The following is a 72,089-nucleotide window of genomic DNA, read 5'->3' on the forward strand; positions in this document are numbered from 1 at the left end:
TTACCATTTATATATTATTTTTGCTCTTTTAGTGTACTCTCAGTAAACTACTAGTTTAGTAGTTTTATACCGCAAGTATATTAGAAAGTTTTCTTTTAGTGTAGTCACAGTAAACTACTAGTTTAGTAGTTTTATACTACAAGTTTTCTTTTAAGTGAACTTAACATTATACTTATAGTTTACTATTTATATACATTTTTTGCACTTGCAGTAGGCCTATACTACTATGTTCAAATGTTATTTTTTATACTTGAAAAATACCTGTAACTCTACTTTAATTTTAAAAACCTTTTATCAACACTTGAATGTCGGTAAGTTTCATAAAGAAAGGCAACATTTTAAACAAAATAGTTGAGAAAATCACATTTTTGTCAAAGACTACGCCTTGATCAGATTCAGAACGATGATCAAACACAGATGGAGTAAATCGAGTCCGACACCCCCACAGCTTCAGTCGTTTTCTCTTAATGGGTTACGCTTTATTTAGAAACATTAAGCAGTTTTGATTTACAAGCTGTTTAATGTTTGATGATCACATTATTTTACATTTGAGTGAGCAATCTTCTATCACTTGTTTCAGCTTCTTCTTCTTCTCCTGTGTTTTGATCCGGAAATTCTGTACAAGAAGATGTGTCATAGCGCCCCCTACCGTATACCAGTGAAAACATGGATAGCTGGAAAATTCAGTCAATGGTGGGGAAAAGTTGAATTAAAGTAAATTCCTATGTACACCAGTGGACTAGCCTACCCAAAAATTCAGATACGCAGAATTAGAAACATATCTGTTTTATATCAATATTTTAATCAATATTTTCAAACAAAGTTTCATAAGACTGTATATGAAAAACGATGTAAAAAAAGTATATTTAATAGGCTACTCAATCAAAAGAGTTAACACAACTACAAGCCAAGTATACTTTGAATTATTAAACTTTTAAGTATATCTCGATCAAAAGATTGAGTACAAGTATAGGCCAAGTACACTTACTGTAAGTGTAATTAAGTATATTTTTGAGAAGTATATAAAATGTAGACTAAAAGTTAAAACTTCTTTTTAGTTGAAAAGAAGTATAGAACCCTGAATAAACTTATTTTCCATGCTTATTTTATTTACTCTATAAGCTATTCCACCCGAAAGTTTGTTACTATATAAAGCTGAATATGTTAGTTTATTATACAACAGTGTGTAATATTATGTTTTTAAAAAAGTATTTAATAAGCTACTCAATCAAAATAGTAAACACAAGTACAAGCAAAGAATACTTAGAATACTTAATTATACTTTTAAGTATATCTCGATCAACAAGTAGAGGCCAAATATACTTAGACTTTTCTGTCAGTATAAGTCAAGTATACTTAAGTGGAATTTGAAGTATATTTCTGAGAAGTACATAAAGTATATTTCTGAGAAGTACATAAAAAGTAGACTGAAAGTATACTTTCTTATTTTTAGTTTAAAAGAAGTATACTAATAGCACACTTGAATAAACTTCTTTTTCGTAAGGGCAATGCAACACGATTGTGATGTCAACGCATATTGCGTTTAATTTACCCCACCACAAACAACTCTATGATATACTAATCCATCCATCCATCTTCTACCGCTTATCCGGGGCCGGGTCGCGGGGGCAGCAGTCTAAGCAGGGATGCCCAGACTTCCCTCTCCCTAGACACTTCCTCCAGCTCTTCCGGGGGGACACCGAGGCGTTCCCAGGCCAGCCGGGAGACATAGTCTCTCCAGCGTGTCCTAGGTCTTCCCCGGGGTCTCCTCCCGGTGGGACTTGCCCGGAACACCTTCCCGGGAAGGCGTCCAGGAGGCATCCGGAAAAGATGCCCGAGCCACCTCAACCGACCCCTCTCGATGTGGAGGAGCAGCGGCTCTACTCTGAGCTCCTCCCGAGTGACCGAGCTTCTCACCCTATCTCTAAGGGATCGCCCAGCCACCCTGCGGAGAAAGCTCATTTCGGCCGCTTGTATCCGGGATCTTGTCCTTTCGGTCATGACCCACAGCTCATGACCATAGGTGAGAGTAGGAACGTAGATTGACTGGTAAATCGAGAGCTTCGCCTTGCGGCTCAGCTCCTTCTTCACCACGACAGACCGGTAAAGGGACCGCATTACTGCAGAAGCTGCACCGATCCGCCTGTCAATCTCCCGTTCCATCCTTCCCTCACTCGTGAACAAGACCCCAAGATACTTGAACTCCTCCACTTGAGGCAGGAGCTCTCCACCAACCTGAAGCGAGCAAACCACCCTTTTCCGACTGAGAACCATGGCCTCGGATTTGGAGGTGCTGATTTTCATCCCAGCCGCTTCACACTCGGCTGCAAACCGTCCCAGTGCATGCTGGAGGTCCTGGTTTGATGAAGCCAACACGACAACATCATCCGCAAAGAGCAGAGATGAAATCGTGTGGTCCCCAAACCTGACCCCCTCCGGCCCCTGGCTGCGCCTAGAAATTCTGTCCATAAAAATTATGAACAGAACCGGCGACAAAGGGCAGCCCTGCCGGAGTCCAACACGCACCGGGAACAAGTCTGACTTACTGCTGGCAATATGAACCAAGCTCCTGCTCCGGTCGTACAGGGACCGGATAGCCCTTAGCAAAGGGCCCCGGACCCCATACTCCCGGAGCACCCTCCACAGGCCGCCGCGAGGGACACAGTCGAATGCCTTCTCCAAATCCACAAAGCACATGTGGATTGGTTGGGCAAACTCCCATGAGCCCTCCAGCACCCTGTAGAGGGTATAGAGCTGGTCCAGTGTTCCACGACCGGGACGAAAACCACACTGTTCCTCCTGAATCCGAGGTTCTACTATCGGCCGGATTCTCCTCTCCAGTACCCTGGCATAGACTTTCCCAGGGAGGCTGAGAAGTGTGATCCCCCTATAGTTGGAGCACACCCTCCGATCCCCCTTCTTGAAAAGAGGGACCACCACCCCGGTCTGCCAGTCCAAAGGTACTGTCCCCGACCGCCACGCGATGTTGCAGAGGCGTGTCAGCCAAGACAGCCCCACAACATCCAGAGACTTGAGGTACTCAGGGCGGATCTCATCCACCCCCGGTGCCTTGCCACCGAGGAGTTTCTTGACTACCTCGGTGACTTCAGCTTGGGTGATGGACGAGTCCGCCTCCGAGCCCTCAGCCTCTGCTTCCTCAATGGAAGACGTGACGGTGGGATTGAGGAGATCCTCGAAGTATTCCTTCCACCGTCCGGTGATATCCCCAGTCGAGGTCAACAGCTGCCCACCTCCACTGTAAACAGCGTTGGTAGGGCACTGCTTCCCCCTCCTGAGGCGCCGGACGGTTTGCCAGAATCTCTTCGAGGCCGACCGATAGTCCTTCTCCATGGCCTCACCGAACTCCTCCCAGGCCCGAGTTTTTGCCTCCACAACCACCCGGGCTGCAGTCCGCTTGGCCCGTCGGTACCCATCAGCTGCCTCAGGAGTCCCACAAGCCAGCCAGGCCCGATAGGACTCCTTCTTCAGCTTGACGGCATCCCTTACTTCCGGTGTCCACCACCGGGTTCGGGGATTGCCGCCCCGACAGGCACCGGAGACCTTACGGCCACAGCTCCGAGTGGCCGCGTTGACAATGGAGGTGGAGAACATGGTCCACTCGGACTCAATATCTCCAGACTCCCTCGGGATCTGGTCGAAGCTCTGCCGGAGGTGGGAGTTGAAGATCTCTCTGACAGGAGATTCGGCCAAACGTTCCCAACAGACCCTCACAGTACGTTTGGGTCTGCCGAGTCTGTCCAGCTTCCTCCCCCGCCATCGGATCCAACTCACCACCAGGTGGTGATCAGTTGACAGCTCCGCCCCTCTCTTCACCCGAGTGTCCAAGACATACGGCCGGAGGTCGGATGAAACGACCACAAAGTCGATCATCGACCTCCAGCCTAGGGTGTCCTGGTGCCATGTGCACTGATGGACACCCTTATGCTTGAACATGGTGTTCGTTATGGACAAGCTGTAACTAGCACAGAAGTCCAATAACAGAACACCACTCGGGTTCAGATCAGGGGGGCCGTTCCTCCCAATCACGCCCCTCCAGGTGTCACTGTCGCTGCCCACGTGGGTGTTGAAGTCCCCCAGTAGAACGACGGAGTTCCCAGTCGGAGCACTTTCCAGCACCCCTCCCAGAGACTCCAAGAAGGCCGGGTACTCTGCACTGCCGTTCAGCCCGTAAGCACAAACGACAGTGAGAGACCTATCCCCGACCCGAAGGCGTAGGGAAGCGACCCTCTCATTCACCGGGGTGAACTCCAACACATGGCGGCTGAGCTGGGGGGCTATAAGCAAACCCACACCAGCCCGCCGCCTCTCACCATGGGCAACTCCAGAGTGGTGAAGAGTCCATCCTCTCTCGAGGAGTGTGGTTCCAGAGCCCAAGCCGTGCGTAGAGGTGATCCCAACTATAGAGCTAGATTCCGCGTCCAGGGATCGGGTTGTCTAGGCCCCCGCCTTCGACTGCCGCCCGATCCACTTAGCACCGGCCCCTTACGGTCCCTCCTGCAGGTGGTGGGTCCACGGGAGGGTGGCCCCATGTCGCTCCTTCGGGCTGAGCCCGGCCGGACCCCATGGGGGGAGGCCCGACCACCAGGCGCTCGCATACGAGCCCCAACCCCGGGCCTGGCTCCAGGGTGGGGCCCTGGCTGCGCCATACCGGGCGACGTCACGGTCCTCGTTTTTTTTGGCATCATAAGGGTTTTTGAACCGCTCTTAGTCTGACCCGTCACCTAGGACCTGTTTGCCTTGGGAGACCCTACCAGGGGCATATAGCCCCAGACAACATAGCTCCTAGGTTCATTCGGGTACTCAAACCCCTCCACCACGGTAAGGTGGCAGTTCAAGGAGGGGTGATATACTAATTATTAAAAAAAACAAAAAAACAATTTAAACAACTCAAACACACCTATATACATATAGAATGCTGCTTTAAACAATTCCGTAAGGCAAAATAAATAAATAAATCAACACCATAGTGTATTCTAAGTGATCAAGGGCTTAGCAAATTCCAATTCAGCCTATTGCAAAGGTTCCGCCAGTAGTAGGCACTCATGTAACGTAAGCAATGACGTACATCCGAGTGAACGAGATGGAGGGAAGTTAGCGAGTGAAGGGCATGCCAATTTTGGACTGGAATGCAGCCCTGTTCCCCATTGTTTCTATGTTTACTTCCTTTTTCAGTGTCCTATGCCACCCTGTTTGTTGCCATAGTTACCCTCATTAGTTGTCATAGTTAGTAATCAGTTTCAGGTGTGCCTTGTTAACCTCTTTTTATCCTGTGTATCTTTGTTTTCAATAATTACTGCTGAAACTGAACGTTGCACAACGTTTTTTAAACAGAAACGGTGATGCGTTGAACACACTGTTCTGATGACACAAGAGTTGCAACTATGGCAGCTGAGAAGGCCATTCTTTGTGTTCTTTGTGAAGAATTTTCGGAGCCTGATGAAATCGGTATAAATATGTGTTTAATACTACAAAATATGCCCGATGTTACAGTTACTGCACTTGCCGCCCAGAACAAAAGAGAACATCCCAATCGAGTGAAGGGATTGCTGAAACTGAAGCACACATCTTACCTAATTCAGACTAAAACACATCTATTTAGCCTCACATACTGACTTTATTTGTAGTTCATACTGTTTTAATACCCTGTATTTTCTTTCTCGTTTTTAGGAAAAGCACTTAATTTAACCATTGTTTATTTCTATACCAAATGTCATACACGCAATGAAGCTAAAAATATAAACAACTACATCACTATGTTGATATCCTATATTTTTACAATAAAACTTATGACAAACATGTCTTCTAATATCCTCAGTTGTTGTGTATACCGAGCTGCACATAGACAGTGGAGCTGCATCGAACACATTTGTAAATTACTTTCCTTGAACCCATTGTGCGAGTTCACTTTAATACCGCGTGCTTTAGTTTATATACATGTTGCTGCTGATTGGACTGCAGTTCTGACACACCCACCAAACAAGAGAAAACGTATCTCAAACCCCGTTGCACACCGGTGCACGCCGTTTCCAGGAAACATGACGTTCAACCCGGAAACCGTAGCAAAACGTTGCGCACCGTTCTGAACTTGAACGTGCCCCTGGATTCTCACCTCACTTCGTCCCTGCCTAAACATATCAATAATATGATGACTCGTGAAGGTGATCAATGGCTATTGTATATTTGAATCAGCTGTTCAAAACTGATTGGTTAGGGGAGAGGTGGTAAACAAGAGAAGAAAGAAAGAGATGCCTAGACTGTTGTCGTCTCTGACAGAATGTATTTACTGTCACTTTTGATTCATTTAATGCATCCTTGCTTAAAGAAAAGTATTAAATTCCACCTGTGGAGAAAATCAAGCTTTTAATTTTGTTTACAGTGGGGCAAAAAAGTATTTAGTCAGCCACCAATTGTGCAAGTTCTCCCACTTAAAAAGATGAGAGAGGCCTGTAATTTTCATCATAGGTACACTTCAACTATGAGAGACAAAATGAGACAAAAAATCCAGAAAATCACATTGTAGGATTTTTAATGAATTTATTTGCAAATTATGGTGGAAAATAAGTATTTGGTCACCTACAAACAAGCAAGATTTCTGGCTCTCACAGACCTGTAACAACTTCTTTAAGAGGCTCCTCTGTCCTCCACTCGTTACCTGTATTAATGGCACCTTTTTGAACTTGTTATCAGTATAAAAGACACCTGTCCACAACCTCAAACAGTCATACTCCAAACTCCACTATGGCCAAGACCAAAGAGCTGTCAAAGGACATCAGAAACAAAATTGTAGACCTGCACCAGACTGGGAAGACTGAATCTGCAATAGGTAAGCAGCTTGGTGTGAAGAAATCAACAGTGGGAGCAATTATTAGGAAATGGAAGACATACAAGACCACTGATAATCTCCCTCGATCTGGGGCTCCATGCAAGATCTCACCCCGTGGGGTCAAAATGATCACAAGAACGGTGAGCAAAAATCCCAGAACCACACGGGGGGACCTAGTGAATGACCTGCAGAGAGCTGGGGCCAAAGTAACAAAGGCTACCATCAGTAACACACTACGCCACCAGGGACTCAAATCCTGCAGTGCCAGACGTGTCCCCCTGCTTAAGCCAGTACATGTCCAGGCCCGTCTGAAGTTTGCTAGAGAGCATTTGGATGATCCAGAAGAGGATTGGGAGAATGTCATATGGTCAGATGAAACCAAAATAGAACTTTTTGGTAAAAACTCAACTCGTCGTGTTTGGAGGAGAAGTTGCATCCAAAGAACACCATACCTACTGTGAAGCATGGGGGCGGAAACATCATGCTTTGGGGCTGTTTTTCTGCAAAGGGACCAGGACGACTGATCCGTGTAAAGGAAAGAATGAATGGGGCCATGTATTGTGAGAGTTGAGGTGAAAACCTCCTTCCATCAGCAAGGGCATTGAAGATGAAATGTGGCTGGGTCTTTCAGCATGACAATGATCCCAAACACACCGCCTGGGCAACGAAGGAGTGGCTTTGTAAGAAGCATTTCAAGGTCCTGGAGTGGCCTAGCCAGTCTCCAGATCTCAACCCCATAGAAAATCTTTGGAGGGAGTTGAAAGTCCATGTTGCCCAGTGATAGCCCCGAAACATCACTGCTCTAGAGGAGATCTGCATGGAGGAATGGGCCAAAATACCAGCAACAGTGTGTGAAAACCTTGTGAAGACTTACAGAAAACATATGACCTCTGTCATTGCCAACAAAGGGTATATAACAAATTATTGAGATAAACTTTTGTTATTGACCAAATACTTATTTTCCACCATAATTTGCAAATAAATTCATTAAAAATCCTACAATGTGATTTTCTGGATTTTTTTTTCTCATTTTGTCTCTCATAGTTGAAGTGTACCTATGATGAAAATTACAGGCCTCTCTCATCTTTTTAAGTGGGAGAACTTGCACAATTGGTGGCTGACTAAATACTTTTTTGCCCCACTGTATATGACCATGTGGTGTTTTTAATATGCTTTAAGACAAACCATGTGCAAAATCATACAGTAAGTCAACACCATTGCTGAGTATTTTCACCTTAAAACTGTGAACCAAAGACAGTCTCAAAAACGCGGTTTGAAATCGCTGGTGTTTCTGACGTCACAAACTACCTTGTAACCAATCACATCAACGTGTGATCGTCAACGAGTGAATCTCTGAGCTGGTGTGAGTGAGTGGAGGCGGGGATCATTTGCATATTCCTAGAACTACGTATACTAAAAGAGGCAGGGGTGTAGAGTTACATTCAAACTATTTTAAGGCAGAAAGAAGGAAAAAAACTTTCAATATGTAATTTTGGTGATCAAACATGAGTTTTAAGGGATACAGTTATTGATTACAGGGGGCTTTAGGTTCTATTAAAATTATCTTACTGACCCCAAGCTTTTAAATGTTAGTGTATACATGGCTATTATCCAATAATACAACCAAACACTACTTTTATAAGTGTCATTAGAAACTTTCAAGAGAGCGACATTAACATCATTTCATTATTGCACTGGACCAGCACATCCAGTTCTACGGTGTGTGGGTAAATGGCCTATTTTTTCTTCTCCGTGACCATGACTTTATTTAAACCCATCCTGTCTTTCTCTCTGCTTCTTTCTGTTCCTGATGCCACCCAGCCAACTTTTCCCTGTCTACTGGTTTCATGAGTTTCCAGCTGCCAGAGTGAGGCTGGCACTGGTTAAAAGGCATCAGTTCTGTCCCAGTCTGGATGGAGGTCCAGGTGGGACTGTTTGCCTTCAGAGTCTGGCATAGTTTCTAGGCATCTCTTTCTCTCGTCTTTAATCTTGTTTACCACCTCTCCCCAAACCAATCAGTTCTGAACAGATGATTCAGATGTACAATAACCATTGATCACCTTCACAGAGTCATTGAACATTACACCATGATATGATGCTTTGAAAATCAATTCAAATACATTTAACATGATTCTGAATTATTTATTTTTAAATTACTAAACTGAATATAAAAGCTGCTTCATTTGATATGTCAGTTATATAAAAACAAATCATGGCAAATCACAGCAACAATATAAAATAAAATAAAACATATGGAGGCAATATTGAGGCATCGTCTGCCCTGAACATGTATAAACATTAGATGGACCAGCTGAAAAAATATGATATCTTTGTAGTCACATGTTGTTGCTTTCATTGTCACTGTTCTGGAAAGTGAATTTTTTCCTCATTCAAGTATTATCAAGATTATACTTAGTTGTCTTTTGGTTTCCTGTGTTTACAATTGGCATTAACATGCGATCACCGTGATCCGATCAAGCAGATCGGATTATAAGCCAATCAGGACATGGTGCGTTTAACACCTGTCCACATCAAGTGGCTTCTGTATCTGGATAACAGATTGGATCTCGCATTCCCCAAAAAAAAAAAAAAAAAAGGTGGCTCTGATGCAAAATCGACCTGAAGTGGTGGGTTTTCTTTTAAAAACAGTTTTCAATCTGGGGACATTTTACAAATCTCGCAAAATGAGGATGAAGAGGCTGCAAGTACTAATAATGTGGATAGATGCCGTAATGGAAACGGTAGAGAGAAACGTATGGGTCCAATAACGTTGCCAGCTGTGGTGGGAAAAATGTGCGTTCTTTACAGAAAATGAATGGTTCTGCAACTTTCGGGTGCTAAGGCAAACATTTCAGTATATTTGCGATGTACTTCACACTCGACTGTATCGCAAAACCACACAGCTGCAATTCCTGTGGAGAAAAGTTGCTGTGGCCCTGTACTGGTTTGCAGCAGGTGACTTGCTCATCTCGTCAGGGGGAATAATGACAGTGGGCGGGGTTTTGTGTGACGTCCACCTCTGAATGCAGACACGATAGCTGGATTGCTTTTACATTACACTGAGATCCGATCACAATGCGTCCACGACTACCTCCGAACCTGGCCAAGCTGATCGGATAACTTTCCGATCAGAAGCACTTTTACACTTGTCTTTTCAATGTGTATGTGGACAATATCCAGATACAGGTCACATGTTAATGCCAAGTGTAAACGCAGCCGTCACTTGTGTCTCCAGTTCAGTTTAGTCTTGATTAATCCTTAGTTAGTTCTACCAGAAAGACTCGGGAGAATTAATACTGTGACGATGAACATTTATTTAAGAGCTCAGCAAACAATCAAGTTCTTTGGCGTAGGCCCTGTCCGTAATTCGCATTCCGAGGGTACGGAATCTGCATATCCTGCCTGAAGACGAAGGCAGGGGCGCAGCCCACCTCCTGCAAAGTAAGGAAGGGGGCCATCTGGTGGTGGTGGGGTGGAAGGAGGAAGAGGACATCCTGGCGTCTTCAGGATGGAGGGGAGAGCCCGTCTGGAGGTGTTGGGGAGGATGGAGGGGAGGACCCAACATAGTGGTGTTGGGGGGATGGAGGAAAGGTCCCGTCTTGGTGGTGGTTGGGGAGGATGGAGGTGGTTGAAGCGACAGCATCTGTGAACTCAGACATGTGTAAGTACCACCCTTTTATACTGGGCTATTAGGATATGATTGGATAGATGAGAAGGTAATAAGTGACGTGAACGATTGAGTCTTCCTGGCAGAACTTGCGCTAGGCTTCATTTCCCTCAGGCCTCGTATACACTGCAGGTCATGATGCCCAATTCTGATTTGTTGCCTATATCTGAATATATTTGTTGCCATACTATCTGAAACATCGCTCATGCTCAAAGGGGGTTCTTGCACAGATGGACGAACGCGAAATATGCTTGATGCTAGCTCTGCGATATATGCGAAGTTCGCCAAACATCACCATGATTTTGAGGCGGAGGAGGACGAAAAGGGCCATCATTGCAGCCTGCACATGCTTCAGTTATTGTGTGCGAGAGAGATCTCAGGACTGGTGGGAACATACAAAAACTATTTTTGGCGTAAATGGCACAATAAATAAAATTTGTGCTATAGATACGCACTTTCATGAGATCGTGGCGGGCTTTAACAAGGGGCAGTGGGTCCGAAATTTTAGTATAAGCAAGCCAACCTTTGATATGTTGTGTCAACGTTTGTCCACATTCCTCTCCTACGACAACACAACGTTTCGTTGGGCCATTCCGTTCCTTTGCAGATGCGCATCGGGGTTTCTCTCATTAAATTAGACGTTGCCTTATGCCTCAGAAAATCCGATCTGCCTGTTTACATGACAGTCGCATTGGCACATATCTGATTTATATCTGATTTATTTCCACATATGAACGAGGCCTGAAACCGATTTCGAAATATCCGAATGCATGAATTTTTTTCCTGTTTACACTGTGATAGAACACATCCGATCTGTGTCACATATGAGCAAAAAATTGGAATTGGGTCACATTTCACTGGCAGTGTAAACGAGGCCTATGTTACTAATTACATTCACTTGTCAATCATTATGTCTCCCTGTATTTAAACCCTTAGGCCTTGTCCACACGGAGATGTGTTTAGCTGTATACGTAAAAAAAATGTATCACGTTTCATCCAGACGGATCCGGTGTTTTGGGAGCCTGAAACCGCTAATTTTTTTAACTGGGTCCCAGAGTGGATAAATCTGAAAACGACACCCTTGCGTTTCTGTGTGTACAGCCAATCCGTATATTTTGTGAAACGATGATGTCATCACCCCACGTATCGGCCCTAGTCAGACACCGCTACGTCACGTAACAGAAACAACTGCGGACTACATGCTTGTGTTTGTGCTGCAGAAGCTACTGAGCCTCTTTTATTTCTTTATTTATTATTTACTTGAATGTTTTTTTTTTATTGTATTTCTTTATTTTACCTCTTTATTTATTTATATTTTCTTTCTTATGCTATGCTGCTTGTCTGTTGTCTGATTAAGACATTTCATATTTTGTACCAGGCCATTTGTGGTTGTTTATATTGTTCAATAAAGTTATTGGTAAAAAATAAAATAAAATAAAATAAAAAATAAATTTTTGCATTTTTAGTGTATCTCTGTGGAAAAATGACAGCGCCACATACTGGTCTGGCATGTATACTACATCGTTTTGAGTCGGTTTCAGTGGTTTCGTGTATGCAGATATTTTTTGAGACGACGCCGTGTTTACAGAATTTTTTTTTTTTTAGAACGAGGGAAAAAAAAGATCGGATGGGGAAAGCTCTGGCTTCGTGTGGATGTGGCCTTAGTTTCCTCAGTTCTTTTTTCGGTCATGTTAATGTGGTGGTGTTTACTTTTTCTCCTGCAATCTCTTGAGAGTTCTTTTGCGGATTTATTAAAGACTGTTTTTGTTCCTAACTCATTTCTTTCTCTTGACACATACGAGTTGCATCTGCATATATTAAAGGGGACCTAATATGCAATATTATCATTCAAGTCTTGATTTTGTTTTTGGGGTCTAGTAGGTTTTCATGCTTGGATGTTCAAAAACACATTATTTTTCACATAATTAACAGTGGCTCCATTTACATGCACAACTTTTGTTTCAATTGGACTGAATTCATTCTGATTGATGAATCTGACTAGTGTTTACAAAAACAGTAAACAAGTGATCGGGTTAACCCTTTCATGCATGAATTATGATAACCTCAGTCAGGATTTTTTTTCCTATGTGTTTGTATTGCTCTTAGGGCATGAAAAACAAGAATTGATTTTTATTTTATTTTTTTACAAATTTTTCAAAGAGATCTTCAGATGTCCACTTGAGTGGACAGCATGCGGTTGGTTTAAACTTAAGATATAATATATTAAATATAAGACAATAATCAAACACATAAAGTATGTGAATTTAACAAACTAATCAATACAATTATATCAAATCATGTGAAAACTATAAAATATATACAAAAAATATAAATGCAAAATATTGCAAAGGCTTCATACAACTTCATACAAGTTGCACTTCGCGTATCTTTGATATCAGAACATGAGGACGTGATTCCATCAGAATTTTCTACAGTCTGTCAAGGTACAACTGTGGAAACCACTCAGATGCTCCCTCCAGTGCACCAGAGTATGGAGATTTACCCTTATTAGCTGATAATTCTGATTATGTTCAAGATGGACATGCACATTTCTATCATAGCCCTCCTCTGAGAAAACCTAGCGATACGTTTTTTTCAATCTCATCTGAAATGATCAGTGTTGGGGGTAATGCATTACAAGTAACATGCATAACGCATTCAGATTACTTTTTTGATGTTACAAGTAAAGTAATGTGTTACAAGTAACATGCATTACCTAATCAGATTACTTTTTGATCTAACAAGTAATTAACTACAAGTAATGTGCATTACCTAATCAGATTACTTTGTGATGTTATGAGTAAAGAAACACATTACAATAACGCACATTACATAATCAGATTACTTTTTGATGTTATGAGTAAGGAAACGCATTACAAGTAACATGCATTACGTAATCAGATTACTTTTTGATGTTATGAGTAAGGAAACGCATTACAAGTAACATGCATTATGTAATCAGATTACTTTTTGATGTTATGAGTAAAAAAACGCATTACAATAACATGCATTACGAAATCAGATTACTTTTTGATCTAACAAGTAAAGTAATGCATTACAAGTGTCATACATTATGTAATCACATGACTTTTTTCAATGTCAATGAAAATTACATTCTAGTAATACAAGTACATTTATTTACAGTAAAAAAGTCACTGCAGATTAAGTTTTTAAGTTTTAAATTTCAAAAACAATATTCACATTATAATTATGAATTGTAGCTGAAATATAGCAGTTGATGCATGACGTCCACTACAGTGGACATGTGATTAATCAGAGTTTTCTCTCAATCTAAAATCAAAACTTGGAAAATTTTACTGTGATATGACTCATTAGATATTGCTTGATGCTGCAATATTTTTTTTTACCTACAAGAGTCTCCTAGGATAGAAGGAATGGGTGGATATTCCTGAGCAACTTGGCATGTCTGACTGACCCTTGGCCATCTTGGTTTGGAGGGGGAAAAAATCGAAACACAAAGGCTTGCCACTTGGTTGCAATTTATAGGATGATGCACCAGGGTCCAATGAAGAGGCTGATGTGCATCTTTGCCATAAAAACCAGTGCAAATTCAAGAAAATTCTTTTTTAATAGCTGTCCACTGTAGTGACCACTATGCGTGAAAGGGTTAATGTGCGCGTTTATATGTCACAAGCTTCAAATTAGGATAGATTTTTTGACATGCGCACATATATAGAGTTTCCTGCTGTTTGCACATAATAACCATTCTCCTACATTGGTTCTTTATTTGATTTAAACAGCAGACTTAATATTTGTCCGTTTCTGGTCATAACTTGGAGACAATGAGCATATGAACCGTTGTGCCGCGCTGCTTATATTTATCACATAGTAAAAATGCCCCTCCCCGCGTCATCTGTGGATGAGAATCCAAAACAAGGACTGGTGGGACGTTCTCCTGCTCCACTTCACAGACGCTGAGTGAAAGGAGAATTTTAGAATGACGGGACACTCATTTATATGACACTTTATTCAACAGGAAGAACAGCTCGCTCTGCACGTCATTACGCTATTTCTACGTCATTGCACATGCTCAGTCCTTTCAGTTTCAGTTTTCAATCTGATCAAGTGTTCTCTCGATCGGATTAGAAAAGGAATAAACTACCCCTTTCAATCCGATCGAAATATCATTCGGATCGAGTTCAATCGGATCAATTTAAGGTGTTTACATGAGGGGTTTTCAGTCAGAATGAGCCGCCAATCCGAATACTAACAGATTATTTGGTTGCATGTAAATGCAGCACCTCTCCTCCCAATCAGTCCCTGTTATGAAGCCCCTCCTTCCGAAAAACACAATGATTGTTCGACTGGACCAGTGTGTTGTGATTGGTCAACCGCTTCGAGCATGTTTCAGAAATGTCACGCCCCTTACCACAACCCAGAGTTTCAACACACTGGCTGCGTCCGAAAGCTTAGACAGCCGACTTGTTGCCTCGCTGCCTTGCCAGCTAATGACTTTGAGGACAGGCAGCATTTGAGCACGAAGATACTTCACGAAATTGATTTCGGACACACTTCTGAGACAGCATAACAGCTTAATGATCTACAACAAAATAAAGCGAGCTTTGGTGAAAACTAAGTGGAAGTTTAATTACTACAATATTAACTTCTCACTAAAAATAACATCAAAAGTAAAAAGGTTGGTCAAAAACATTTACACACAAACTGACCACCAACTTCAACTTTCAGACGGCATCTTTATTTTTTTGCCTTAACTATCACGGAATGCACAGGATTGTGGGATATCATAGGCAGCGAAGGATGCATCTATGCGGCCTTCTAAAAATCGATTAAATGAAGGTATCTCAGGAGACAGGAAGTGAAGTTAACATTGGATTCAGACCCTCATACTTTGGAATGCATCCTGCAAAGGCAGCATTTTTCAGTTATTTGGAAGCAGCCACAACTAACGCAACTCATCCAGACCTCGCCCCCTTTTTATTTTTGCCAGGAATAATTTATATGAGGAATATTGTGAATATTATTTGAAGAAGACTCAAAACTACGATTGAGGCATTTCAGGGAGTTAAGAAACAGTGCTTACTGATAAAGAGAATAACTCCTTTTGGAGTTGAATTTGTGCTTGTAATTTTGCAGACCTTTTTCATACTCAAACAGCATAATAATTTAAGAAAACATTCTATGGAAAGGTGAAAATGTAAAAAGGCATTATCTGACCCCTTTAAAACCTGCATTGTGACTATGTATAAGTGAAAGTAAGTAATAAGGTTACATTTTATTTTAAGGTGATGTAGTTACAATGTACTTAATCAAATAAGTACTGAGTAATATTAATTAACTACATCTACTTACTATATTCCAGGTTAGGGGTTTGGTTTAGAGTTAGTTTCTTGTAATTATGCATAATTTACTGTAATTACAATATTAGGTGCATTAAACACCTTAAAATAAAGTGTTACCATAAATAAATAATAAATAAAAATGCATATCATGTAACTCCTATTTTTGATAATGCTATTGCTATTAACTACTTAACAAAAGAAAGGTGCTTCATCTCAATTGATTATCTGGAACTTGATGGAAGCAAATAAACGATAAGGTTAATAACAACTGAGTAGTTTCACATTATGTAAAACTTGAGTTAAAAACAACTCAAAATAACATAAAATTGATAATTATGACTCCACAATCTGATTGGAAGAGCCACATTTGAATCAGTTATAAAATCTAAAATGTACTGCACAGCACACAGACCATAAACTGAATAAAAAATAAATAAAAAATTCATAGATGTAGCCAGGTTAAATGTTGTGGGAAGAAGGAGGTGGGAACCGGCGAATATTCAACAATTTTAAAGTGGTGGCATTGCATTGTAACCATAAACAACTAAACTCTGCTTTGTATTGCACCCAGGGGCACAAATGAAATCAAAGCAGAAAATGCAACCGTTTAACTGGCACCTCAAAGTTTCCACTGCATGGGCAGGCCTTGACTGTTGTCATCCCTCACCAGCATGTGTTTGTCTCACAGATGACCTCCCTCCACCTCAGAGGTCAGAGAACCAGAGAAGTAAGGATGTCACAGCCAGAATGCCATTAACCTCATGAGCCTGGACAAATGGAGGAACTGTGATCTCACCGGTCTGCTGGACCCTGCGCATGATTGCTGCAGCGGTACTCTCTGGGTTACTGAGTGTTTGCTGAGCTGACCATTAATCCAGACATGGCCTTTCCCTTATACCTCTATTCCTGCATATATGTGGTACAACTCTATAGAGATCTCAAATACTGTGTGTGATTATATAGAAACATATACAGACACACAAAAGTGAATTCAATAAAGTCTACAGCAGGGGTAAAATGTTTTTCCCTACACTGAAAGTCAATGGGGTCCAAAACAACATTAGACTCAACATTAGACTGTTTATGTTCACCAAGGCTGTAGTTAGCTGATCAAAAATTCAGTAAAACAGTAAAGCTGTGAAATATTATTACACTTTAAAATAACTTTTCCTTTATTTGAATATATGGTAACACTTTTTTTAGACGGTCTGCTAACTATAAGTAACTTTGCAACTACATGTCAACTAACTCTCAATGGAGTATTAGTAGACTGTGCTTAATATCTGCTAACTCTTTATTGTTATGCTCCAACAGACAGTCTACTGACTATAAGTAACTTTGCAACTACATTATTCTACTAACCCGAACCATAACAACTAAGCCTAACCTAACAGTCTATACAGTCTACGAATACTCTAATGAGAGTTAGTTGACATGTAGTTGCAAAGTTACTTACTGTCACATGATCCTTCAAAAATCATTCTAATATGCTGATGTGCTGCTCAAGAAACATTTCTCACTATCAGTTAATGTTGAAAATGGTTGTGCTGCTTTCTATATTCGTGTGGAAACCGTGATACGTTTTTTTTTTTTGTTTTTTTTTTCAGGCATTTTCTTACATATAATAAGTGCATGCATTGCAAAAATATAATATACATAATGTTTTCTGAACTGCTATTGTAAAGAAGTGTTCATTAATTAATTTTATGTCAATATTATCTGAAGACAATAGCAATAATTTTCTCTTTGTGCCTGCTGAACAGATACACATACCAAAAATCCACTGTCTGAATCATTCCTTGACGAATTTATAAAAATAAAAAATAAAATTATAATTTTTTTTTTTTTTAAAGATGTCAGGTTCAGGCATCTGGTAACAGGCCTTGGAGCCAGTCATAATGTATTGCTGTATTTTCTGTGCAGAATCAATGCGCTCAACCCTAAACCCAGATTAAAGTCAACTCTGATCAGATCCCAGTCTGCGCCAAGAAGGAAATCCAATCTGGTCACATAGATTCTTTTCAACAAATCTTGCTGTGTGTTAATGTGTCACAGTGGGGGCCAAAGATTCGGGGAAATGGGAGAAGAGAGGCAGGAAATGGGATTTTCTCCACCGCCATGTGCTGGCATGTGAGCTCTTTTCCTCTCTGCCCTGATCTCTACTCAGGAAATTGACATTTTAATTCTATTAAGGCAAAGCTGTGAGGCCAGGTGCATCTTTGCGTGGGACTTATATTGGGCTGTAAATGGCATGTCAGCCACATCTAAACTCAGACTACAAAATCAAAGCAGATTAGCCAAAAAGGTCTCAAAACTACCCCTATCTGTCCCCCTTCAGTCTATTCCATTCCTCTTCCTTCTTACTGCCTCAAAAGAGCATCCTGGTTGTAGACAAATGGACAAGGAATTTTCTTTTTGCAATCATCAACATTTTTTGAATATTGAAAGTTAATTGTATTTTTGCATAACAGATGATATAAAGGATATTTATTTGTTTGTTTGTTTTTTCATAATTGGAAATGTCCACCACCCTCCAACAGTATTAACTTTTCTATTTATAGTCATTTATTTATGGTTCTGTGGTGTGACAAATTATTATTATTATTATTTTTAAATATTCCTTATAATTATTGCATATAATTTCCAGATAGCTTCTCTATTAATATGAGATAAAGAAGTCATGAAAACTATTCATTATAATATTTACAAAACAAATACATAAATGTTTAAATGGGTCATGAATTGAGAAATAAAATTTTCCTTGAGCTTTTGACATATTATAGTATTACCCCATACTATAAGAATATCCAGTACGTTTCAGAACCGAAAACTTTAGTCCAAAAACAACTTTTACTGAAACCAAGCCCAGAGAACGACTCATTGTGGAATGTGCCTATTTATGACGTCATAGATAGGTGAAAGACGCCTCCACAGAAGAAAATTGTAGGATTTAAGGGCGAACCAAACACAAATTAATCTTCCAGATGATTCGTTCAAACATAATTCTACGCAGAACTCAACACTCCAGAACCCAAATCAACAGTCTAATCTAGGGCCATAAATGGAGTGGGCTCCAGCCAGTCCAGTGTGAAATCGCGAGGAGCAGCACTAGGACGAGAGCACTTGGGACCCTGGTGTAGAGTCCAAGTTAAAAGAGTAGAACCTTATGAATGTGTGCGGTAAGGACCAACCTGCCGCATCACAAACATCTTGGAGAGCAACTCCTGTCATAAGGGCCTTGGAGGCCGCCATACTCCTAGTAGAATGGGAACAGACAGCCATAGGTGAAGGCTGTACCGATTCATAAGCAAGTGAGATCCTCAACCACCCACTTGCTCATTCTCTGCTTTGATGCAGGGGACCCTTTGTACCAGTGGACAGATCCCTGATGATATTGTTTTATAAATCTTTTATTGAGTCCGTTTTTACTTTTTCATGTATTTGCTGGTATGCTTCTCTTAGTTTAAAACGGAAAAACACATTAGCAATGGTAAATAAAGTTAGCAGCAAAATCATCGGGATTCAGCAGATAAAACTAACTGAACTGTACAATAGACATGTACTTAAAAAGGCTGAATCCATCATGTCTGATAGTTCTCACCCCCTGCATGCAGAATTTACGATGCTGCCTTCTGGTTCCCGCTTTAGTCAGCCATCCGCCAAAACAAATAGATATAAATTCTCCTTTGTACCCTCTGCTATCTCTCTGCTTAACTCTGTAAAAAAGAGGTGACGTCTGCACGTAAGGTATACTGAACTTAAACTTTAAATGTTTGTGGTATTCATTTATCCATTTGTCTGATCTTGTATTTTATTTTCAATGACGTTGTTGCTTTGTTGTCATGTACTGTATGTTAACCCTCTGGGGTCTAAGGTGTTTTTGGGGTCCTTGAGATGTTCTGACATGCTCTTACATTTGTGCTTTTTACAGTTGCTTATAAACATATTAATGGCAAAGGTGTAATTACACTCTATTTAGCACAAACAGGGCTACCATAATATGTGAGCAACATGTATGTACATGTTTGTATTTTTGAGAAAATAATGTTCATGCATGGTTATTGAAAAAAATAAAAATGAAAATGTCTGAAATAAGGCCACAAAACACATACTAAATATGTGTCAATAAGACTTCTGAATAATGCATTTTGTCGCCTAGAGTTTTTTCTTCAAAATGATGTGAAAATCATCCTTCCTAATCATTCACATAAAACAATACATTGATTTAAATTTTGTACAACACTTTTTGTTTGGAAAGGCAATATGCGGGTGGGCGTGATTCACACCTGAGGAGACAATGGGCCCCTGCATAATGAGGCTGCATACGTAATGAGCCTTTCATTCAGGTGTGTGACTGAGCCACAAGAAAGAATGCAAGGACAATATATATATATATAATTGGTTCACAGTTGTTGTTGTTTTTTCCACAAATTGTGCTTGCAAATTGTATAATATCCAAGGTAAACATTTCTAGTAATTGTGCAGTTAATTGTTCTCATACTGTATTTTCAGATTTGGAATATATTCTCTACCCAAATGTGTCACTAATAAAGCATAATACAATTATTTAAAGAGAAGGCTTATATTGACCTTTTAAGATTTTGTTTACATCTATCCTTGTATATATATATATATATATATATATATATATATATATATATATATATATATATATATATATATATATATATATATATATATATATATATTTAAAGGTTATACAATTACAACAACAATTAAAATTGTAACAATATTTCCAGTGTAATCTTTCTTTGTAAAAACTAAAGTATACATTTTATCATACGTAATTCAATTCATATGAGCAGAAATTGGCAACATTATAAGCTTATTTGATGTGGCAGTATTTTACAGTAAAAACTTTATAAACTATCCGATTTTTACTCATCTCAGTATAGCAATAGAGTTTGGTAAAAGCTGTTCATTCATTCACACACAGAAACGCGATTCATTTTTAAACAGTATTTTTGCCAGCTGTAGTAGCTACACAATAGCGCGCATCTGTGCGTTCATTCATTCATACATAGAAATGCGATTCATATTTAAACATTATTTTTGCCAGCTGTAGCTCACTGATTCTTGAGAGTTGGGACAAAACATGTTTGAAAAACCTTTTTTTTTAAATACACACTATATCAATTAGAGTTATATGTTTCTGCAGAGAAAGGTCTTAGCTATTTAACCATGTAAAGGAACAGGTTCTAAATAAAAACACATTTTTAACAAATAAACAGAACTGAATTTCCCTTCAGAACTGGATTTGTGTCAACTCCGTCAGACACACTAAAAAGTATACAATTTTAATTCTTCAAATCCAACAAGAATCTAAAGTTCTGAAGTATATTGTAATAGTGTTTAGTTTCTCTGATATGTAAAAAAATTACAATATATAAACTCTGATTTTAATTTCAATATTGTAAAAAGAAATTCCTTAAATAAATAAAACATAAGAGGATGTAGATCAGATGGTCCTTTATTATAAAAACAACATAAACTGAAGGAAGAATATTTTTTTTCCCAAAAAAAATAACAAAAACATTCATACATCCAACGCTGTTGACGAAGATCTGACGGTGTTGACGAAAAACTGACGGTGTTGACGAAAATACTGACGGTGTTGACAAAAAATGTTTGAATGTTTTACCTCAGATTTGTGAAGTGTTCACCTGTTTGTCATGATATGTTCTGACAATAAAGAGTAGTTTAAAACCACAATTAACGCTCTGTTTTCTACAACTTTCACTTAGGAGCAAAAATCTGCCTTTAAACTTGAAAGAAATAAAGATTTTACATTTATCGTGATAATTATCGATATCGACTGATATAAAAAAAATTACCGTGATACATTTTTTTGCCCATATCGCCCAGCCCTACACTGGCTTCTCATTTCTCTATCTCTGTCTCTACATATAAATATATATATTAAAGTGCTGGCAAAGTTACACGTTACACAATAATAAGCAGACCACTGCCTGCCCATTCTCTACAAGTCAGATGTGTATGGTTATGGTATATGGTATGTGCATTTATGTGTAAATAAAACCCTGAAATAACAGTTTAACCCTTCACTATATTCACAAATAATATTATATTCGCACATTAAGAGGTTATTGGTGGATTTGTCAACTCCGTCAGCTTACAGGTCAACTCCGTCAGACATAGAACCTGACGGAGTTGACGTCTGACGGAGTTGACGTAAGGGCATGTATTTTCCCGCCAAAACATGTATTGTACACTGCAGCTAGGTAGTTTTAACTCAGTTGCTAGCTGTCCCAATAACCTCACTAAAATGCTTAAATTCGATCCACTATGGTTTAAAAAAAGTATCTTAACAGAAAGATGGTATTGACATGGTGCAGCTGTGACCATAGGAATATTGACATTGTTTGTCTAAAATATAAAAAAATGTAAAACGCACCAGAGCATGTGTGGTAGTGCTGCATTCACCACAGGCAGGGAGATGAAAAGGGGTCCTCAGGGATATAGCTGACCATGCTATTTCCTGATTTAAAGAGCTTTATGAAAAAATCTGACGGTTGACAGAAACTGAGAACACAACTTTAATAGGCAGATTTTTATGGAAAATATTGTTTGATGTTCACTTCATGCATTGTTTTTTATATTTATACCCCTTATTTTTTATTTGATATATATGTTTTCACAATTGTAGAGCTTTTTTAAAGTTTTTTTGGATGGTTAATATTGTGACCTCTTGCTGAGGACAAGTGCAATAACATGGACCTTCTAACCACAGACCATACATTTAAACAAATTTTCCCCAAAAAGATAAAAAGGTTTATTCTAAAAATCAGATAGGTATATACAATTCCTTTAGATTTAACTTTGTAAGTATGTCAATCATGATGAATTTCTTAATTTTTGCTATAAATTAGACTTTTCTATGTGGTACATGTTTTGTCCCGACTCTCAAGAATCAGTGAGCTACATAACAGCGCGCATCTGTGCGTTCATTCATTCAGCGTGTACAGACACTTGCGATTAGAACAAAGCAGATATAGAACTGACCTATTCCTCAGCCAGATCCCTTTGCTCCTCAAAATGAAACTTCCAGCACTTCTGAGGTAAATTTTCCAGGATTATTATCAAGATAGTATTATTCCTCACAGCGTCGTAAAGTACATGAGTCTGAAAGTGAACTCGCTTGTGTGTGTTATCCATCTGATGTGGGCGTTCACGGGTTTGCCTGGATCACCTCAGATTATTTGCGTTTGAATAGCCTGCGCTCTACGTGGGCGGAGTCACATTAAAACGTAATGAGCTGAGATGAGAACCTGACATCTCTCTCTTTTCATACATATTACATAAACTGAGAATATTTTTTTTATATAAAAATTACTTCATTTAAAAGAAGAGAATTCAAGCTTCATGACTGTGTGTCTGTATGCCTGTTTGACTGAGAATTCGCTGAGTTACAGTTCATTTTCGGACGCGTTTCAGAATGGACTACACTGACAGAGAGAAAGCAGAACTCGCATCATGTTTATTTTTCTTTATTTGGCAAAAAGCACAACACTTTGGGCCCTATTTTAACGATCTGAAACGCAAGTGTCAAAGCGCAAAGCGCAAGTAACTTTGTGGGCGGGTCTTGGCGCTGTTGCTATTTTCCCAGCGGGATAAATGACTCTTGCGCCAGGCGCAAATCTAAAATGGGTTGGTCTGAAGTAGCTTCATTATTCATAGGTGTGGTTTGGGCGTAACGTGAAATAAACCAATCAGAGCGTCATCTCACATTCCCTTTAAGAGCAGACGCGCTTTGTTCTAAAGCGGATTCCTATTATAACGGCGGATTTGCCAGACGCGCGCCAGGAGCGGTTCACAGCCAAGGAGAGCAACGCTCTCGTCAGGGACGTTGGGGATGGAGAAACCCACCCAAATTAACTTCGGTTAAAAAGGCGTATGATAATTTGGGTAAATGTGTAAGCTAGATGTATGCTTTTATAATAAATTGTCTATCTATCTATCTATCTATCTATCTATCTATCTATCTATCTATCTATCTATCATAATAATGTATGATTTGCAAAAATGAAAACTGCTGCTTCTGTGTAGATGAGAGAATCAAAGTGTATGCGCGTTGTGCACACGCTACATTGATTATGGCCAAGCATGCGCCCTTAAAATAGCATATGAATAACATGCGCAACGCGCCACTGACTTTAAACTATTTTTTCCTGGTTAGTGGCGCAATTGTTTTCTAAACCTGCAAAATAGCATGAAGGAATGTTTGCGCCGGAACACGCCTCCTTTTTTGCGCTGAACCGCCCAGGGAGCGCAAGTTCATTCCCTAGTTTAGCGACGTGCTTCTGTGGAGGGAAAAGCGCGCTTTGCGCGGGTGCAAAATAGGAATGATACATGCGTCAGTGTACAAAGTCAATTGCGCTGGGTGCAAGATAGGGCCCTTTGTTTTTATTGTGAGTATACACAAAAATAATACACACTTAACTTAACAGGATCGATTGCTGTATAACACAAGCATGTAAGATCAAAATCAACAGATTATTTTTAATCTCTTTTGCACTGATAAGGGAAAAAACGAGCCTATCGCGCCGGCGCGACAGCCGACCTCAGGGGGTTAACTTCTATGCTACTGCAGTAAAACTAATCGCCCCTCGGGGACAAATAAAGGTCTTGAACTTGAACTTGTTAGGGGGCCCTAAACATATGAAAAACTGTTCAGATTTATGCCACAGGGCAGCTCTGTGGACATAGGCATCTAGCGCCCTGACTGGGCATTGCAGATTATTCTTTTCCTGGTCCGAGTTCTGGAAAGGAGGAGGACAAAAGGCCTGGAGCATGATAGATCTGACCACATTGGTGGGGACCTTTGGAACATATAACCTGGTCTAGGATGAAGGAATGCTTTAACCATGCCAGGTGCAAATTCCAAGCATGAGGGTGCAACCGACAGTGCTTGCAAATCTCCTATCCTTTTAAGAGAAGTGTTAGCAAGGAGGAACAAAGCTTTTAATGTCAGGAACTTAGCCAGAACCTCCTCCAGTGACTCGAAGGGACCCAGGAAAAGGCCTTAAAGGACAATGGCCAAATCCCATGTCGGCACCCTGGTACGAGCTGCAGGCCTCAGCCTCAGAGTACCACGGAGGAAACGAGATACCAGCGGATCTACACCATGAAGTGAATACTCTCCTCTTCAAGGCATAAAGTTTCCTCGTGGAGGGAGCTCTGGAATGTAGAATGGTCTCTACAACCTCAGTTGAGAGACCTGTCCCTATGAGCTGGGCCCCCTCAGAGGCCAAGCCCACAGGTTTCACATTTCTGGATGGGGGTGAACAATCAAGCCCCCTGCTTGAGACAGAAGGTCCCTCCTGACGGGTAACTCCAGTGGAGGCCCGTCGAGGAGAGACACTAGATCGGGGAACCATACTCGGCCCGGCCACCGCGGAGCTATAAGAAGTAGGCGAACCTGGTCCCTGCAAACTCTCTCCAGAACTCCTGGGAGCAGGGCGGTCGGGGGAAAAGCATACAAACGTAGCCTCGGCCACATCTGTACCATAGCATGCAGTCCGAGAGTATCTGGATGCGTGAGGGAGAACCAAAGTGGACAGTGAGACATCTCTCGAGAATCAAACAGATCCACTTGTGCCTGGCCAAAGACCCTCCATATCTGCTCCACCACCTCAGAGTAGAGCCTCCATTCCCCAGGCCTCAGCCCCTGTCTCGACAGGATGTCTGCTCCTATATTCTGGGCCCCAGGAATGTAAGCCGCTCTAAGTGATACAGGAGGACCACAGGAGGATTTGATGCTCCAGTTTGCAGAGTGGATGCGACTGGTGATTTATATAGGCGACCACCGATGTGTTGTCTGTGCGGACAAGCACATGATGACACCCTGAGATCTGCAAGGAAATTCTTTAGAGCAAGATATACAGCGTCTGTAGTCGAGCGTCTTTCTAGGATCACTTCCCAGCCCATGAGATAATACTCCTGTTATTATCAACAAAACACTTATTTACATCATGTTTGCACTGTTAGTTTCGATGAAAGCATTCGTGAGAATGCAGAAATCGAGTTACAATGACGAGATCACTACATTCATGCACTCAACATGTCTGTGATCGGCTACAATGCTCATCACTGCAACCTTTAATGCCACGATCTAAAAATAATGCTATAGATCTAAATATAATGCTATAATCAACACTTTCCACGATTAGTTAATCTTGAGAGCTGTAATAAAAATAACTTGCTAAAATTTTTTGAAAGAGTTCCACATGTAATACTTATGTCATATGCAAAGATGTTAGCCAATCACAGCAGTGGGTGTTTATACTGAAGTCTCACAGCACCCACTACACTGACCCTTTTAACTTATTTTGTACTCATTAAATGTGCATATTTTGTTTTCCAAAAAAAACTATTTAAAACTAACAGATTTATGTAACCTCTTGCTCTTCCTAACTTAAAAACATGAAAAACAAGGACAATCAGAACCAATATTCACCTGGCAAACTAGCTTACATTAAACAAAAAAGGAAAACAATAACCAAATGATCAACAAGCCATTTGTGTGCAAAAACAGACATTTTAATGACAGCGAAAACCAAATTCAGTCACTCTCGTTCTCTGCACTATAGACAAACAAAACAATTAATTAGATCAATTTACACTGCCATTACAACAAGCAAGACTCTTGGTCGACAACCACAGACACCCCTGATTGAAAATGAGAGCGGTTTCATTTTTGTCCACACGAGTGTTGAACTTTACATTAGGAGATTGTGCGTTTGTTAAAGCAAACTAAAAAACTATGACAGTCTACAAGAATAATATTCCACTTTAATGGGGATCTGACATTCAGTGAGGAATAAACAGAGACCTTTTATGATGGTTCTCTATGGTTCTCTAGCAAATGACATTAGCTCAAATTAATAAATGTTAACAATTCCTAATCGATAACCAGTCAACAATGGCACCATGCTGACAGTTAAACTCCACATCAAAACTAAATACTTTTCCCTCAACAAAAAAATAAAGACCTGTCTTTGTTGTAAATCTATTTTAATGCCAAAATAAGGGAGCGCTGACAGGCTCCAGCTGTGTGCTGTACAAAACACATCATATTTCTGCAACACAATAGAAAAACCAAGTAGTGTTTACCGTGCTTATGGATCTACAATGACCTTCGCACCATTTACACCGGTAAAAAAGTGAGAAAACCAGAGGTCTTTTCATAAAATAAACCCTGCTTGCTTTCAGTTCTATATTTTCTTTCATTGGTGAGTAGAAATTATGTAAGATTTTATGATGTATAAAATTATGTAACATTTTTATCAGTAGATTCGTACTTCAGCATCTTAAGTGCTATTCACATAAGAGTCTCATACGAGGGGCACAAGTTACATAAAGATGAGCTGATTAGCATAACATATCTGAACAGAGGATTAACGGTAGGCGTCTGAATTATGTGTAGCTCCATTAAAAGTCATGCAGCCCTGGAATGTTGACTGTTGCCACAAGCTGAACAATCATGATGTAAAAAGCCTGGAAAGACTTGTGAGATGAAAAAAAGAAAGAAAAAGAAAGAAAGAAAGAAAGAAAGAAAGAAAGAAAGAAAGAAAGAAAGAAAGAAAGAAAGAAAGAAAGAAAGAAAGAAAGATTTGAAGTAAGATTTTTGAATCTCTTTGAAAGACTTTTATGTTCACTAAGGCTATATTTAATTTATCTATTTTAAAATGTAATTCATTCCTGAATTTTATTCAATATCTCAATATTTAATATCTCAAAACTTTTTAATACTTCGATGAATAGAATTTATTTGAAATGAAAATCTTCTGTAGCATTATAAATGTATTTATTGTCACTTTTGATCAATGCATCCTTGCCGCATAAAAGTATTAATTTCTATAAAACAAAAGAATTCAATCTTCTGAACGGTAGTGGGTGTGTACAAACTTTTAAAGAGAAGAGAATCACATCTACTCTTCCATTTCAGAGTAAACTTAAGTTCCTCTTAGGTCCTCTTCCACATCAAGAGATGAGAAACACAAAGCTAATCAACTGTTCATGTTTGGTTCTCTCAGTCACATAGTGCCCTTCCAAAGTTTGACTGACCTGCAACACAGACCTCTGATCCTCCAATCCGCAAGTATCTGGATTGAATAAAAAGTGATCTTTGAATTTCCCAGCGCTCTAAAATGTTCATTAGCATTCAGTTAAATGCAGGAGCTATAGATTAATAGACAAGCATGCTAATACAGTGATTTGAGCGGGATCAAATGCAGCCTCTGCTGTCGTACCTCTAGGACAAGCACATCTGATGCCTCATTAAAAGTTATCATTTGCTTTTAAAGTTGATTGATGTAATTAAGTTAAAGGTGAATGGTGTAATGTTGTGTGCCACTAGCATCACCAAATAGAACCGCAAAAATAATGAGAAACACTTCCTCTGTCTGCTATTGGTTAGCCATACAGTCCCAAAACTCACGCCATTGGTCAAACTCTAGTCAATGCTGCCGTGTCGAGCTGGGTTGCTTTTCCCAAAAGCATCATAATCCTAAGTAGATCGTAATGTCCTTTGGTGCAATTGGTTCACGATCAACTTAGGCTCACAATGCTTTTCTTTAAAGGGGTGGTTGATTATGAGTTTACTTTTTTAACTTTAGTTAGTGTGTAATATTGCTGTTTGAGCATAAACAACATCTGCAAAGTTACAATGCTCAAAGTTCAAAGCAAAAGGGAGATATTTGCTTTTAAAGAAAGCTGGCATGTCCCATAACCATAATTCCAACTATTATTCGCAAGCAAACATTGGTTTGAATCCCGCTCAGAGTGGTGCGTGTAGAACCAGAGGGGTTACACTGGTGCCATGACCCGGATGGGAGTGAGGTGTGGGGGTGAGTGTAACGGAAGCCAGCTAGTAAGAGCTGTGTGAGTAAACCCAATATTATCTCACGACCAATTCGTACATGTGAGTAAAAAGTCGCTAATTCGTATGAATTTGTATGATTTGTCTAAACCCCAGTGATGGGTAGGTTTAGGGGCGGGGTCAGGGGTAGGTCATTCGTACAGATTCATATGTATTGGGTAACTCGTAAAAATGTAAGATTTAACAAAAATCTTATGATTTCGTACAAATTAGCCACCTAAAATACATACGAATTGCCGTGAGATCGGGTTGGTAAACCTCACTCCCCACCGACCCAGAGGAGTGACACACGACACACAACTACAGCTCTGGAGCTGTGGTTAGAAGCATAGTTTCTTGTTAAAATGACATGTGGACTTTAATAGATTATACAAGTTGTACAAGTTGTGTCACTAACGGGAAATGAATGCACAGGCTCAAAATGGGCAGCACAAATGGGGCCCAGTTGGGTTTAACAAATAGGTTAGACATGGGCAAATACAATCAATCCCATATAGGCTACCTAAATGGGTCCAAGTTGTGCACAAGTAGGTAATCAGTAAATAATTTCAGAATGAGTAAATACGTATGGGGCCTACCTTGTTCAGCAACATCCTAAATGTGCACTGTTGGTGTGTCTCTAGGAACAGGGTCGGGATAAACTGCTTTAAGGAAAAATTTTCAGTTTTCAATTTCAGTTTACTTTTGCAGTTTTAATAGTGTATGTTTGATGACTCTACCAGTACTTCCTGTGGTAAAGGTAAAATCCAGTTATCAAGCTGATTTAAAGCTCTGAACATTTCAAAGCAATAGGGCCTGATACAGACCAGAGAATCCACATTACCAATTTTCCACTGGGCTTTTCTTCAATGTTCAATTTTTTTTCACCGGCTGGGTGAAGCTTTAGTGTTCAGATGTACTCGTGCTGAGCTTGTCAAGAAAATCCAGTCCTCTGTTTCCATACACCACACATGTTTAACATGTCACTTCTGAGCCCATTATCCCCATGGCTGCGCTCAAAAAGACTAAGTGGAATAATGGAGAAGAACAGTCTCCACATGCCATGACACATTCAGCAGTTCAAAGAACACTGCAGCTCCCAAGACACATTACTTTAAATGGATCAGACAATAAAAGGGTTTACATAATTTTTTAATCGCTGATTTTTTTAAATATTTTTTTTTATATGAATGGCATAAATTAATATATAATTATTAATAAATTAAATTAATAAACTAATTAAAAATGAGTAAATATATTTTATTATTCTATAATAATATAATATTTAGTTGAAATGCTATATATTTCAGCATATATTTTGTGATGCATTGTGAGAAACAGCACAGCCTTGATTACATAAAATATACTGTATTTTTTAACTCAGTTTAATTTATGCATATATTTACATATTGAGCTGAAATACTGCATATATTTCAGTATGTACTACATTTTTTTTTCTGATTTCAGGTTGGCTTCAACCATTGAACTAATGAGAATGATCAAGTATATATGCTATAGCAAAAGATGATTGGAATAAATTCAGTTCAAATCTTTTCCTGAGGAAAAAGGTGAATTTGGCAGCAAAGAAACAAGATAATCTTTACATCTGAGCTCTTAATCATGAGAATCTTTATAAACGGAGTTTGATGTGAAGGGAAAAAGAACTGACTGTGCTCAACACCTTTATCTTTTGAGAATGAAAAATGACATGGACGGACCGCTCTCTCACCCAAGCTGGTGGATCTAAGACAGGGGCCTGGGGTAAAAGAAGGGTGTTCAGTGATAACGATGTTGTTAGTCTTCTTTCCCACATTTCACTTCTCCAGTGCAGTTCAGCTCTGATGTGTTATTTTGTTCTGTTTCTGATCCTGTGAAATAATGTGATGCTGGAAGTTGGAGCAGTGCCTTTGAGAAGTCATCAGAATGCATCATGAACGGCAGTCAGGCTGCAAATGACAAATGCAAAAAGTGCCTTTCTTTTACAAATTACCAAATCAGAAAGCAGAGAGAACTCTTTGTCATGCCTGTCCTTTCGCTCTAGCCCCCTTGATGTCTCACAAACTCAATTCTCACTTTCTAAATAAAACTTATCAGACACCTGCATCATTCCATCAGTAGAGAGAAGGAAGAGGCACAGATCTTGTGTCAGCAATTTTCTGAAATTCGACAACTTTCCGTGCTACTTTTTCAAAATTCACTATCACAAAGATTCAGTACTCTTAACATTTTGAGGCTCCTTCGGGCCCTGTTTTGTTTTAAAGCCTAATTATGATAAATGAGAACAAAATGCCTAGAGAAATGCCACAAGACTAAGAAGCAGTGACTGGGGTAACCTCACAATTCAGATGAATAAAAAAGTAATTATATCCTAAATACAGATAGATAGGGTAGAACTTTTAAAAAGAATTAAAGTTGGCTTAAAACAAAACTGCACACAAATCCAATCCTTAGGACTGATGCAATAGTGTGTGTGTGTGTGTGTGTGTGCGTGCGTGCGTGCGTGCGTGCGTGTGTGTGTGTGAATATATATATATATATATATACAGATACAGACATATACACACACACTCACCAGTCACTTTATTAGGTGCACCTTGCTAGGTTGGACCACCTTTTGCCTTCAGAACTGCCTTAATTCTTCGTGGCATATATTCAACAAGGTGCTGAAAAAATTTCCATATTAACATGAAAGCATTATGCAGTTGCTCCAGATTTGTCGGCTGATGCAAATCTTCCGTTCCACCAAATCCCAAAGGTGTTCTATTGGATTGAGATCTGGTGACTGTGGAGGCCATTTGAGTTTAGTGAACTCATTGTCATGTACAAGAAACCAGTTTGAGATGATTTGAGATTTGTGACATCGTGCATTATCCTGCTGGAAGTATCCATCAGAAGATGGGTACACTGTGGTCATAAAGCGATAGACAGGTAGGTTATGGTGTTTAAATGATGCTTAGTTGGTACTAAGAGGCTGGATCCATGCTTACATGTTGTTTACGCCCAATTCTGCCCCTAGTCTGGTGCCACACATGACATTATCTTCTGATTTTTATGTTCCTGAGTGTTGCCTCTGACTCTCTGTGGAATTCTGCTTCTTGATCAGTTTGAATGAGTAATCTCTGCCTGATTTGCTCTAAGTTCCCACACTCTCATCCACCACACTCCAACCCACAAGGAGGCTGTAGGGCAGATATTCCCTACTTAACCCCAGAACACTGAGGGAGAGCAGCTCATACCTTGACTTGACCGTGAATGCAACACAAAGAACACATCCAGCTTTCACCTTACATGCGCATACAAACAAGTGGCTCCTGAAGACAAAAAGCTGATGATGTGTATTACAGACACCCTTTAATACTCATGGGCGCACCGCTTGTGACGTCATGGACTGTTGTCGGCCAGTGAAATCGGCCTGTTTGGTACTCATGCTTCAGACACCGGTCATGCTGATGACGTTCCCCATACCTTCAACTCCAATGGAAATAAGTATTCTGCTTATCTGAATAAAAATCTTCAGAATGCTACAGTATTTTTATATACAGCCACTGTATTTAAATTTGTGTACTTTCTGTTCCTGTAATGTCACTAAATGGCATTGCAAAAATAATGACCTGTAACGAACAAATTAAAACACTCCTTAGGTTGAGCCAATGTTGCCATATCAGGCTGATTGGGATGTTTAAATAAACATTTTAGGGGGAAATGTATAGTTGTCTCTGCACATTAAATATTTTTGCATAAAAAATACACGCTTTACCTTTGCAACTGAATAAATGCAACAGATCAGAAAATTGCCAGTGATGAGATTCTTACTTAACTGTTAAATAACAAATAGGCTTATCATACAGGCATCTACCGTAACAAATGATTTACTGATATTATAATGTACAACATGACATAGGTAAAAACATTTTGACATTTCTGAAGGAAATACCTCTATTAGTAACACACTCTGTCAGGTAGGACCATAATACACATTTGTGATTCCATTCACACCCAGTCAAGGTAATATATTCATAGGCAGACAAAGAAAGAATCCCTGACTACACATGAATATGCATCAAGTGAATATCTGAAGGAGGGGCAGAATAATGTTGTACAGTCATGGCAGATATATGGAATATGACATTCCACACATGGCTAACACTTCAGTGCCATTTCTTAGCTTATAAGGGACTCTTGCTTGCCTTCTTTCATTTTTCAGACATACTTACATGTACAGTGAGGAAAATAAGTATTTGAACACCCTGCTATTTTGCAAGTTCTCCCACTTAGAAATCATGGAGGGGTCTGAAATTGTCATCGTAGGTGCATGTCCACTGTGAGAGACATAATCTAAAAAAAAGAAAATCCAGAAATCACAATGTATGATTTTTTAACTATTTATTTGTATGATACAGCTGCAAATAAGTATTTGAACACCTGAGAAAAACAATGTTAATATTTGGTACAGTAGCCTTTGTTTGCAATTACAGAGGTCAAACGTTTCCTGTAGTTTTTCACCAGGTTTGCACACACTGCAGGAGGGATTTTGGCCCACTCCTCCACACAGATCTTCTCTAGATCAGTCAGGTTTCTGGGCTGTCGCTGAGAAACACGGAGTTTGATCTCCCTCCAAAGATTCTCTTTCGGGTTTAGGTCTGGAGACTGGCTAGGCCACGCCAGAACCTTGATATGCTTCTTACAGAGCCACTCCTTGGTTATCCTGGCTGTGTGCTTCGGGTCATTGTCATGTTGGAAGACCCAGCCTCGACCCATCTTCAATGCTCTAACTGAGGGAAGGAGGTTGTTCCCCAAAATCTCGCAATACATGGCCCCGGTCATCCTCTCCTTAATACAGTGCAGTCGCCCTGTCCCATGTGCAGAAAAACACCCCCAAAGCATGATGCTACCACCCCCATGCTTCACAGTAGGGATGGTGTTCTTGGGATGGTACTCATCATTCTTCTTCCTCCAAACACGTTTAGTGGAATTATGACCAAAAAGTTCTATTTTGGTCTCATCTGACCACATGACTTTCTCCACTGACTCCTCTGGATCATCCAAATGGTCATTGGCAAACTTAAGACGGGCCTTGACATGTGCTGGTTTAAGCAGGGGAACCTTCCGTGCCATGCATGATTTCAAACCATGACGTATTAGTGTATTACCAACAGTAACCTTGGAAACGGTGGTCCCAGCTCTTTTCAGGTCATTGACCAGCTCCTCCTGTGTAGTTCTGGGCTGATTTCTCACCTTTCTTAGGATCATTGAGACCCCACGAGGTGAGATCTTGCATGGAGCCCCAGTCCGAGGGAGATTGACAGTCATGTTTAGCTTCTTCCATTTTCTAATGATTGCTCCAACAGTGGACCTTTTTTCACCAAGCTGCTTGGCAATTTCCCCGTAGCCCTTTCCAGCCTTGTGGAGGTGTACAATTTTGTCTCTAGTGTCTTTGGACAGCTCTTTGGTCTTGGCCATGTTAGTAGTTGGATTCTTACTGATTGTATGGGGTGGACAGGTGTCTTTATGCAGCTAACGACCTCAAACAGGTGCATCTAATTTAGGATAATAAATGGAGTGGAGGTGGACATTTTAAAGGCAGACTAACAGGTCTTTGAGGGTCATAATTCTAGCTGATAGACAGGTGTTCAAATACTTATTTGCAGTTGTATCATACAAATAAATAGTTAAAAAATCATATATTGTGATTTCTGGATTTTTTTTTTAGATTATGTCTCTCACAGGACATTTCCCTACATAACAAATCACATATGATTACATTTTATATAAATAATTTAGTTTGTTCAAAAAAAAATTACCAGTAATTTACAGATTATTTCAATGTAATATATTTTACCCTGATGGCCTTTGTGTGACCCAGTGCACCGTATTGGCCACCTGTATAGATGTTAAGGTAATAAGCAGGTTTTGGTAGTTCAAGTACATGTCATGTCACCATCATGTGACCTAATGAAATACTTATTTATAAGTTGTAAAATATACAGGTACCAATATGCCATCCCACAATACCTGAAACATTGTCATTGTATTTTTACAGTGAATTTGTAGCAACCACAGCTGTCAGTTTTTTATTTTAATCGGGGTGGGTACACATAAGTCACTTTTCCACCATGCTAAACCATTCCATTCCATACCGATCCGGCCCAGCTGGTACCGATATGGTTTCATTTTCCAATGTGGGGCTGATAACAGAGCTCTTTGGAATTTAATACAAAATGTCGATCATTGCCTTGGTAATGCAAGAGTGTACAGACGTATAAGATGTTAATAGCAAACATGTTATGAAGGATGATCAGATAACTTCATCATTAACATGTGTTTACTACAGAGAACTGGCAGCCAGGCAAAAGACAAGTAACCAATCCTGAGTGGCGACATCACTACATGCATTCTACCAGCACAGTTGAATTACAGGCTGAAAATGGTTAGTAATTGTGCTGTGCTGTGCCGAACCAGGCTCAAGTGGAAATTTTACTGTAAACGTTCCTTACCGTTCTTAATCGTTTGCCTAACGTTAGAAAAGCAGCTATAAATACAAAGTGATTTATAAACCCCATATTAAAGTAATAAGCCACAAGAGGTTTCACATTACAGTGATTTTACCATGGATAACGTGTTCTCAAGCAGGACACAAAGTGGATACCTCACTTAGACATTATAAAATCACAGTAATGCCTGGCCTCGAGTGACTTTATGCTTTTATAAAGTGCTACCAAAAGCAATACAATAAAAAATACAGTTTTAAGACATTTAAAGCTACTTTTGATGATGATTGTGATGATGATTGTGGTTTGCTATTGCTGAGATCTCATGATGTGAGTGACAGGTTGTCTTGTCCTTGCCCCAGTAAACACGTCATCAAAAAATGCAAACATTTTACCTTTAGAGATACAACAGCCTCAAAAGGAAAACCTAAAGGGTAGATAAAGTATAAAGGTTTACATTTAAGAGTAGCTGAAGGTACAACTTTTGCACTTTTTTTTTTTCTGACAGTTTAAACAAGCCAAGACTTCCAGCAAACGAAGTGAACAGAATCAAGAACCGTTAACACCCACCATCAAAGCTCAGATGGTTGGTGCGCTGCCTGGATGTATAAAGACATATCTGATCATTTCGAACGTGGGATTGAAATCGAATGTTCATTTATCACTGCACGGCAGAGACTTCCACTCACAGTGGCACTGAATTCTGCCAGTCAAAGTCATCTCTCTCTATTCTGTCTGTTCTCTGAATAACATACGGCTGTAACTCTGCTGTTTGATCGCATGGAAACTTTTGACTGAGGAGCATCAAGATGCCAGGTGCTTCTAAGTGATAGATTTTGGAAACTGCAGCAAAACTTCCATGCAGTAGGAAGTTTACTTGTTCTTGCTTTAATGTAAATATAGTCGACATGGCGCTCGGCTAGTTATGTCTTAGCTCACAATATCTTTAGCCTTAACTTGCTGTTGTCAAAGATTCTTGAGTTGAACATAGTTATACAACATCAACATTATAAACATTTTGAATTCCGAGAGGAATATGCTAATATGTTAGGTGAAAGTGAAGTGCTTTTCAGTAAACATAAAATATTGATGCTGGTCCATAAGAAAGTCATGCAGTGAGGCATTCACGGTCTGTTTGAAATTCCACACCTTCCTTCACAAAGAGAAATACAAATGCATAACCTGCCCTAAAGAAATCCTAAGGGAGGCAATTCATATTTCTACTTATTTTTGGCCAAACATGCATGGTGAACTGCCAGGGACAACTGTAGAGCTCTTTATTTCCCTGCTTAAAATGGTATGTTTGGTTTAGTCCTGCAGAAAGAAGAAAAGACATAGAAAAAAACAAAATATTTCTGTGCCCAGAGGGCTGACTGACACCCTGATGGAAACTGATTCTGAACTGCCTGAAACGAGTTGTCAGTAGCTACTGTATGTTTCCATATAGTTGCGAATTTAACTCGTGCATAAATATCTGTAATAAAAATGGAAGTTGTTGTAATCAGGGAAGCCACTGTAGCACTTTTATCCCACATCATTTCTATGTGGGAGTTTAACCAAATAATTTTATTATTATTAGAATTTATTAGGATTAACCCCTTGAGATGTATCATCTCGTTTTCGAGGGGGTCCTTACATACAATGTAACACAATTACAACTTAAAAAAAACATAACAAGATTACAAAACAAATCAATAGAATCACTCTATAAAAATGCCTTAAAAGTCTTTGATAAAAAACCAATGTCCTTCCATATTTGTAATATTTTACAAAAACATAATCTATTAAGTCTAGAGAATTTTAAACATTTTAAATATGCCTGTTTTGTTTACAAAGTGTTAAATGGATTAGCCCCATCTCCCATGTCGGACTTCTTTAAATCAAAGACTCACAGTGGTGCCAGGACACGGGCTTCCACAAGAGGTGACTGTGAGGTGCCTTTCAGAAGATCAGCCTTTGGACAAAATGCTCTGTCTGTGAAGGCTTGTAAGTTATGGAACAGTATCCCCATCACTGTCAGGGAATGTTCCACATTTCCTATATTTAAAACCAAACTCAAAGTGTGGCTTAAAGCAAACCAGTTTTGTGACCATTAAGTGACTTTTATTTTACTTTGCTTGAACTTATTCATTTTTGTCATTTTGTATGTTATAAGTTCTGTATTTCTGTAATTTGCCAAGGGACTACGGATGTAAATTAGCCCTGTGGCTATAATCTGGCATGTTTACGTCTGTTTTTGTTGTTTCAATGCAGATGTTCATTAATGTGCATTGTCCCTATCAAATAAATAAATAAATAAAAAAATTACAATTAACAGTACATCAACAAACAGGCAAACAACAAAACACCAACAATAATATTTTAAAAAATGTGCATCGAGGGATTCGTTTGGTAAATGTGTTTCCATCGTAGTTTATGCACGTCTTCTTATCGGATAAAACTATGCAAACCAATTTTTTTTGTATTATACAAAATTGTATTATAGTGTTTAGAATTTCACCTGATAAAATCCTATAAAATTATTCTAATTTAGACTGGATGTTTGAAACTTTTGACTGATAATTAAAATTTTATTTTTTTATTACATAATTATTAAACAATCTTTGTATTAACAATAAAACCACCTTGCTGTGAAATCTAGTACTGGCCTCCCATAAGCATATGGTTCTAAAAGCACTTCATAAAATGTTTGGCCCTTTTTAATAACATATTTTAAAGGTTGTTGCAACCTATCAAGATGGGTTAACCTAATTGTATAAAATCTTCTAAAAGTTGTGTAATTTAGTCAGGTCTGCAGAGACTGCATAGCCCTATTATTAGGAAACTACACATTCCATTGAGATTTATCCACATCAGTGCCATAGATTTAGAGTAAATAGCACTTTACAGTTCTTCAAAAGGTTTGGAAACGGCATACCATATATGAAACGTTTTACAGCTACTGAAAAAAGCTTTCACATGGCTAAGCAGATGCTCCATAAAAGCATGCTTGTTTTACAGCATCTGTTTGTTTTAATACAACATTTCCAACATTTTTATTTTGAGGTCTACTGAGTTGGCACCACTCTCTTATATCAGGCTTGGATAGCAGGCTCACTATAAAAACTAATTTGAATACTGCAGTGTTCTCCCATTCAGAGCTTAATTTATCACCGTGTGCCTGGCCTGCTCAGCATCAAATATTTGCGATCTGACAGTTTTTAAATAACCAAGTGACTTCTATCAAAACAAAACTCTTAGTGTGATGTGTAAATAAGAGACTAAAATTTGCTTATGCGAACCAGACATAAATATGTGCAACAATTCCTATTGCTTGTAAAAATGTGTCTTAGATTTTGTTTTTCATTATTATTATGAGATTTCCTCTAAAGCCTTTTTAACATCTTTTTAGCATCCTAAGGGACCCAAAATCATTAAACCTTAATTTGTTAAAAGAGGGGTTTTCAAATGCCAACATTATGTGAGGAAGCTATGTTATTTTCATGCATAAGACCAATTTGAGTGAGTCAACACTCATATGTTATTTTCATATGTTATTTTCATGCATAAGTTATCATCATATGTTATTTTCATGCATAAGACCTGTTGAATGAGTCAACAAGATGGCGGCGCGCGCAGACGCAGCGGCTTTTAGCTCTCGGTTTCAGTGTTTTGTTTTTGTAATGCTATGGTTGTTAATGTGTGTAAGAGGGAATATGAGAGAGATAAAACATTCCTACACCCTAGCTATGCTGAGAAAAGTGGGATTCTCATCTCGGGTTGATATCACGATGGAGTTCCAGCGGCGTCACAACATTCTGCTGGGTATAGCGAGATCGTCGGGCTCACCCTGGATTGTTGTCGGGTCTGTGAGACGGCGGAGGCGGCGCAGAGAGCGGAGGCAGAAGCGAGGCTGCAGGGGCGGCCTATTAGTTCGACTAAGGAAACAGCCCTACAATCCCCCGCTGCCAAGCATCTTCCTTACAAACGCCAGGTCTATCGTCAATAAAACTGACGAACTGGAGTTACTAACGGCAAACAACCAAAATATCAGGAACTGCAGTGTGATGATTGTCACGGAAACCTGGCTTCACCCGCTCATCCCGGACTCGGCCGTTCAGTTAACCAGCCGCTGCATGCACCGATCTGACAGGACAATAAGCTCCGGTAAGAGCAAAGGAGGGGGGCTTTGTATCTATGTTCATTTGGATTGGTGTACTAGTAGCAGGGTCATACATACACAGTGCACACCGGATTTAGAAGTAATGACTGTACAATGTAGACCTTTTTATATGCCCAGAGAGCTCACAACAGTGATTATAGCTGCCGTGTACATTCCACCTAATGCTAATGTTAGCATTAATGTTCTCTCAGCTATACATTATTATAAATAAACAAATGCAGGCTCATCCAGAGGGAGCTTTTATTGTGGCAGGGGACTTCAATCAAGCCTGCCTAAAATCTGTGCTTCCTAACTTTGTACAGTATGTACGATGCTCAACCAGAGGGAATAACACACTAGATCACGTCTATTCCAACTTGAAGCAAGCCTTCAGGACAGTACCCTTCCCACATTTGGGCATGTTGGACCATCTCTCACTGTTCCTGGTCCCTGCATACACTCCCCTTAGGAGAAAATCAAAACCTGCCATAAAAAACGTTCAAACCTGGCCTGATGGAGCACTCTCTCAGCTCCAAGATTGCTTTGAGCGTACAGAGTGGAGCATATTTGAGCAACTAGATCTACAGGAGCGCACAGAGACTGTACTGTTCTACATAAAAAGCTGTACTGATAATGTCACAGTGGAGAAGCGCATCCAGATATATCCTAACCAAAAACCTTGGATGACCTCAAACGTCCGGACACTCCTGAGAAACCGTAACTATGCTTTCAAGTCGGGTGATAGAGAACAGTACAGGGTGGCGAGGGCAGAGCTGCGGAGAGGCATTAAAGCTGCTAAGACGGCCTACAAAAGGAAAGTGGAAGAACATCTCGTCAATAACAACTCAAGGATGGTGTGGCAGGGGCTACAGAGCATTACCAACTTCAAAGGGCCCTCACCTGTCGCTACCATCACCGATGTATCACTGGCTGAGGAATTGAATATTTTCTTTTCCCGCTTCGAGAGTGAGGCACCACACACAGCAGCGCGACCACCACAGACCTTCAGTCACAGCACACTCACGCTCCAGGAGCATCAGGTGAGGCAGGTGTTGAAGACTGTGAATACAAAAAAAAGCAGCTGGTCCGGATGGGGTACTTGGTAAAGTACTTTTTGCCTGTGCCGACCAGCTAGTGGGAGTTTTGACTAGGCTGTTCAACCTCTCACTGTCACAGGCTACCATCCCTCAGTGCCTGAAGTCAGCTACCATCATACCTGTTCCAAAGTCCTCGGTTCCAAAGTGTCTTTCTAAGGATACTTAGAAGAAACCACCTAGAAGAGAAATTGTTAGTGGCCTTTTATCGCAGCACTATTGAGAGTGTTCTGTCATATGGTATCACGGCCTGGTATGCCAAATGTAAAGTGGCGGACAGGAAAAACCTGCAGAGGGTCATACGGACGGCACAATACATCACTGGCAGTCGCCTACCCTCACTGGAAGATATCGCCAGCATGCGGTGTCTCAGAAGAGCTAAGGCTATTACTGCCGACTCCTCACACCCAGGTCAGCACCTGTTCAACCTCCTGCCCTCTGGCAGAAGGTACAGGTGCATTAAGTGCAGGACCAACAGACTGAAAAACAGTTTTTATCCTTGAGCCATCAGGACACTGAACTCATAATACATGTGTACAATATGGAGTGAGCTGTAGTCTCTATTTCTTATATTTTTATATATTTCTTATATATTGTTTTAACAATTTTTATATTTATTATTTATTATGCACAGGCCGTAGAGCATTGCAATTTCATTGTATACTTGATGTACATTGACAATAAAGATTCTTATTCTTCTTATTCTTATTCTGCACTCGGTGTGAAAAATAATTAATGTTAAAAAAAAACATTAAAACCAAAATTAAATAATTTATTTTGGTTTGTCATTGTACACAGTGCAAAAGGCAAAACAAATCAAAATATGTCCTGCAAAATACTTATTTTGTATCACGTAAACAGATCACTTTTTTCTTCTGCCCGAGATTATAACATTTTAAAGGGGTCATATAATGGTACATGCACTTTTACAAGTTGATTGTACTGAAATGTGTGTTGGCAGTGCCTGTACACAACCATCATAAAATGATAAAAATCCATCCAGTGTTTTTTTTTTAATCTTCTTATATGTTTCCTCCTGTCTCAAATCAAGCTGTTCGATATTGTGACGTCACAATATCGACGCCCCTCCCACGATGGTTGATTGACAGCAGCGTTTCAACACAGACCCGCCCTCGCGCCCTCGTGAGCGAGCTGTCAATCATAGCACGCGCCGACGCGCGTTCATTGTTGATAGCTGGAGTGCTGAGTAGAATGGCGTCTAACGATTGTGGTGTTCTGTTCTTGGGTGTAATAACGAACGTACTCGGTTACCTAATGTAACCTCGGTTCTCTCTAGAAGAGGGAACGAGTATTGCGTAAGTAGCTTACGCTTCGGGAAAGTTCTCTTTCTTCGAGATCTGAAGCCAAAAAATTATCCTTAATTTTGCATTTATTGTCAACGCAGTGCAGCGGCAGGCAGACCAAAGCAAGCTGTATAAGCGTGCTCATTGGCTGCCAGGCGGCAACTGCTTAAGCCTACCAGTGAGCCCGGCGTGACGTCACACCCAATGAGGGCGCTTCGCGCCCTCCACACCCTTCTAACCGTCAAGAAGGGTGTGGCCAGTGTGTATATATTGAGGGCTCACAGGCTGAACTCTGGTTTTCATAGTCTGAAGCGCAAAAGCTCGTGGCGCGTCACGGCAGGTTACGCAATACTCGTTCCCTCTTCTAGAGAGAACCGAGGTTACATTAGGTAACCGAGTACGTTCTCTTACGAGAGGTTCTCTCGTATTGCGTAAGTAGCTTACGCTTCGGGAACCCATTGTCAACGCCGTGCGCGCCGAGCATCCAACACATGAATCCCAGGGAGACCGGGGAAAAACATAACGTTGAAACAGGTGGCCGGTCGGGTCCACACCTGTACTAAGCACTTCACTTCACATAAATGATAGAGCGGCATAGCCGGTCTGTATACATCAGTGGAAATGGTGTGGCCGGCAGCGCGGGCCCACACAGTGCATAAACACGTATAGGGAAAGGGAATAGAGCAGAAACACTGGTCTATTTGTGGAAAAGAATCCTTCCCCTGGTGCCAACCAGAAAATTAACAAGTATGTGGACATAGTCTGCGCATAAGCGACTGGGCAGCATACATGCCACTTATACTGATAACAGTTTAGCCTGCAGGGCGGGAACTTCCAGGTTATAAAACCTCACGAATGTAGATGGGGAGGCCCAGCCCGCCGCCATACAAATATCATGAATAGAAATTCCGCTGGACCAGGCCCACGAAGAGGCCATGCCTCTAGTGGAGTGGGCTCTGACACCCAAAGGACACTGCAGGTGTTTGGAGGCGTAAGCTGCTGCAATCGCGTCCACTATCCACCTGGGCAGGCTCTGTTTCGAGGCGGCGAGACCCTTGGTGCGTCCGCCAAAAGAAACAAAGAGCTGCTCGGACCGCCTGAAAGCGGCGGAACACGTGATGTAAACTCTCAGCGCCCTTACAGGAGGTTATCACTGTCCCCGTTATCGGATATTGGCAGAGCCGAGAGGGAGATGATTTGTGCCCTAAAGGGGGTACCAATCGCTTTGGGAATATACCCGTGTCTCGGTCTGAGAATGACTTTAGAGGGCTAATAGATATGCAGGGCTAATAGATCCCCCACGCGTTTTACTGAAGACAGAGCTATCAGAAAAACGGTTTTGAGCGAAAGGTACTTAGGATCCACAGATTCAAGCGGTTCAAAAGGAAAAGCCTTCAGGGCCTCCAGGACCAAGGACAGATCCCAGATAGGAACCGAGGGGGGCCGCGGGGGATTCATCCGCCTGGCTCCTCTGAGGAAACGGATAATAAGCTCATTCCTTCCGATTGCCCAGCTGCGCGTCGTCTCAGCGAACGCTGCAATAGCCGCCACATACACTTTGAGCGTGGAAGGGGACCTGCCCTTTTCCAACAGCTCCTGTAGGAAGGAGAGCACTTGCGGAACCCCACATGTGCGTGGATCAAAGCTCTTAGTAGCGCACCATTTAGAGAACACAGACCACTTAGACGCATAGAGCCGTCTCGTGGAGGGAGCTCTAGACTGCGTGATCGTGTTCACGACCCCTTCTGGCAGGTCAACGGGTATCCGTTGATTACCCATGCATGCAGAGACCATCGCTCCGGATGGGGATGCCAGATTGACCCACCGGCTTGAGAGAGGAGATCCTTTCTCACCGGGATCGGCTATGGGGGTGAGTGCGACAGCCTCGTGTCTCGGTCTGAGAATGACTTTAGAGGGCTAATAGATATGCTAATAGATATGCAGGGCTAATAGATCCCCCACGCGTTTTACTGAAGACAGAGCTATCAGAAAAACAGTTTTGACTAACCGTTAGCTAACAGAGCTATCAGAAAAACGGCAACGAGCGGTGAGCCCACACGAGAAGGCGTTCTGTCAGCTTGCACAGGTTCCTGGATCTGACACCGCCCTGTCGGATCACATAGGATACCACGGACATGTTGTCCGAGCGGACTAGCACATGGTGATCCTGTATGAATGGGAGGAAGCGCTTGAGCGCGTTCTCGACCGCTATCATCTCCAAACAGTTTATGTGGAGGCATTTCTCCTGGTCTGACCACAGGCCAAAGACCGGTTTGCCCTCGAAAGAGCGCCCCAACCTGAGGTGGAAGCGTCCGTCGAGATAACTTTGCGGTGTGAGATGGCTCCCATTGTCACTCCCCGCTGGTACCAGTCGGCCGCTAACCAGGGCTTCAGTGCTGAAAACGCAGCTCTGAGTCACTCTGATTCGAATGCCGCCGGAAGCCCAGGCTCTGTGAGGCACTCGGGCATTCAGCCAGCGTTGTAGCGGGCGCATACGTAACAGACCCAGCTGAAGCACTGCTGCAGCTGAAGCCATACAACCCAGCATCCTCTGAAATGTCTTGAGAGGTGCGGTGCTGCCCGGCTGGAAGGACGCGGCCAGGTGTCGAATGCAGCGCGCGCGCTGTGTCGACAGGCGGGCCGTCATTGCCACAGTGTCCAGATCCAAACCCAGAAAAGAGGTTGATTGACTGGGCACTAATGAGCTCTTGGTCCAGTTGACCGTGAGCCCCAGGCTGTCCAGGTGGCTTAGAAGCACTGTTCTGTGGGCGATGAGTTCGGCCTCTGACTGTGCTAGAATTAGCCAATCGTCCAAGTAGTTCAGAATTCGCATTCCCCGACCCCTCAGGGGAGCGAGAGCCGTGTCCATGCACTTCGTAAATGTACGGGGTGCCAACGACAGGCCGAAAGGCAGGACGGTGTACTGATATACCTGACCGTCGAAGGCGAATCTCAAGAATGGCCTGTGACGGGGTATTATCTGGATCTGAAAGTACACGTCTTTTAGATCGAGAGATATAAACCAGTCCCTCGGGCGAATTTGCGCGAGAATTTGCCCGGTTGTGAGCATTTTGAACGGTCTTCTCATAAGAGCCTTGTTCAAACATCTTAGATCCAAAATTGGTCTGAGAGCTCCATCCTTCTTGGGAACGAGGAAATAACGGCTGTAAAAGCCCGACTCGCTCATAGAAGGGGAAACCGGTTCTATAGCCCCTTTGCACAGAAGTGTAGCTATTTCTGCTCGAAGTAGATGTGCTACTTCTCCATTCACTCTCGTCTCGGTACGCGCCTGAAAGCGCAGGGGGCGGCGAGCGAACTGCAGAGTATAGCCCTTTTTTTACTGTGCTTAGCACCCATTCTGATGCGCCTGGAATAGCTTCCCACGCTTTTGAGTGTGAAGCCAGGGGCAGAATGGCCTTCGGGCTCGAGAGCTCGAAACGGAGGGGTGGGCGCAGCGCGCGCGCTCTTGGTGCTTAGATACGGCGGATCGCACGCAGCGATAGCTGGCCGTTTTACACACGGTGTCCCGGTGGCTTGGACGGGGAACATATAGTGTGAGGCGCGACGCGCGAGGGCGGCGTCGGGGCGAAATGTTCGTTAGTATGTGTGAGCGCTCGAAGGCGGGCACAGGACTTACATTTAAAACATGACCGGTCGTGAGAGGCCGTGTGACAGAGCGGGCAGTGAGTAGGTGTGGGCACGGTGAGGTGGACACGTGACCTACTTTTAACACTCGAGCGGCTTCTGCCTGCTTTGTGAGAGTGGGCTCTGTGAGAAACACGGGATTTATAGTGCTTGTGTGCAGGGGTGAACAGGGAAACGTGGTCACATTAACTACATTTGAAACACATACGGCGTGAGCCGTGCAACCAGACATTATGCTCATTTGAGATTTCTCTGGGTCGCCGTGAGAACGGTGGTTGCGCGCAGGCGAGCGGGTAGATATACCGGCTCGATGACTGTGAAGTAAACATCTGCAGTAGCCGTGGCAACGGGGACTGACAGAGCGTGAAGCTTTGACAGTGGTCCAGCCGCAGCGGGACTTAACCGTCTTTTCTTCCCTCGTGTTTAGACGCTCATAAATACTCGAGCACCATGAGTAGGAGTGGTACGAGAGGCGGGTTCATTTTCTGTATGTAAGAAAAACTGGCCGCGAGCTCGGAGAAGCGAACAGCATAAATTTTATCTGCCGCGAGAGCCGGGATCGAACTCGGGTCTCTAGCGCGAAAGCCTATGATTCTGCCACTGAACCACAGGGGAGAACACATTACCTTTCAGTTAGCGCGAAAATATAAGAGAGCGACCTCATGTTCGTTTGCAGGCGTGCGTGTATAAAAACAGGCTCATTTACTGCAATAGTAATATTTCCAGCCGCCTGAACTTAAGAGGGGACTGAGAAATGTGTGAGAATTGGCGGTTTGTCCGGCCACAGCGGGACTAAAACACTCTCTCTCCTCTTTTCGCCGGTGAGTGAGGCGCGCGCGCTGAACGTTGCTCGTGACCGTCCGCTCTGTTATCCCTTGTGAACGGCGCAATCTGCACGGCCCAACAAGGGGGAGAGCGGGTTCGCTTTCTGTATGTAAGAAAAGCTGGCCGCGAGCTCGGAGAAGCGAACAGCATAAATTATTAACTGCCGCGAGAGCTGGGATCGAACACGGGTTTCTGGCGCGAAAGTCTAAGATTCCGCCACTGAGCCACAGAGGAGTATACAATAGCTTTTGGTTAGAGCGAGCATATAACAGAGCGTCATGTCTTGTGACGGCGTTTGCTTGCAGGCGTGCGTGTATTTATAACAGGCTCGTACACTGCGATATGAACAATTCCAGTCGCCTGAACTTAAGAGGGGACTGAGAAATGGAGGTAGGTCCGGCCACAGCGGGACGAAAACACTCTGTTCTCCTTTTCGCCGGTGAGTGACGCGCGAGGACGGAGTAGCTTTCTTGTAACGTAAAGAGAGCTCCAAGACCGTCCGCTTCTGCCATCCCTTGTGAGCGGCGCAGTTTGCGCGGCTCGAACAGAGGGAGAGGAAGCTTGCTCCGAGACCATCCGCTTCTGCCATCCCTTGTGAGCGGCGCAGTAGCGCGGCTCGAACAGAGGGAGAGTGTCTATCTCATTCGCCTCATCCCCTGACGCGGCGGCGGCGCGGGCGAGAGCCGGCGGTTGAGCGGCCGGGAGGGGGGGCGGAGAGGGCGAGAGAGAAGCTCGAGGTAGAGGTTCCGGCGAGCTCCTCAGTCACAACAGTCTCCGGTGGTCTCTGCGAGCGGCGCTTCTTCTTGCGCGGCCCGGCAGGGACAGGCGGAGCGACAGCTTGGTCGAAAACTTCAAGTCGAGCCCGCAGGGTCGACATTGAAAGTTCCTCGCACTCGGGGCAGCCGCCCGTAGAGAGTGCGGTGGCGGCGTGCTCGCGGCCCAGGCAGAGAGCGCAGAAGAGGTGGCGGTCTCCGTTGCTGAGCGGGGCGCGGCACGAGCCGCAGGAAAAACGAGGCATTTTGACAAAAACGCCTCGTGCTCTTTTAGAACAGTGAGAGAAAGTGTGTGTCGCAGGGCGAACACACACAGCAGTAATAAAAGGATATGTCGCCGGATAGCATAGCAGGCACGGATGGCTGAAGGCGGCGAAGGCGGCCGGCTTCCTCAGGCGCTGTCCTAAGCTTGCTGGTCGCTGGTTTCGACAGCGGCGGCTTCTCAAGATCCAGCGATGCGAAGAGCTTCGCTGAAGACAAGAAAATCAGAGTTCAGCCTGTGAGCCCTCAATATATACACACTGGCCACACCCTTCTTGACGGTTAGAAGGGTGTGGAGGGCGCGAAGCGCCCTCATTGGGTGTGACGTCACGCCGGGCTCACTGGTAGGCTTAAGCAGTTGCCGCCTGGCAGCCAATGAGCACGCTTATACAGCTTGCTTTGGTCTGCCTGCCGCTGCACTGCGTTGACAATAAATGCAAAATTAAGGATAATTTTTTGGCTTCAGATCTCGAAGAAAGAGAACTTTCCCGAAGCGTAAGCTACTTACGCAATACGAGAGAACCTCTCGTAAGAGAACACAGCAGTCATACTGATGATGTTTCTAAATCCGTACAGCTGAAGACGCAGTGGCTGAGTTTGTTTTCGAAGGTAATATTCCCCACGATCAACGTCAATGCTGTCATGTTTTCGCGAATCATTTCACCAGACTGCTTTACAAACGAGGGTCAGTATAAAGCTGGATTTGCTAAAAAGCAGTACCAACTATTCGTGTTCCTGCTGAACCTCCAGAAGAACAAGTGAGTGTAACGTTTTATTGACCTTTATATTAATCTTTAATCTTTGCAAATAGCTTGCACGCTTCATGATGAATGTGGCTATTTTTACACTCAGGGTACATTATGGCATGTTTTCTATGTACGACGTTTTCAATATAATTAATAATCCAACGTTTATAATGAACGAAGCGTTATTGTGTTACAAACGGTGTACGCACAGAACAGAGGGGCAGGGTGAGCAAAGCTCATTATCATTTAAAGACGTATGCACTGAAACGGCGTGCTGAAAACAGAGCTGTTTTTGACCAGGTAAAATTAGTGTTTTCTTACAATACTAATGAGAATTTTTAATTAAAGTATATTACAAACTTTTAATTTAGACCCTAAAGAATCATATTAGCTTGTACAAAAATGACATTATATGACCCCTTTAAATAGACTGTTAAAACACATTCTGCCATTTTTAAAACATTGTCCTTCTATTTTTCTGTTCGGTCCCCAGTTTACTAAACATGATTTACAATCCATATGTATTGCTGAATTCACAAACAGTAAAAGAATTAGGCTAATCTTGAATAGCTCATTAATGTCATCCAGAACAGTCATATTCACACTAGTCTGATTTTGCAGTCCACAATCCCAAAAGATCTTAGGCTACTGATGAGAAGACATACAAAGGAAACCCTTGAGGGAACAAAAGAGAGTTCAAAGTATCTTGAGGTAATTCAAATGTTTTCTTCTGTATCCCCGCTGCCAATTACTGGCTCTCCATTGCTGTGTGTAATTTCTTCAAAGGCATTGTTGGAAAAATCACAATGAGACCTTTTTAAATTTGCCTTTGTTTATTCACAGTAGACTAATTTAAAATCCATTATTCCTCCCAGTTTCTCTGCCCTCTACTCTCCGTGTCTTCAATGTCACCAGCAAGTGTGACCAACCGAGAGACAAACATCATTAAAAGACCCAATATCACTGTATATGATAAATATTTCAAACCAAAGCCTTCAGATCAGGGCCAAATACATCAGAGCTTTGACATCAAAAACTGTCACTGAATACTGTGGACAGAAACCTCATGCTGGAGAGCAAACAGATCTAGATCACAAATACACATTAGCCGCATGCAGAGACTGTTGGCTGTTCCTAATTTTACTAATGGCCAGGGGGTCTTTCTAAAAAGCAAGCAAAACTAATCAGAGCAATATGTTGTCATGTTAATGTAGTCAATTAAAAAAAAATCATTTTGTGCTAAAGGATTTGGCTGTAAAAAAAAGAAGAAAAAAGAAGCCCATTCACTTGGAATTTTCCTTTATATGGAGCAAATAATTCCCTAGTGGTCAATCGACACTGTTTTTTAATTATTATATATTTTAATTATTTTATATATTATAGCCTACTTTATAATAATAATTATTGTAATTTTGTATTTTATTTTTATATTTCATATTTATAATAATTATTTTATATTTTATAATAGGGTTGTCACAGTTTGTTTTCATTAGTCACATGTTTTCCTTTGTTCAGTTTTCCCACCACTCCTTTTTACCATGGTCACCTATATAACTTACTATATAAGTTGGTCCCTCACATCCATTCTCTGTCTGATCACTGTTATGTTAAGTGTGTGTGGACCAACCTGTTTGTCTGTCTTCTAGATTGTAATTAAAACTTTGTATTTGAAATTATCTTTTTTGTCTGCCTTCCTGCAACCCACTGTGACAGATGATCGGACCGCCCAATATGGACGAACGGGCAAAAAAAATTTTTCAGAGATTTTGTTTGTTTGGCTGTCACCAGCTCCTTGGATGACAAGACCCTAAAGAACCTGTTCTGGATTGGGGCAAACTTCTACAACACCATCAACCTTTCAGACACCACTGGACTGACGTCCCTTCAGCTGCAGCAGGTTCCTCCTTCCCGTCGGCATTGCCTCTGTCCTCGCTCACACCGTCACCGCCCCAGCCCTCGGGTACTCTTGCTCCACCTACGACGCTCGTCGCCGAGACATCGCCTGGGTCTCCTGCACCAGCGCCGTCGCTCAGCACCCTCAACCCTCGGTCTGCGGATCCACTGGCTCTGGCTCTGTCGGTCGTCAGCCTCGTCACCTTCTGGACTCCTCCCTCTCTCGACTCCGCCCGTGGTCTGTCGGCACTGGGGAGCTCTGGGTCTGTGTTTGCAGACCATCTCCACCGTCACCGTCAGGGGATCGTCGTCCTGCCCTTCTCCAGCTCCTCGCCCGCCTCCAAAACCTTCATCTGTTTGTTCTTACGGTGTGAGGTCGCGCCTACTCGAGGGGCGTTATGTCAGTTTGTTTTCATTGGTCACATGTTTTCCTTTGTTCAGTTTTCCCGCCACTCCTGTTACCATGGTCACCATCGTTAGGAGTTAATTTGGTTCAGCTGTGTTTGTTTAATCATCCTCATTTGTGTTTGCTATATAAGTTGGTCCCTCACATCCATTCTATCTGATCACCATTAAGTGTGTGGATCAACCTGTTTGCCTGTCTTCTAGATTGTAATTAAAACTTTGTATTTGATCATCTTCTTGTCTGCCTTCCTGCACCCCACTGTGACAAGGGTGGCATACTGTATGGCTGATTTAATGCTAATATATAAATAATGCAACTTCAATTGTACCAAATTAGATAAAAGTACATTAAATTATATAGAAAACTGCTTGTTTAGACTGGGACAATATAAGAAAGCTTTTGAATGCCAAAAAGAAAAATTACACAAATCACTTTCAAGTAGATGTACAAGCTTGTCTTCAGCCATCTGAATTATTTTGAGCCATTGGAATAATTACCTGGTTGTGAACAAGAAAAGCAGATTACAGAAACGTATGTAGTGTACGTACAGCTTGAAATTGTGCAAATTCATCAAAGCAGCTCAAAAAAGCACTATATTCTTGCCGTGGTTCTTTTTTATTGCATCGATTTCAGTTTTCGTAATGCTCATGGATAATGCAAAGAAGCTAACATAAAGATGCAGCGTAAATATTGTTTCATTGCATTTAGAAGAGATAACGTTCTTTAATCTTAATTAGATGTGAAGTGATCTATATCTGATTCATGAATAACCTTTTGCCTTATCTTAGCACATTAGCTCAGACCTGCAGTGAGGAGCAGCAGAAGAATGACCTTAATTTATAAGAAATATCATCCTTGTGAAAAGCACAGCTTGAGGTGTCGTCATATAGTCTAGTATACAGACACCTCATAATAAATTGTCTGTTCGTCTGCTACATAACTGGATAGTTAATTAGAGAATGTCCTTGCCTGAGTAAGTACGTAGTGTGCTGCTATAAATTGTCCATGGTGCACTTTTCTCATATTAGACTGCAGGAAATGGTGACATTTGAGTCTAACTAAAAGTTCTGGCCTATAAACCCCCGTACTTCCTCCACTGGAGTTTTCAAAATTTGAAAAGAAAAGAAAAAACATGTACACGACCATTCAAAATATAGATATATTTTTATGTTTTTGAAAGACATCTCTCATGCTCACCAAGGCTGCATTTATTTGATCAAAATAAAGAAAAATAATGTAAAACATTAAGACTTTTTAAATAACTTTTCCATATTAATATATTGTAAAATATCAATTATTCCTGTTATGGCCAAGCTGAATTTTCAGCATCATTACTTCAGTCTTCAGTGTCACATGATCTTTCAGAAATCATTCTAATATGCTGATTTGCTGCTCAAGAAAGATTTCTTATTATTATCAATGTTGAAAACTGTTGTGCTGCTTAATGCTTTTGAGGAAACCATGATCCCCCTGATTTATTTTTGCGGCTGTAAAAAATAAATATTTTTAACATTAAAAAGTATTTACGGTCCCTTTTTAATTTGTTTTATCTTACTGTACCAAAGCTTTTGAACAAAAACTTTTATATTTAAATAGTAAGAATATGCATATATCTTTTGCATATATACTGGGTACAAAAAAAAGAAAAATGTAAAACATATTTAGACTTTTTCTACTCACATATGCATAGTTGAATAATATAATATTGTGTTGGGAAAAAAAATATTTTTATAATATATTTTTTTCTGCATTTTTGGGAGAAAATGTATATATTATGTATATTGATCAATATCGATAAATTTATTACACATATTTAAAGGATAAAAAAAATGTCAATACTAAATGCATATATGGATAAATGTGTTGATTTATGTGAAAATATGTAGCTGCCTTTGTAATTTAGAAATAGGGTCCCTCACTAGGGGATCGTCATAATTGGGGGTCCTTTGAAAACTCCTGACTTTGGTCATTGTCCACATAAGCCTATAGTATTTTAATGGCACCATACTCCCCATGCAGATAAATATAATAACCCTGTCTTTGATTTCTAGCTGAGCAGCTCTTGCATTGCAGCGGTACAAAGAAAATTCATATCTCAGCCGTTCTGCTCGCAATCGATACACAGTGTTGAGAGGAGACACAGACAGATCAATGCAGCAACTGCGGCTGTCTGTTTTTTTAAGAGAATCCAGCAGAGCCCGTTCTGATGGATGAAAACTGCAGTTTGGGGGTGTGCCTTCTTCCACTTCAACTCTGTCATTCGTCATGTCGAACCTCCAGGGGTAACGAGGATGGAGATATTTTGCAGTTCATTTAAAAAGCCATCAGAACCCATCTTGGCCAATTAAACTGTAAAGCAATCAAAGAGGATGAAGGACGCCGTGTGTTGCTACCGACAGACCTGCAATGCACATAAATACGTTATCGCCATGTTGATATTACGCTGGCCTTTCTGCTTCTTCGATCGCCGACCTCGATTTTTTTTTTAGCAGTGTGATTCATACGTGCACGAGAATGAAGATGCACTGTCCAAGATGCTGCCCGTGGGTTCTCCAGGGTGCAGTGGCATCTGTGCAGTGCTGGCCGTAGAGGTGAGGCAGCCGGGCTTGGGTTTGTGCTGGCTGAGCAACTTTACGTTACAACATAGAGGCCCCAAAGGAACACAGGAAGCTCATACAAAACAGCACAATGTCCAGTTTTGGCACAGACATCATTACTCATTTGGAAGAACTAGACCTAAAATAGAGCCAGGCTAGTTAAGGGCACTTGCATTTCTCAACAGAGGACATAATCACCTCAGTAACTTTTTACTAATTAAACGTGTTTTGTTTCTGCGGAATTATAGCCTCATGATGGCTGCATTCAGACAGACAGCCAAATTTAATTTTATTGCAACTCAAATCTGTTTTAGATCTGTTTAGTTGCTTTGTAGCCTCAAAGAGTGTGAAAACCCATTTTTACAAACAGTAAAATCTGATTTCTGAAAATGCAAAAGGAAGCATTTAATGTCATACACAATGTGTCACGATACACACACACACGGGGAAAGACAGATCCAAGTGCAGTTATTTATTTGGGTAATCCGTACTCACAACCAGTCCAGGCAAAGGTCAAAAATCCAACAAGGCAAACCAAAACACAAGAAACAAATAAGAACCGGGCAGATATAGACATCAGAAGTGTGGTGACATAAAACAAGGACTCCGTGACAAACACTGAAACAAACAAGGTATATATACACACAGATACTAACAAGGTAATGGGAAACAGCTGTGTGCAATGATCAATGAGTGACAGAACAGGATGATGGGAAATGCAGTTCCTAATGTGAATGACACCGTGGGGGAAGATGACCTCTAGTGGACACCAGGAAAACACAAACCAGACACTGTGACACAATGATGCCAATAGAGTAAAGCGTATGTCACTTACCTTATTTCATGCACCTCAGCGTCACAGCTATGTTCAGAACACCATACTGCCCTACTATATCTATTCAAGAGTGAGGTATAATTGACTATACAAAAGCAAACATTGAGTAACATATACCACAATGCAATGCACTCAACTTTACCTTCCATTCAGTCATCAAGCTCAGTAAACACTGACTGGTCACAGACACTATGCCTAACTTTAGTTTCAACAAGCTGATTGCTCACTAAAAAAAAAACATTTGCCAGTCAACATTTGCCATTTTAAGTTTGATTTTAACATGATAAAGCAGTCATATCTAAGTGGGTGAGTTGTTTGTTTACTTTTTAATAGTCTTCCCATTAAAGGAATAGTTCATTTAAAAATGAAAGAAATACTATGGAAGTCAATGGGGTCCATCAACTGTTTGGTTACCGACATTCTTCAAAATATCTTCTTTTGTATTCAGGAGAAGAAAGAAATTCATACAGGTTTCAAACAACTTGAGGGTGAGTAAATGATGAATTTAAATTTTTAAGTGAACTATTCCTTTAACGCCATATGTTGTTCATTGAGAGCGATTCGCAAACGCGTACGAAAACAAGAGGCGGCAACAAACCCAGCACAAGCTTTAGAAGGTCTGTTAAAAGTCAGTGGGCTCAGGGGAGGCAAGAGAGATGCGGCTGTAACTTTCTGTTACATTCTCGCTGTTGGACAGTGTTACTTTAGAAAAACGAGTGATTTATACACTTTTTAATGTCACTAATATTTGCGTTGTTTTATTTTTGTAATATGGATTATTTTCTCCATCCAATTTTTTTAGGAGGCACTGCCTCCCTTGCCTCCTCGGAGGAAACGCTTCCATTTCCTGTATGACTACTGAAACAGAAGTAATAACTTTTTCTTAATATAATGTAATAATCGGTTATGGAAGTAAAAATCCCATTTATTTTCTCCATAAAGGAAAATGATGATAAGATATTGACCACAGAGTCCACGATCCACGAAAAACGCTATAATGCCATAGCTTTTAGAACTCGCCTGTCCCCAAATACAGTTGTCTAGATATCAAACTCACCCCTCACACTTTATTAAAACCATTAAACCTAGTACTACAGCTTAAATGTCAAGTATGTCTTTGTGTTCGCCTGCTGTAGTAGTACTGACTACGATTATACTGACTCACAGCAATAACATCTCACATCACACAATTATGAATCTGAGTGGGACACATTTTACTCTTGACCTAATGGGCCTTAAAAGGTCATTGACATCAGTTTTGTAAACTCACCTCTACAGCTTTTTTTATACCAAAAGATATCCATCAAAAGCCAGGTTGGCTTATCTCTTCCCAACACCATTCATTCCAGAGTGATCCGTCTCTTTAGAGTGAGGAAAATCCTCACCATCAGAGGCTTTAAAAGATCCTCCTTCGTTCGCTTTCTTTAAGAAGAGAGAGAGTTTTATCACAGCAATTCATCTTAGTGCTCCCTCTCTGACGGGGACACTGGTACCCTCCAACATATGCAGTAAACACAAGCCATCCAACCCATCAGACTTTCCACCCTTAAGTCTTTTTATAGAAACACAAAAGCCATTCTTTCAGAATCAGCCTTTGTTTTGTTGCTTTTTACCTTCAACAGAAAGATGCACTTTTCCGCAGCAATAAAGGCATGCATTTTTCAAACCTGTAAACCACTTTCATGAAGAAAAATGGGCCAAGTGCAGTAATGGAGTTGTTTCTCAAAGCATCGCAGTTCCCTTTTCCCCTGCTAAGGGTGCAGGTACTGAATTAATAAGCAATCGAGAGTACTTGTAATTAGATGTGAGTGAGAGGAAGGCCAATATCAAATGGCACTTTGTCTGTCTATACCTCAAATATTTCAGTAGATTTTGAACTCGCAGCCATTCTGTGAGTAAAACACAACTCATCTGTCAGCATGACCAGTATCTACATTTCCACACGCAACAGGGGAGGACCTGAACAAACAGGAATGTGATAAAAAAAAGAAAAAAGAAATCTGGCTGCTGATGGTTGTTTCAAAACACTAGAATTTCTGAATGCAAAGCCTTCAATTCTGTGATATCAATATTCATAATTAAAAATTCCATGAAAAAAAAAAGAATAAGTATACTTGCAAACATCACCTTTAGTTGTTGAGGGGACTGGGGCTAGTTGTCACACAGGCTGTGTGTCAGTAACTATATGGTTTTGAGTCAGCAGTCAAATTACAAAATTGTGTGTTTACTTTAGCAGTGAATGTATATGTTGGTTTCAACAGGTAAAACTTTAAAAATATTAAAATATAATTTATCAATTTTGTCCTCCAAACCAGTGTTGTTATTGTTAATTAAAACTATTAAATCTCATTTTCAGTGATCGAAATAAAATAAAAAATGAAATAAAATAGAATAGAATATTAGATGAAAAACGTAAAAATGTCGTTCAAACAAATCAGAAATTATTATATAAATTTACATTGAAGTACAAAATTGCTAAAACAAAAATAAAAATAAATTAAAGCTAAATGCAAACATAAAAAAATAATAAAAATGACAAAAACAAAAGAAAATACTAAAATTAAAATGGAAATAGAAAATATAAAAAGGTCATTCTATATATTAATAAATAGTATAATAGTATATACTATAATAATAATAATAATAATAACAACATTAATAATAATAATAATAATAAAACACTACTTTAAACTAAAATTCCAATATCATATTGTGTTAACATTTTAGATAGAATAAGGTTACATTTATTCAATGAACAATTTATAACAACAGGCATTTATAGCTGGACAGAAAAGGTCAGCATTTATTTTACAAATTACAAAGCATTTACAAATTACTTTTTATGGAGCAAAAGCGAAATGTTCAATGAAGTCACAATGAAAATAAGACTGGAGTTACAGAATATAGGCTTTGGCTTTACAATAACACTTTTGCAGTTTAACAGAAAAATACAACTAGCTTGACTTCTTTGTGCCATATGATTCATCCATGAATGACTGTTCTCTGAATCAAGTCTAAATAAGAGATTTTTATCATGCCCGAGAGCACTTCTGAGAGACATGGCCTTTAGCACTTACATGTCCTCAAACATGGCAGTATGGACATCAAACTCACCTATCACACTTTAGAGAAGCTATTAAACCTACAACTACAGCTTAAATGTCAAGTATCTTTGTGTTTGCCTGCTATAGTACAGACCACATCATCTTGACTTACAGCAATGAAGTGATGTCTACCTGACGTCTAGCACTTATTGGATTGTGCACCTAAGTGGACCCCCTACCTCATATGCTTTAGAAAGAAATCTTTGCTAACAAAGTTATATTTACACATTCATTTGCTATAATGCAATATTAATGATTGGGAAATGGTTATCTACACTGAAAGTGATGCATCGACACACTCCCACCATTAAAAAAACAAAACAATCTACACCGTAAGAGCCCAATGTTCGTCACGTACACAGCTTCATTGACTTTAATGGGGGCAGTTTAGTTTTGTTGCATCATGTCATGCTGCTTACTTGCACTGCACTGCTCTTGTTCTGGGACCTCATACATTTACAAATTAAACACTGATGTCTAGAAACATTGTCTGCTTTGAGCACTAATAAATGTTTGATTTTAGTTCCTGCAGAAACGCCAGAGTAACAATCTCTGAAATAGATATAATCAGGAATTGTGGTAAAGATTAAACAGAGACTGTAAAGGCCCTGATAAACTGATAAACTCAAAGAATGAATGTCATGTTGAACAAAATCAACTCAAAAATGTTCATTTGGAGTACATTTCTGGAGTTCGAAACAAGTTTTCGGAAAAGTTCACTCCGGCTAAACATGGTTACAAGTTCTATATGAACTTATAAATCATCATACGCTTAATAGTAATAACCACAAATAAGTATTATTACTGATGCTACAATTATTCATGAAGATGATACAACAGATTATAAGGTTGTTTATAAGGCATAATGCAGAATACACTTATGATGCATTATAAATGCAGGCTTCATCTTGGGTTATAATGCTTTGTACTCTCAAAAGTTCTAACCACAAATAGCTAGGTATTATAATGTATTTTACCTGTTGTTATGATTATTTATAAGATGATACAACATATTATAAGGTTGTTAAAGTTAGGTTATAAGTCATTATGCATGTATTATAATGCATTAAAGGCACATTATGCAGTTTTCCGTTTTTGTCAAACAGCGACCCCTAGAGTCACTGTGGAGTATTTGTATTTAATGTTACTGTCGTAAATACCACTTGCGCAGAGCAGTCTCTACACTCACGGCCTGATCCCTTCCCCCTGTATACCGGTACCTGTTCAGTAGAATGGAAGCTGTAACGAGTAGAAATAAGGTGTGGACCCTGCGTGCGCCCTGTTGAACTGTCGGCAGTCTGTATTGTATGTGCACCTCGAACACCCCATGTATGCGGGTTATTTCTGTTTGATGCTCATTCTTATCCTATTTTTGTTTATCAAGTAACGCTGTGGACGGTAAAACATGTGACAGACAGTTACACGAGTTCGATTGGGGAATAAAGTGCAAGTTGTGAGATGCCAATCGCCTCCGTGAGTCTGACTGGCCTCTGTAATAACTTCATCTGTGAGCTATCCATATTTTTCCTCCTGACACAACGCGTTACAAAGCGTCGGACATCGAACAAGCACAGATAGCCTCTGAAGATGTCTACTAATCCATCAACAAGAACGCCAGGTCAGCATCGCTGATTTCGAAGCTGTTATTTTAAGATACAAATCTTGCATAGTGTGCCTTTAAGAATACCCTCACAATACAATATAAATACAGGCTTCTTAGAAAGTGGTACCGTAAACACCTTCAAACTATCATTGGTCCGTGGCGATTACATAATTAGGTGGCGCCTTCCGTGACGCGGAAATCTTCTCCGGTTCATTTCTTCTGTTCAGTTCGTCAAGGTCAGATGTCCATGAGTAAAGACATGAACACACTGGAGAGCTGCTGTATAGTAGAAACTGACCGCTGACATCTTTGTCTTGCATTTATTTTATTATTAAGAAAGTGCACGACTTCCGGTTATGACATGTAGCCGATAAGCCGTGCTGTTTTGAGCTGTCGCTAACTTTCTCTCAAAAAGTGCCCTGTAAAAGACTAAGGCCTATCCATAGGTATTTAAAGTTAAGGAATGTGATCTACGAGAGACTATGCCACCAAAGAATATAAAATTGGTGCAACAGCTGAAATCGCAATCAAGCGGCTAGCGAGCATAGTGAAGCTCATGGGAATATGGCCACAGCTACTATTCTCTTGGCCATTCAATCGCTAAAGGGTGATTTGACTAAACAAGCCACTGATATGCTGGAAGCCATTAACAGTTTCAAAACGGAGCCGCTATCTCACTCGAAGAGAATTGGAGAAGCAGAGGACAGAATTACTCAAGCAGAAGAAGACATCGCAACACTCCAGCAGAAAACTAAGAGGCTAGAGGACACGGTCGAGACATTAAGGAACAAGATCCAAGACCTGGAAGATCGAGGGTGTCGCTCAAACCTGAGGTTAGTCGGCCTACCTGAAAAAGTAGAAGGCGTAGATATGTGTGCTTTTCTGGAAGACTGGCTCCCCAAAAGTTTTAGCCAACAACACCTTTTCTGTGGCTCCTATCATTGAACGGGTGGGCCAAATCAATCCGAACCACCCTTCTGGTCCCAGAACAATTGTTATAAAGTGTCTCATCTGCAAAATGATGACACAAACCAAGTGTCAAAGAGGTGGTCGGGGCAGGTTTTTTCTTTCCCCTACACCTCTTATGCTAGGGGTGGTATGATACTCAGTCCCATTTCAGCTGCATAGACAGCATATAGATCCACAGAGTAGATTTATAATCCTTAATGGTTTGATTGTGAATACTCAAATTAATCTAATAAGTTTATACGCTCCCAATGAAGATGATCACTCTTTCTATCAACATTTATTTTATACATTTCCATCATATCCTGGACAATATATAATTGGACGTGACTTTAATTGTGTATTGGACATTCAGCTTGATCGCTCCACAGGTATAGATAATACACCACCAGTCAAGGAAAATAATTTAAAAAGATATAAACAATCTAAATTTAACAGAGATTTGGCGACATCTCCATCCTAATAAAATTTAGTACTCATGTTTATCAAATATACCCATAAAACTCATTCAAGGATTGACTACTTCCTAATCTCTAGTAGTTTGATATCCAAAATCGGAAGATGTTGGTATGATAGCATCCTGCTGTCCGATCATGCTCCAATAATGCTTATAGTACAGATATGTAGTTTAAACCCCGCTCCATTTAGATTTAGATTTCAAGCAAGTTGGCTTCAAAATTCCGGTTTGGTAGAATTTTTAGGTAAGAAAATTGATGAGTATATTCATTTTATTACAGATCAGACAAGTGCTACCCTGGTAATCCAGAGTTCTCGTGAGAGCACAAGTTGAATTTGTTCAGTGAGTTACTCTGGTGTCGAGTAATGATGCTCATTAAATATGCCCCTCGATCTGAGCTGCAACAATCACATCGGGTTATCTGATATAGGCGGGCCAGAGGCGAGCTAAACAGATGACGACAGCGCTGTGACGTCGAAGTCATTAGTAAACATTGCAAGATGGCTATGGATGAATACCAGTTGTTTGAAACGGCTTTAGCCGCTACAATGAACGAGTTAGACTTGGCTTTTTATCTAAAACAGGAACAGAAGACGGCGCTCTAATCGTTCCTTTGCAAGAAGGACGTTTTTGCTGTTTTGCCGACCGGATACGGTAAGAGTCTAATCTACCAGTTAGCTCCGCTGGTAGCTAAGCGTATGGGGTTTATTGTTGTGATTGGTCGTAGTGTTATCCAATCGCGTGCAGTGAGATTTTCAAATGCATGCTTGGTGCCGCCCCTCGAGCTGGGCGATTTTCATTAGTCGACGCCAGACCATTAATCTTTTAGAATTAGATTTAAGTGCTTCAGTGAGGTGGAAAAACCTTTAAGGCCTATATAAGAGGTGAAATAGTGAGCACAAGATGTAAATCCAAAGAATGCTATAAACAGTTGGGAAAACTTGATCAGCAAATTAAAGAAATAGAACAACAACTCTTTACTAGAGATGATCCTGGGAAACAAAGACAACTTATTTTATTAAAAGCTCAGTATAACGAACTGACTAGTAATAAAATAGCTAAAAATTTGGTGTGGTTAAAACAATCATACAATGATCAAGGTTAAAACCTGGGAAATTATTGGCATGAGGAATAAAAAAAGATACAAATGAAAAGAGCAATAAACTCTATAACGTTAGATAATGGACAAACTTTGAGTGACCAAATGGAAATTAATAATGCTTTAAAATTAGCCTAAACTATGAAAACTTATATAGTTCCGAATGTTTGGATACTTCAGTAGAGCAAAACAATTTTCTAGATGAACTTGAATTCCCCCAATTGACAGAAGATGCTAAATTAAATTTGGTAAATAGTTTAAGCGTTGAGGAATTATTGGACGCTGTACAATGTATGAATAGTGGAAAGACTCCTGGCCCAGATGGGATACCTGTGGGCTGTGTCAGAATATTCGCCAAAGTATATGAATGCAAAGGGGTAAAACTTTTTACTAAGCGAAGAACAAAAAAGAACTTTGTTGTAAGTATATGGGGTTTAAGAGGGAGCAGCAAAAAAAAATTATGTGAATTGATTTGAAATGGTGGAAAAATTCTGAGAGGGAAAAAAATCATGCAAAATGAATCCGTATTCTACAGTTTTCTAGACACATATCAAGCATAATAGCATGGCTCTTGTCTTTATTCACGTTCAAATCATTCATGTTTTATTTATTCATATTTTACACATCAATGCAGTGAAGTGTTGCAAAAATTTGAGCTCTCTTTTGGTGCACTTGACATTTGGTTGCTACATAACTTTTATAAAGCATTGTCTCAAGAATAAATTTGGTTAAGGTACACATTAGAAAACATTTGAGCTCAAATTAGATTGCCATATGGTTCTAGGGGCTGCTAGTTGGAAGAAGCAGAAAAAAGAAACGCTGGGTGCTTGGGCCCTAATTATCCAATCTCAAATGACTGATATGCTCATAAAGTCTTCACCAATACCCACTCTTACGCTCAGGCAATTCCTCGTGGCAAGCTAAAGATGAACTAGTGCATCAGTTAAACATCAATTTTCTTTTGGAAGCCACCACCTATTTGTTTCTTTCTTTCTCATCTGTCCACAGGAGAGGGTGACAGATTTTTTTAAACCTATTCTCCAAAAATACACCACAGAATTTGTCACATTTGCCACAACACTTATCTTTCATTACATCCTGCTGCTTGGCTGGATGTAAACACTGGTGTTAAGTGTCAGAAGGCTGATTGTTATTGGAGTTGGCTTTTCTGTTCCATCCTGTTAACAGCTGGGTGATTTAATGATTCTTTCTGTTCTCGCACGGTATTGGTGATCTCAGAGAACCCTCTCTCTCCACTGAATTTACCTTGATCTCTTCAGCCTTGTGCTCTTCCAGGGGTATGGCTTTCAGATCAAAGATCATGGACCTGTCATTAAAACTTCTATTGCACTAAAACTGAGCTCTTTCCCAACTTCAATGGGAATGCCCATCTGTCCATTGCCAATTTCCGCTTACAACATGAAAAGCATGAAATGTATTTTCTCTTTGCCGATCAAATCCGCGAAACCCTTTTATCTTATAAATGGATATTTCCAATGTAAACCTCTTTTTTTGCAAACTACTGCCCGGGGCCAAAAAGTACTAGAGGCCTTTAACTTGGCCTAGATTTTCTACCACAGTGTTTCCTTGCAGTGCTAAATTTAATAAACATAACATAATTTTGCCTTCGTAAAATAATCTCCAGTCATTTCAGTGGCCGTCTAGACTCACTCGGTGCCCTAGGGGAAGATGTGTGATCTAGTGGCGTAAGTTTCATTTCTCTCAAGGAGACCCTGGTTCAAATCACAATGTATGCATAACTTCTAAATAAAAATAAATAAAATAAAATAAAATAAAGAATTTAAAAAATTGCTCCAAACTCAGTTAATGTTTCTGTGTCAGGATGGTCTGGGTACTCAATCAAACAGAACAATGCATGTATTTATACAAGATTTCTTTCAGGAATCAACCAAGTAATTTGTTACTTTTACTTTTACATAAGATAGTAGTATAAAAACAACAAAAAATGCAATTTTTAAAGTGTCTTTAGGGCCACTGTTCAGCAGAGTTCAGCTCCAACCCCAACTAAACACACCTGAACCAGCTAAGCTCTTACTGGGTATACTAGAAACTTCCAGGCAGGTGTGTTGGGGCAAGACGGAGCTAAACTCTGCAGGACAATGGTCTTCGAGGACTAAACTGTATACTTCAATGTAACACTTGTCACTTGCCTGACAAACTGTTTAAAATAAAAAATAAAAAAAATCTGCTAACCATCCTGTGCCAGAACTTATGGGCAGCTCTCCATTAATACATGCCAAAATTGTAATAATAAATTTGATTTGTGATTTTGTGAATGCGATTTTTTTTTTTTATCGCTTTTTAATCCTCTATTAAATCAAAGGTTGCTAATCTAATTATGAGTCTGTAGCAAGATTTAAGACAATATACAGCTACAGAAGAATTACATGCATACATCTATCTAGTCTAGTGCATAAAAATACAATTGTGTGATCCTTTCTCAATAGGAGTAAAATTTCCAGAGTAGATTTTAAAGAAATAGAAAAAATTCTGCAATCGTTTACTAGCAATCATGTCGTTCCAAACCAGTATCACTTTCTTACTTTCGAGAGACACAAAAGGATGTAAGTGTGCTGGTCTCTTTTTTCCTTTTTCTTTTTTCTTGCAATTACAATGAATGGAGACTTCAAGCATCATAACAAAAACAAAATGCCATAAAATTATCATAAAATTGTCTGTGCTATATTTCAGTCTTCTGAAGTCTAATACAATAGTATTGTATGAGAAACAGACTGAAATTCACTGATAGTCTTCCCCTCTAGTGAACTATCAACTGCTTAACAGAAATTGAAAACAATTTTGTGAATTGGATCAACTGATTTGAAAGATCTGACTCAAAAGAACAAATTGTTCATTGCGAACAAGGAGGCCAAGGTACGTCAGCATTTTGATAACATCTATTTCAATGTCCATCACACAAAGCTATCGAATGACTCAAATGAACTACTTTTGTGATACTTTTGCAACCTTTTTGAACCTCCAAAAAAATGAAACACAATTATAATTGGGGTTTTGGGGGAACAACAAGCAGAATTTCTTTAAATTTCTTTTTCTGTGATCCAAGGAAGAAGGCTATACAAATCAACATGAGGGTGAATGAATAATGAGAGAATGTACAGTATTTGGATGAATAGCTATTCCGATGACTAAGCACAAATTGGAGTGTGTATAGAAACGTTAAATGTCTCTATCGGTCATTGTCTTATCATGGCATTCTATATGTAGAGTGCTCAGTTTAGAGGACACCTTGGGCACCAGAGACAGTCCTCTTGATCACATCGTAAGTCTGGGTGACATTTCCAAACTCGGACTGGTGATTTCTCTGTCTCAAGGCCCTTCTTTCATTATGTCTTCCTAGCTCCCGGAGTCGAGCTGGTTTTATGAGTTTCATAATTCCCAGGACTAACAGTGGCCTGGGGGTCCATAAATGTCTGTCTCTCCATCAGCTATGCTACGGGACAAGTGCACACCCTTTCAATGAGCCTATCTCGCCATGGCAAAGCTGAAAGAAACCTGATAGGGAGCGAAAATATCAATATAGATGCAACTTTGACATTTTCCTCCCACACTTGCAAACCACACTAGGTGTTCTATCCAACCTGCCAAAATTTGTAGTAATAATGTGCTGGTCCCCCCTGAGAATAGTGTTGAAAGGCAAAGTCGAGAGAGGTCAGTCCATCAGCAATAACCTGAAACAGCTACTTTGGCTAAATGACCGATATCTCCAAACACGTTCTGGATTGTTCTGAAAACCGGCCTTGTCAGAGCGCATTTGCTCGTACATTTTTTTCCTTTTCGCTGTTTCACTCAGCAGGATAAATTGGCATCCACTAAACTAAAGGTCATCCGCAAAATTGTCTCGGTAATATAGGCGCTTTCCATTCCTCCATACCTCCCATAAAAAGCGAAGACAGGTTGTTTATGCCAACACAAATCCTAAATGATGGCTTTACGACAAGCTTCATAAAGAGAACCACGGCCCGAGTTCATCGATTTACACATTTGCTTATTCATCTTTGACATTATGCGTCCGACCCTCGGCTTCACACCACCACACACACGTCATGCCACTAAAAGCAACCTCTTCTCGAACACAGAGTAAAATAATGCCTTTCTCTGGTATACACAAACAAATGAGTGGCCCTGGCTGTGGTTCCAAAAGACTGGTGACTCTCATATACATTTACAAAGAAAAGAGGCCTGCTCAATGGAAAGAAAAGACTGAATACATTTGAAATATACATTATAAATTGAGTAAATGTAAGTAAAAAAAAATCGAAATATCTCCATTTGGTACCATGACAAATTAAATTGAATAGAACAAGTTAAGTTAACCAACTATAGTTGATATTAACCAACTATTAGCTAACAGAGCACATACATGTGTTAACTAACATAAACAGATAGTCACTGCAATGGCACGCACACACACACACACAGTTATTTATTTTAATGCAATATGCAGTTTATATAGTCATGAAATCAAATTTCCCCTGATCTTTTGACGTATAAGAGGTTTTTGTACCATTAAAACATCCTAAAAGTTTCATAGCTTACAAAGTCCTCCTCATTATAAACAAAGCTTTTATTTAACCAAATTACTAGTTTAGTAGTTTGACATACTCAGAATTAGGAACATATCTCTTTTCTTTTATAAATCAATATTTTCAAACAATGTAAGTTTATAAGACAGTATATGTAAACTATATGGGAAAAGTATTTAATAGGCTACTCAATAAAAAGTATAGGCCAAATATACTTAGACTTTTCTGTCAGTATAAGTCAAGAATAGTCAAGTACAGTATACTCAAGTATACTGCAAATTTAAGTATATTTCTGAGAAGTACATCAAAAGTAGACTGAAAGTATAGGCCTACTTTCTTATTTTTAGTTTAAAAGTAGTATACTAATATATAGCACACTTGAAAAACTTATTTTTTAAGGGTGCACTATTTAGTGAGCCAAAAGTATCTTTTTTCCATTGAGCATCTTCTTCCAAGCATTCATTCATTCATTCATTCATGTGTGTGTGCGTTCGTTCGTGCATTCATTCATTCATTCATTCATTCATTCATTCATTCATTCATTCATTCATTCATTCATTCATTCATTCACTCATTCATTCATTCATTCATTTAGACAGACTAACTTTGTTATATTAGACTACATACATGTATAATGCTTTATCAGTAGCATTTTTATAGGGTAGTGTAAAATTTCTGCTGTCTTAAGTCCCTCACATTACGGCATTTATGGGTCAGCTGATTTGATACATTTTTGTCCTGAACTGAGTGCTCAAGACCAAAGATGGCAATCACATTGTGCACTTATGGAGAATCTATGAAAGCATGAAGTTATTACAGACCTCCTTGGTTCTCCCAGATCTCTTATAAGCCTAGTTACAAACAAAGACTTTTAGCAGTTCAATGGTAGACAATGGTAGCTTCTGTTCTCATCTCAAAATGTGTCTTAGTCATTGTTTACTACAGCCACTTCAGACACTGTTTGGGCAAACCCTGTGAAAAAACGAGCCCGTTTCTTATACTGTCTCCAGCAGCAGTTCCTGCCAGCCCGCACAATTAGATTAGCACCATCGTCATTATAATGTTTGTCCCTCCTACTCATCCTCTATTGTTTGGAGGCTCATGGGAAAATACACCGAGGTGTAAAGCTGCTTTTGCCAACTAGTGCATTGAGTCTCATAGTAACAGTATAATGTAATCACATTCATAAAGTATATTTTGTGGGGACTGTAGCAGAGGAACATGATAAAATCAATACAGTCACAAACTGAAGTCATGATACAGTATCTATGATGCAGAAAGGGTAAGACCATAATTAGCAGTGCTGAGCAAAAACAATAATATATATATACAGTATATATTGGATATCTATCATTGGATTGTCCTAAAATAGGTTATATTACTATATGATTGTTATAAATAAAAAAAATGTTTTAGCTGAATTTCCAATAGTAAACACAAGTATTGTGTCATATACCATTACCATGATATAAAATTACTCATACTTCAATATAATATTTTCACCAGTACACTTAGTCCTTCTACAGAGCATTGTCTTCTTATCTAAACTAAATGAGCAAAACAGCCTCTGATTTGTTATCTTCCTGTGATAATGTGTGTGTGTGTGTGTGTGTGTGTGTGTGTGTGTGTGTGTGTGTGTGTGTGTGTGTGTGTGTGTGTGTGTGTGTGTGTGTGTGTGTGTGTGTGTGTGTGTGTGTGTGTGTGCATCTTTGCAAAATTTAGGTATGAATGCAGCATGTGGGCGGATCCCAACTGGCATTAAAACTGTGAATCATGAAATGAATCACTCAAAGGATGCTATCTTTAACAAGCACACATCTGTGAGTGGCCCATGTAATGTTAGTCATTCATTTTAAAGAGACAAAAACACATTTAACCTTAATTACACACAATTCTTGATTCACTTTATTCATTAACCCTTGTGCCTTTCATAATCATCAAATGAACATTTAATATTTGATAAAACAAATGGACTTAAGACTTAAAGTGATAGCGCACCCAAAAATTAAATCTCTCTTGTTTTCATTGTAATGAAAGCGAAGGCAACTTAAAGATAAAAAAAACATTGTACAAATATACCTTTTAAGGCAGATCTTTTCAATTATTCAATTGATTCAGTTCGATGAACCAATTCATTCATAAATGAACCATTCAGACTCACCTGATTCTCAAGTTCACCTCACTCACTGATCCCCATTCACTGTAATTGGATGGGGAAAAAAACAGAGCAACATAATTAAAAATTTCTCCATTTAAGTCCAGCATCAATGAACTACAGAGCTACAGTGTAATACAATGGGCTATCCAGGGCCTATGTCATATTCTCAACTCTCCTGAGGATTTTGATGGAGAAAGTCATCCATCAAGAGGCAAGAGATAGGGTTCTCAATGGCTGTATGGCAATAAACTGCTCTGTATTGTTCCTTAGACACAAAGCCAAGGAGTAGGGCTGAGACTCCTGGATCTCTGGAGAGCTCATTATTTTATTATTTCAAGAGGAGGACGCAGTTCATGTCACTCAACACTACTGTGGGCAATTTTTCATTAATAGTTTTACAAATACAAAGGAGTCGGTTATCCTTTGGAGACTATTGTGAGGAGTTTAAGCATTTTGCACTTTAGCAATCAATATGTTGGAATAAATGCACAGGGGTTTCATGTCATATTTTGGAACGGTCATTTCATATGCACATGGTACAGGTTATACTATAGCCGTGAGACCTTAATGTGTCTTTCTGATGGAGACCTCACTTCTATAAGCATGAAACATCCACATTGTGCACAGCAAAAAAAAAAAATTCATTTGGAAACGTAATTGCTATTTAATAACACTAGTGAAAAATTACAGCAATGCAAATTATTCACAACCATTAAAAATATTGCTATTTATTCCTGTGATGACAAAGCTAAATATTCAGCATCATTACTCCAGTCTTCAGTGTCACATGATCCTTCAGAAATCATTCTGATATGCTGATTTGGTGCTCAAGAAACATTTCTTATTATTATCACTGTTGAAAACATTTGCTTTTTGCGCTGCTTAATATTTCTGTGGAAATCATGATGCATCTTTTTCAGGATTCTTTGATGAATACAAAGTTCCAAAGAACAGCATTTATTTGAAATAGAAATCTTTTGTAAAATGATTCATGTCTTTTACTGTCATGTTTGATCTATTCATATGTGTTAATTTATTAAAGAGAAGAAAACAAAATCTTACTGACCTCAACCCTTTAAACAGAAGAGAGAGTGTGTGTGTGTGAGAGTGTGTGTGTGTGTGTGTGTGTGTGTGTGTGTGTGTGTGTGTGTGTGTGTGTGTGTGTGTGTGTGTGTGTGTGTGTGTGTGCGCGCGCACTGGAGACACCGGTTCGGTATTACCGGTTACTTTTTGTCCCATGACCCTGATGGGAGTGGGGTTTATGGGGGTGAGTGTAACAGAGGCCAGATAGAAAGAGCAGTGCGAGTAAACCTCACTTCCCAGGCCTTAAGAGGCACGCCAGCAACCGACGCTATAGAGGCTGTGGACTTTAGCATCCTTTTTTGTGATTCTTTATTTATTAAACATTTTATATGTATAACTATTTACAACAAGTTACACAGTTATAGGATAACCTTTTTAGCAGCAGTAAGTGCAGCGGATGGAATCCTCCTTTGATTGACAGACAGTGACAGCGAGGAATCATCCAGCAAAAATCAGAGGGTCCTTTTTGATCGGAGTCCTCAGAAGATCTGTCAGTAAGTCCTGGACTGAAGACCAGAACGGCTCAATTCGAGATCATTCCCAGAACATTATGTACCTAAACTTGTGCTGCTACACAGGTGGCAAAAAGGATCAGACTTTCTTTTCATTTTATATAGTAAACAGGGAGTGGCATATGCCTTATAAATTAATGTGTAATGAATCCGGTGAGCCGGATTTTTTGAGGTAGCACAACAATTGCCCCCGTGTCCCAATCAGTCATGGTGTTAAATTGTCTCTCCCAGAAGTCCTAAGTCAGAATGTTTGAGTAGTGTCGTACCACAAGTGATTTATAAATTATACTCACAATACCTCTAGAAGCCATACTGGAATCTATCCAGTTCATCATAGGATGAGGAGATATTTTAGTCGACCATGGTACTCCATAAGCTTTAGACTTCAGCATTCTTGTTAGCGCGCCTGCCTCCCATGCTGAGACACTGCTGGTTTGAGCAGTGAAAGTAGAACCGGAGGGGTTACATTTAGTGTCATGACCCGGATGGGAGTGAGGTTTATGGGGGTGAGTGTAATGGGGGCAAGCTAGTAAAAGTAAACCTCACTCCCCTGGCCTCAAGAAGCACACTAGAGACTGCAGTATTTAGCGTCCTTGTTAGTGTACTTGTCTCCCATGCTGGAGAGGCCGGTTCGAATCCTGCTTCAAGCGGGTCGAGTAGAACCGGTTACAAATATTTACTGATTTATTAAGGTTAAAAAAAATGCACATACTATGACCTAATAGGTTTAATAAAATCTCTAAATCTCTTTGTACAAATTTCTTAAATTCACATTTTTTCATCTTGATGTTGAGTCACCCAGAATTATGTCAGCCCTCAATATTTCTCACATGCCAAAAAATCATTTTTATCAATATTATCCAAACAAGTTATTCAAGACACATTCTCTCCTTTGTTGGTAGATTTATCTAGTTTTAAAGATATGTACTATCTTTGTCTTGTTTTTCTTGTTTAAATATCTGACAATTTGCAGCGTCCACCCACAGACACGACATTCCAACATGAAGTGCTCAAGCAAGCAGTGCAATACTGCACATGAAAATACAATCCAAGATGAGTCATTTGTGTATAGCAGTCAGATCATCAGATTTTTTTATAGATATTGTGAACCTACATTCAAATTCTTATTCGTATGTTCTAATGTGTGTGCTTCTTTAAAAGAATAATAATTGAGGGCTGTTGTTTGCAAGGGATTGTTACTCCAGTACTACTAATGGCCTCCCAACTGTCACATTTACAGATACACTTTTTGAAGTCTGTCCAAAATTTGAGTCATCGACTTAAATGATAGAACGGAATTAGAACATCCAGCAGTGTAGGATTTAATGAGTCTACCTCTCACTTCCCCCAGACAGATAAATAGATGACTACAGATCATGTGGGCTGCTTTTCCTCATGGGAGGCTTGGCAAATCAAATGGAAGTCACAAACTTTTGCTTTGGACGTGCCAGGCTTTCTGTCTTTTTCTGTAATGCGTCGTACTGCCTGTGGATTTCGATTTTACTGTTTCTGAGCACAGAGAGCTTCAAAGTGATGCTCTTCTGCATGAGGTATGATTGAAAGGCCACAAACAGGTTTGAATAAACAATTTATGTCCTGACGTATATACATGTCCTCTCACACGAGACCAGTGGCTTCATTTGGCAAACATTTCCACTACTGGTTGTGTATTTACCCTCATTTGTGGCCAAATAACTTCTCGACACCTTTATGCTGTTTCACAAGCTAAGACGTGCACAAGCAAACATCAACAGGAATCCAAATGCAAGAGGGTTGCTATGAGTCAACACAACACAGGATTTACTGATCAAAACATGAACAGAAAAGCTCAAATATTAAAAGGAATATGATATCATAGGCAATAAAAGTAGTGTTGAAAAGTCTAGCTTTAGAAATATGGTTATTGTGATACAAAAATTTATTGCACTTTAAAACTTTTTTGTACAGTGGGATCCAAAAGTTTGAAATCGCTAACTGTAATACAAATTTTATTTCATAAAAATGCAAAATAGAAAATAAATTGAAATAATAAAATCATTTAAAAAAAAAAAGTTAAAGACAAGTAAATAAATAAAAACACATAAATAAATAAATAAATAATAAATAATAAAAATAAATAATAAAAATAAATAAATAAATAAAAATTAATTTATTTTAAACAAATATAAACCCTCTAGAGGGACATGGTGGGGGGATATGAGATAGGAGGGAAAATAATAAGTCAATGCTTTTGCATTCTCTTGCTGTTGAGACTCAGAAGGCGGAGACAGATCCATGTGCAACAATTTATTAATAACGTAAAAGTAGTAGTGAAGGAACTCAAAACAGTAGTAAAGGCGGCAGGCTGAGTCGATGTAAACCAGGCGTGAGTTCGGGGCTGGCAGCAAGCATGCAGGTCAGTGACAGGCAGAAGTTCGGGGCAGGCGGCGAGTATCAGAGTCAGGTCACAGGCAGAAGTTCGGGGCAGGCAGCGAGTATCAGAGTCAGGTCACAGGCAGAAGTTCGGGGCAGGCGGCGAGTATCAGAGTCAGGTCACAGGCAGAAGTTCACAGGGCGGGCTGCACACAATCAGAGAGGTTAGTTCAAGCGAAGGTTCAGAATACCAAAGTAACAGGGGTTTTTTCAACAGAAGCTCAGACATGTAACACAGGAGTGAGACAATACTTCGCAACAGACGCCGAGATGACAAGCTAGATATAGGCTTGAACTCAGAGTAAATTGCTGACAGGTGGAAGGTAATCAGAGCGCCAATGATGCATACTCCTCCTAGTATGCATCATTAGTATTCAGGGGAAGGCGCT

Source organism: Abramis brama (genome assembly GCF_963993115.1).
Source record: "Abramis brama genome assembly, chromosome: 21".
Classification (NCBI taxonomy): Eukaryota; Metazoa; Chordata; class Actinopteri; order Cypriniformes; family Leuciscidae; genus Abramis; species Abramis brama.